Source organism: Cyprinodon tularosa, unplaced genomic scaffold (assembly GCF_016077235.1).
Source record: "Cyprinodon tularosa strain WSP-4 unplaced genomic scaffold, ASM1607723v1 ctg1098, whole genome shotgun sequence".
NCBI classification, from domain to species: domain Eukaryota; kingdom Metazoa; phylum Chordata; class Actinopteri; order Cyprinodontiformes; family Cyprinodontidae; genus Cyprinodon; species Cyprinodon tularosa.
The window spans coordinates 1-59,132 of record NW_024037891.1 but is presented as its reverse complement, the minus strand read 5'-3'; the positions used below and the strand labels follow the sequence as shown (position 1 = coordinate 59,132).

General features: G+C 43.5%; 2 protein-coding genes across 2 annotated transcripts in view; one reads left to right on the top strand and one right to left on the bottom strand.

The window, feature by feature from the left end:
• The window catches only part of asxl1 (ASXL transcriptional regulator 1), a 24,257-nt gene extending 6,368 nt beyond the window's left edge, over positions 1-17,889 (top strand). Inside the window, exons 2-12 of the mRNA XM_038294263.1 lie at positions 2,038-2,120; positions 5,129-5,131; positions 8,378-8,495; positions 8,660-8,849; positions 10,780-10,940; positions 12,620-12,704; positions 12,862-13,028; positions 13,359-13,455; positions 13,954-14,059; positions 14,141-15,095; positions 15,174-17,889. Coding sequence (XP_038150191.1) covers positions 2,038-2,120; positions 5,129-5,131; positions 8,378-8,495; positions 8,660-8,849; positions 10,780-10,940; positions 12,620-12,704; positions 12,862-13,028; positions 13,359-13,455; positions 13,954-14,059; positions 14,141-15,095; positions 15,174-17,573 — 4,365 coding nt within the window. The 3' untranslated portion in view covers positions 17,574-17,889. The remainder of the gene's footprint in view (positions 1-2,037; positions 2,121-5,128; positions 5,132-8,377; positions 8,496-8,659; positions 8,850-10,779; positions 10,941-12,619; positions 12,705-12,861; positions 13,029-13,358; positions 13,456-13,953; positions 14,060-14,140; positions 15,096-15,173) is intronic.
• Positions 17,890-21,824: 3,935 nt separating this feature from the next.
• LOC119789384 (myelin transcription factor 1-like) lies at positions 21,825-55,284 on the bottom strand. The gene is made up of 20 exons (XM_038294254.1): positions 55,227-55,284; positions 55,079-55,144; positions 52,243-52,460; positions 47,943-49,019; positions 47,637-47,756; positions 47,268-47,358; positions 45,431-45,544; positions 45,136-45,353; positions 43,854-44,056; positions 43,494-43,709; positions 43,223-43,371; positions 41,826-41,888; positions 34,563-34,631; positions 34,290-34,352; positions 33,291-33,374; positions 31,596-31,817; positions 31,305-31,396; positions 28,815-28,918; positions 25,764-25,907; positions 21,825-22,825 (listed from the first exon to the last, which is right to left on the bottom strand). The coding sequence occupies exons 1-20, from the start codon at positions 55,241-55,243 to the stop codon at positions 22,682-22,684; spliced, it is 3,474 nt and encodes a 1,157-aa protein (XP_038150182.1). The 5' UTR covers positions 55,244-55,284; the 3' UTR covers positions 21,825-22,681.
• Positions 55,285-59,132: the final 3,848 nt, after the last annotated feature.

Sequence of the window (59,132 nt, the reverse complement as noted above, 5' to 3'; positions counted from 1 at the left end):
TCAGCAAACACTCATCCTGAATATTCAGGAAAGTCTCTATTTTCATTCTCTTCCTTTGAGGTTGAATGTAGCAGCAGCCATGAAATCTACAATCACTTCCTTGTTTTCTTCCTATTTGGGATCAGCTGATTGTTTTACTATCATTCCACAAACAGGCCAATCAGAACTCAGACCTCCTCTGGTAAACCACCACAGCCATTCCAGGATTTAATAATCATTAATAATTCAACTTTATCGATCTCACATTGGGGAAATTCCCTCTCTGCATTTAACCCCTCCCCATGGGGAGCAGGGCTGCCATTGTGCGGTGCCTGCGGAGCAGTGTGGGGTTAAGGGTCTTGCACACATCAGGTCTGTGGTGTTAACGGTTGAAAGCAGTGGTACGTGTACGGTGCCCTGTGCTGCTGAATACCTGGTTTGACCCCTGACCCCTCATTCTCCCAAACAGCTGGATCCGGGTCATTGTTCAGACCTCCATCTTAGTTTGTGTTAAAGCGGATCAGGCTCTCCCCACTGGCAGGCTTATCATGCAGCTCTCCCTCCCTGCATTCAGAACCCCGCAGCAGGCTTCAGATGAACAAAGGCTAAATTCAGGATAACCAACCTGAGGTAGCGGTTAGCCGGTGGCTCTGATCGAGGTAGCTGTTAGCCGGTGGCTCTGATCGAGGTAGCTGTTAGCCGGTGGCTCTAATCGAGGTAGCTGTTAGCCGGTGGCTCTGATCGAGGTAGCTGTTAGCCGGTGGCTCTGATCGAGGTAGCTGTTAGCCGGTGGCTCTGATCGAGGTAGCGGTTAGCCGGTGGCTCTGATCGAGGTAGCTGTTAGCCGGTGGCTCTGATCGAGGTAGCGGTTAGCCGGTGGCTCTGATCCAGGTAGCGTTTAGCCGGTGGCTCTGATCCAGGTAGCGTTTAGCCGGTGGCTCTGATCGAGGTAGCGTTTAGCCGGTGGCTCTGATCGAGGTAGCGTTTAGCCGATGGCTCTGATCAAGGTAGCGTTTAGCCAGTGGCTCTGGGTAGCGGTTAGCCGATGGCTCTGATCGAGGTAGCGTTTAGCCAGTGGCTCTGGGTAGCGGTTAGCCGATGGCTCTGATCGAGGTAGCGTTTAGCCGGTGGCTCTGATCGAGGTAGCGTTTAGCCGGTAGCTCTGATCTAGGTAGCGTTTAGCCAGTGGCTCTGGGTAGCGGTTAGCCAGAGGCTCTGATCGAGGTAGCGTTTAGCCGGTGGCTCTGATCGAGGTAGCGTTTAGCCGGTGGCTCTGATCGAGGTAGCGTTTAGCCGGTGGCTCTGATCGAGGTAGCGTTTAGCCGGTGGCTCTGATCGAGGTAGCGTTTAGCCGGTGGCTCTGATCGAGGTAGCGGTTAGCCGATGGCTCTGGGTAGCGGTTAGCCGATGGCTCTGATCGAGGTAGCGTTTAGCCGGTGGCTCTGGGTAGCGGTTAGCCGATGGCTCTGATCGAGGTAGCGTTTAGCCGGTGGCTCTGATCGAGGTAGCGTTTAGCCGATGGCTCTGATCGAGGTAGCGTTTAGCCGGTGGCTCTGATCTAGGTAGCGTTTAGCCAGTGGCTCTGGGTAGCGGTTAGCCTCAGGCTCTGATCGAGGTAGCGTTTAGCCGGTGGCTCTGATCGAGGTAGCGTTTAGCCGGTGGCTCTGATCGAGGTAGCGTTTAGCCGGTGGCTCTGATCGAGGTAGCGTTTAGCCGGTGGCTCTGATCGAGGTAGCGTTTAGCCGGTGGCTCTGATCGAGGTAGCGTTTAGCCGGTGGCTCTGATCGAGGTAGCGTTTAGCCGGTGGCTCTGATCGAGGTAGCGTTTAGCCGGTGGCTCTGATCGAGGTAGCGGTTAGCCGGTGGCTCTGATCCAGGTAGCGGTTAGCCGGTGGCTCTGATCCAGGTAGCGGTTAGCCGCTGGCTCTGATCCAGGTAGCGGTTAGCCGCTGGCTCTGATCCAGGTAGCGGTTAGCCAGGGGCTCTGATCTAGCTGAGGACTGTGAAAGCTCCAGTTTTATCTGGTTGACCTTGTGTTGTTTAAAAACATGTCTTCCAGGTCCTGGAGAACTTCTCTGATGCACCCATGACTCCTAAACAAATCCTCCATGTCATCCAGACCAAGGGGCTGAAGGAGATGAGGTCAGTTACCTGCATGCTCACAGATCGACTCACTGGAGCATCCTGTTCTCTGGTGCGCTTTAACTCCTGTTCGTGTGGCCTCCTGGGATGGCGTCCTTCATTTGGGCAGGCGTTCCAGCTCCTGTTGGCCAAACAAATGAAGCGTAGCTCAGCTGGAGTTTCATCTATCTTTAATTATTTTGGTCCCATCCACAGTAAACATTCTCAAACATCGTTTTTCTGCTGACAAAGGATCTAAGTGTTCCTTTCAAACGGTATGAATCCATACATCCTTCCTATCTGACTTAGAATGCTCTACAACCTCAGAAGTAATTAATCACATTAGGTAGGAAATTACGTCCCCATCTCAACATTTCCAGTATGCTCCTCTGGTCAGAAAGGTTTATCTACTAAAACATTTAACCAAAATAAATCAATAATACGGCAGCAACATATATTAGCTACTTATTCATTTGGAAGATGTTCTAACATGGCTATTGACCTTTCAACCAGGATAATATAAAGTACACCTTAATAATGGTTTAATGAAGTTCTATTAGCTTTGAAGCTAGGTTAGCAGCTTTAGGCGGTGAGGACACGCTGCTCAGGGTCCGGCTAGAGGTTAACATCCACCCACTTTTCACACCTGTTTACATTAGGGAATAAACCTGTGAATTTTGTTAAAGAACCCAAAGTTAACTAAAGCCGACTTAATAAATGCTAAAGTGTTAGCTAACAGTTTTCAAAGTTAGTGGATTAGCAACGTCACATTGCACCACGGACGACGGTCCAGGAGGTTTAGGACGCTTTAGTCCAGGTCTGGGAGGAGATCCCTAAAGCTCCTTTAACATCATGATGATTTATCCAGCGTCTCTGCCTGACGTCCCAGAATCGCCTGAAACGCTGGAAGACGCTGAACTTTCTATCCTATTCTGGGCGTACACATAGACCAGAGGTCACGGATTAGCGGGTCGCAGCTCGGATCCGGACCAAACCTGATTTAAAACATGTATAAATTACCAAATGTTGTCCGACCGCAGTGTCTAACTTCACTTGCGCCGCTTCTCCTGTTAATACGGTAAAGTGGAGCGTCCGGCTCCAGGCTGCACGTGATCCAAATGAGCCAATGAGCTGTCAGTCTGGGTTGCTGCTGCTGCTACTTTTAGACACAGCAGGCAAACCTGTGGCAAGCCGGGCGATGGGAAAGAAGGAGAAGACCATGAGAAAAAGAGAGCAGAGAAAGTGTGGACTGCTGGAAGAACTGCGGTGAACTGGTGAAAGAAAAGTGAAATGGCGTGCTCAAAGATGACCCTGCACATTTAGAGGATGTTTGGCTCAACCTGCTGCTGTGAAGCAGGATTCTCCACCATGAACAGAATCAACAAGAAATCTGGATCCAGGCTCAAAATGAGCTCCTTGATATGTGCTTGAGAATGGCTTAGTCTCCGGTTAAACCCAGGTTTAAAGCCTTGCAGGGCAGCCTAAAGCCCACTGCCAACATTAAGACAGAAAAAAGAAAGAAAATAACAAACGCTCAGTTCAGGTGTTTGAGAAAATATGGGAATCAGGAAATTGTCTATAAACCAAACTGAACGATTTTTGGTCAATGTTTTAAAATGAAAAAAGTGTCTTTTTTAAATCTATTTAAAAATTCTATGTATAATATGGATGCATAAACACCTCATTTTATTTCAGTGTTAAATTCTGTTTAAAGTAACAGATCATAATTATGATTTTCTTTAATCAGACCCTGCTGATTTTTTTAGTGGTTTCCCTGACATAGATTATTCATAGTAAGTCCAGAACTTCTGTCCAACAACAGCCCAACTTCTGCATAATGTACGGCAGTGTAATGCCCATGATGCACAGTGTCCTGAGGGGGGGCAGCGATGGGAGGATCCATCACTCACCTTCTCTCTCATCCTATGATGGGGATGAAGTCTGGAGGAGAACTGACGGTTTCCTCCTGTGAACCCCCTTTATACCAAAACGCTGCCAATACGCCATTATACAGTAGCTGGAAGCTAGAAACGGATTCAGCGCTCGTCTGGAACATGTCAGATACCTTGATAGGAGTTAGAGAAAAGTTCTTGATAAGTTCCGCACAACTTACTGAGAGGTTTAGGATAAGCTAGACGCCACAACTGATGAGGAACCAACACTGAACGGATGTCAACCATCAGATAACTGACCTGGAACTGACGGCCCATGGAGGGCAGACGCTGGCATGCTCTTGAGCATGCAAAAAAATTCTCGACGTACTTGCCGTATGTTGGGGTGCTCCAGCTTAATTCAGCGTGTTTCAGCCTACTTCAGCTTGCTCACATCTTAAACCGTACCAATAACTTCTCCAACATATGCCAGCGTTTCTGCCAGGTGTTTCTTACGTCTGCATTTGCTGGTCTAAATCATCAAGGTGATAAAGGAGCTTAAGGAGACCATCCTCCTTCTCTCTAGGAGCTGCCTGCCCAGGTGTTGTAGGGAGGTCCTAGATGGAGGCCTTAGCTTCATTCTGACCTGTTTGAAGCTGGATCAGCCTTTATATTAAATCCAGGCCTCTATTAGTTAATCAAGGAGATTTCCATGTTGTCGGAACATTCACCTTCATCCAGAAGTATTCAATCAGATTACTACAGATTACGTTCATTCAGATCTAGGATGTTTTCTGAGGGTTCTCTTCAATTTTTTTTTTAGTAGTGTAAATTTTAGCTTATTAATTTAAACAAGGAGTTTAAATATTTGTCTTTAAAAGTGATTTATTGCTCTGAACAAATGCTCTGTGTTTTTATTATGCACAAAATGCGCCGCTCTAACCTCTACGCCATCAATCTCGCTCTAATTCAATCAGATCATTTCATTGATTCAGATCTGGGATCTGTTCTGTTTAACAGCTTATTTGTTTTTAAAAGCAAATAGTTTCTCATGAAAACTGCAGTGTTTCGGTTTCTTAAGTGAACATGATGCGTTCTGTGGATAACTGTTTTTTTCTCTCTCCATGAATGCGTTGGACTGCTGCCGTCGGTTAACAGAAGGTACGTTAAAGAACATTTTTTTTTTATTAAAGGCCTTTTCTTATAATTGTTGGGTTTTATATACTGATACATGTCCTCTACTACATTTAAATACCTCTACTGCGTATTTAAAAATAGAGCAGGAGCAAAACTGAGTATGATTGTGCTTTATTCAAGTATTTATTACAAAGTATTAATCAAACCCATCAAAGTCATCATCCTCTGTTTCTGAATTAAACAGCTGCGCTAAATCAGACATGCCAATTTCTACGACGGAGTATTAGGGCCACACATGAAGAGAAAAAATATTTTTGCCATGACGAGATTAAACTCGACATGTCGACTTTAAAGTCGACATGTCGAGTTTAAAGTCGACATGTCGAGAATAAAGTTGATATATCGTGGCGACCTTAATCTCGACATTCCAAAGTTTGGAGAAAAGAGCGACCGCGCTCCAAAGCTGCAGTCTGCGTTTTAAGAGTGAAGGTAGTCTTTGACGTGCTGCAACTGTATAACTGTATAATCATCACAGAAAGTACAATTTGACCAAATCATCTACACAAGGCATGTCTGATTCTGGATTCTGTGCATGTAACCTGTGCAGCGGTTGGCTCTCTTGAACTAATTTCAACTTTATTGTCGACACGTCGAGATTAAACTCAACATGACATTTCAACTTTATTCTCGAAATGTTGAGTTTAATGTCGACATGTAAACTTTAAAGTCGACATGTCAAGTTTAATCTCGTCATGGCAAAAATATTTTTTCTCTTCATGTGTGGCCCTAATACTCCGTCGTAAATTTCCCCTTCTTCGCTGTCAGAGTCACTTTCCGTGCCGTGCGGCTCCTCGGAAATGATGCCCGCTTTTGTGAAAGCTTGAACAGCGCCAGCAGACACGTTAGTCCAAGCATCTAAAATCCATCCGCAAACGGTGGCGTAACTTGCCCGGCGCTGCCTTCCACTTATCCTGAAACTGTGGTCTCCGTCGGTCACCCATCGCTCCCACGCCGCTCGCAGCCTTACTTTGAACAGCCGGTTCACACCGATGTCAAGCGGTTGAAGTTCCTTTGTCAGACCTCCCGGAATAACAGCGTTCATTTGTTTCACGCATGGAGTCACAGATTAACAGCGATGGTGATGCGTGGAGAAAACCACCTGGTCTCCTTACATACACCTCCCTCAGCCACGCTTTCATCATCTTCTCATCCATCCAGCCCTTCTCATTTGCCTTAATAACGACTCCAGCTGGAAAAGTCTCTTTAGGCAAAGTCTGTCTCTTAAAAATCACCATCGGCAGTTTCTGTCCATTTGCGTGGCAGCCAAGCACAACAGTAAACGACGCCTTTTCATACCCCGTTGCGTGTATCGCTACCGTGCTGGTCCCCTTCTTCTCCACCGTGTGATTCACCGGGATGTCGAAAGTGAGCGCCACATCGTCCATGTTGATGTGGCTTGGCTGGATGCGTTTGTCGGTGATGTTTGCTGCAGAAGGAGTGGAAGCTCGCCAGCTTTTCATTATAATCCGCCGGACGTTGCTGAGCAACTGTAGTCCTGGTCCGGATGGAAAAATTGCACTCATAGGCGTGTCTCTTTGCCATTTTCAGGGTTGTTATGACAACAATGTTCTGCATAAAGCTCATACCTGTTCTTTTATACACAATCCACGCCCACACTTCCCCCTTTAACCATCTCATGGCGCTCTCAACAACGTCCGCAGTAACACATGGGGCGCGCCGCACAATTTGAGGAAAAAAAAGACGTTTATATGCGCCTTATAGTTGTGAAAATATGGTCATGTGAAAAAGACTGAGGTGCTATGCTATTGCTATGCTAGGCTATTGCTATGCCAGGCTATTGCTATGCTAGGCTATTGCTTGCTGCTCTCCCTCCAGCCTTTTTCCACACAGCTTCCTGATGCAGTTTTCCTGCTAAGGAAACAGAACATCTGCTTCAGCTTGTTGATGCTCTGAATCATGGCGGATCCTCCAGGAGGATCATTGTTACGCTGCTGCTCTGAATATTAGGGATCGGTTTATCCATTGAAGTATAACGCAGTATGATGGAGTAGAATTCACTCTTTCATTTCCAAGTTATTTTTACTGATATGATGGAGAAACATGGAGCTTATGAAAGAACTTTATATCGAGCTACAGCCATGCAGAGATGGCGTCGATCCAAACAGCCAAATAATGTAGTTGGAATCAAAGAAAAGGCATAAAATCTGAGATATAATCTCATCTTCTTGCTTAATACATCAAAGAGGAAATGCTGCTGATTTCCAGGCTCCAACATTTCCAGAAGCAGCAGCAGCAGCAGGTCCTTCTCCTGTCCTCATGTTTCAGTCCTTCATCCATGGAGGATCAGAATGTAGCAGCAGGGTTTTTTTTTTTTTTTATCAATACGCTCAAATATACTTATTATTATATACCCAATAATAAAACATCAGCATGCAGTGGAGAAAATTCCAGCTATACCTTCTATCAATAATTAGATCTTTATTAAAGATGTGGATAAACTGTAAGCCATCATAGGAAAATAAGCCGGAACATCAGACATATGATTTTATTATTATTATTAGACTGAAAGGGAGCAGAAATAGAAGCAGCTAAACCAAAGGAGGAACATCTGATGGCGTCATCAAAGACATGTTACTGGGATGTTGAAACTTGAACTCTTAAGCATCAATAAAGCATTCTTGAGTTAAATGAAACCCTCATGAAAGTGGGGGTGGTCATGGCAAGGTGCCCTTAAACTAACATTTTATAGTTTGGATTTTAAATTTGTTATTTAGTACGATCAAGTCTCAGCTTGTTTTTTTTTATTAAAGCGACTTTATGAAAACAATCCCTACATGATGGTGGCTAACTGGAGCTTATGTTCTCTGGGCTGTTTGGGCTCCTGATCAGGATGGAGGCATCTGTAGCATCTGTTGACAACTTTCTGTTTTTGGAAAAATAGTATTTTAACACGGAGATTAGAGCTGATCATATTCAGCAGTGTTTCCATCTAACATTATAACTTCAGTCTTACTAAAAAGTGTTTTTTTTTTCTTATGTTGTCGGTCAAATGTAGCCGCTTCATCAGCCGTCACAATTACTGTTTATTTTTTTAAATAAATTTTAAGAAGCTGTCACATTCCACTTCAGCAATCTCTGATTGCCTTTAGAGTTTGATCTAAAACAGACATTATTGTTCCTGGAAATTTTCTGCTCTGCTAACTGTCTGAGACGTTTTCTCTAACTATGAACTTCTGTGTTTGGTTTTAGTGGCACAGCTCCTCTGGCCTGCTTGGTCACCATGCTGCATTCTCAAGTCAGGGGGGATCGGGTGAAGAACAGCATCTTCTTCAAGCTTCCTGGAAGAATGAGTCTGTTTACGCTCAAGGTACTCAAGTCACTCATGTGTTCTCTCCCTCGCTAACGTTAAACTCTGTGGGCGTAGCAACCCAGGAAGTCATTCAGTAGAAGCATGGTTTCAGGGTCAGAGGCTGTTTACCTTCCAGGAGGATTTCATGGTCACCTTTTAACATCTTTGTTTGTTTCCTGTAGAAAAACGCCCTCCAGTGGACTAAACCAGCTTCAGAGTCAGAAGCTCCGTCAGAGTCGGCCGGAAACGCCACTTCGAGCAGCAGCAGCACTCCGGTGGCCGGCTCCGCTGCTCCCCAGGTCGACTCCAGCGAAACGGCTGAACAGGAGAGCTGTGACTCCTCAGAGAACGCCGCCGTCATAGACAACGATGGTAGATTCACGCTTCTCTGCTTCCTGATTAGGTCTTCAGTCCAGTTCATCCTGAGTTCAGATGCATTTTTTGGGGCAAAGCTTCCATGTTTGATCAGCAGTGGGAAGCCATGCTAGGCTACTTGCTCTGATCCAGGCGCATCGTTCCGCTGCAGTAGCCATGTTTTACAGAAGGAGGGATGCTGGTTCCCAGATTAGCTGATGGATAGAGCAAACATCTGGATGTTCACTTCCAACTCATTCCCAGATGTAACCTTTTCATCAATGAGGTGAAATTACGCTACCACTGATGAGGAGGTAGCAGAGCGCCCCCTATAGACAGCTGATGTAAACATGAGCTGCACCTCCTGAGCAGCTGCAGAAAGTCCAGCCTCCTTCAGCGTGTTTGGTTCTCTGGTCCCCAGGGTTGTTCAGCCGGGTGGGGGGTGGGTGGGGGTCTATCGTCTCTACAGCCTGGAGCCTGATGTTATCTGGAGATGCTCCAGCAGATGAACCACATTGGTGAAAGGAAGAAGGATCTAAGGACATTCTGGTCTCCAGTCTGAGTCGGGTTAAAGGAGCCAGAGGGAAGTCATGTGATCCAGGCTGCTAACCTCCCAGACCAGCCCGTCCTTCCCTTTAAGCTCCGTTACTGACTGCTTAAAGGAGCAGCATCCAGATGCTGTGCACTCAGGGGCCAAAATCAGACCACCTTCCTGGAGTTGAAGGCAGCATGTTTACCTGAAGCTCATTTTTCATACAGATCCCAGTTCCTCCATAGACCTGAAGCTCTTCATCATCGTCCGAACAGATCATCATGTCCTGCTCTAATAGCTGAGGTCTGGCTGCTGATCTGTCTGACTTTGGTTCCACCTTCTATGAAAACTGGCTGCATAAATAAAGCTTTGCTTATTATAACATCATGGGGTTAAGGTTAACCCTAACCCTGATGAAATGATGGGTTAGGGTTAAAGGATAATTCCGGTTTTTAACACTTTTAGCCCATTTTCTGTAGTGTCCAGGATGAAATCGAATGATCGACACCAAAATTTTGACAATTGGTCCTGTCTCTGCTTTTTGGCTCATGCAGAATCCCCCCCTGGCTGCTTCAGAATGGCTTCCATAGTGCATGTCTGATAATGTCCTTAAAACAACCTTAAACGTTCTTTATTTAAAATATGCTACTCACCGGGTCGTCAGCGCTGTTCAATGACGTTCCAAAAAAAGTTTCGTGAAGAAAAACCGTTCCTGTCTTGTTTTATTTAGCATTTTGTAAATCCCAGAACTATTTTTTCCGATACATCACAACCGCTTATAAACTTCCGCTTCCCGTTCGAATCTGAAGCGTTGCACACTCCAGACCACTAGTTGGCGACGGTATCCTCTACCGTCAAACTCAAAGTCCAATATGTCCTCCTCAAGAATCCACCTTTCGTATTCCATTTTCAGAGTTTTTTAAAGTGTTTAACAGAGACGTTAGCACCTCGACGTCGGAGTACACAGAGTGAAGCAGAAACACTTGGGCCTTGTGAAAAGACTACAACTAAGCGTAAACAGGCCCCATTTCCGTTTCCGGTTGTTTTAAGGACATTATCGGACATGCACTATGGAAGCCATTCTGAAAGCCAGGGGGGGATTCTGCATGAGCCAAATAGCAGAGACAGGACCAATTGTCAAAATTTTGGTGTCGATCATTCGATTTCATCCTGGACACTACAGAAAATGGGCTAAAAGTGTTAAAAACCGGAATTATACTTTAAGGTTAACCCTGACCCATCATTTCAGCAGGTTTTTCCTCTTTAACCAAATAAAAACTTCCCACCTGCCCAGGATCTAAAGCATTAGTGCTGTGTCCCCGCACAGCCTCCTTACTGAAGTTGTTGGTTTGAAAACCCGCGCAGGTAGAGGAGGATTCTAGCTGCCTAACCGTATTTATTTTTCCTGGCCTGTAGCATCAGTGGATGAGAATTCGTCCAGCGCCTCCTGCTCCACGGAGCTGCAGGCCCCCAGCAGCCACCCTCAGACACGCCTCAGCAGGGCCGCCGGGCAGCAGGGACGCACAGATGCTCAGCAGAGCCAGCACGCTCAGACCAGGCTGAGTCGTTCACGACAGGTGAGCTCAAAGCTCGGTTTCACATCAGATTAAAAATGACTGACATTTCTAATCTGTAGAATAAACAGCTGATGCTTCAGAGGAAACGGCTCGGGTGCTTTCGGTCTTCCTTTAGCAGGGGCCCGCTAGTCAACCAGTTCAGAAAGACAATATAGTTGAGGTTCTATTTCACTCCCATCCTGCTGGTCCATAAATGTTCCCCAGTCGTTTATTCTGAGGTTTTATGATTGAACCAATCAACCCTCAGAGAGAAAGGGGAAGTGTTTAGCTTCTAGTCAGAATATCTATGACCACGGTGAGAGGCTCGCTAACGCAGGATTTATGGAAATAAACAGAAAGCAGAAAAAGGATTGAAGGGAGGCAGAGCAGGATGAGCACATTTCCAGCACCCTTTAATGCAAAGGGGGGGTTCGACCACAGGCGCATAACTAAACACTGGTATGTTGGGAAAACCGCTGAGCAGCTGCTAGTCCGACAAAGAGAACCAAATGTTTGAGTGCTACTTTAATAAAAAAAAGGAATATATGTCCAAATGGCATCATGGTCCCTTTAAAGGGGACATTAGACTGTGGGGACGTCAGGCCCACCAGGTTCTCCAAAGATCAGAAGCCGTGATTCTCAGTACGTTAAACTTGATGAACCTCACTCCTCAGTGTGGAACTGTTAGCATTGCTAGCTGCATGGCCTTACCCCTTGCTCACACTGGCTCCGGTGCGGTTACCAAGCCGACTGAGACCGCAACTCCCGCACACCCCCTCTCACACCGCCCTTTTGACTACGGTGCGGTGCGGCTCTGCGGCTCCGGCAACAGGTCCGGAGATTTAACAGAAGTTCACTTGAGTTCACGTAACTTCACGCGATAAAACGGCCCAAATAAGGATATTTGCGAGAGCTTGTTGCGGAGTGTCTCGGTAACCGCAGCCGGACAGCTCAGCAGCCGGTGAGAGAGGTTTACGTCTTTTTAATGACTTGGAATCACTGCGGCACCGCAACGGTAAGACCGGAGTCTGTGTGAGCCTGGGGTTAGCTTGCTTTGCTTCCACCTCCTGCTTCCCATGTATACAGATTAGGGATGGGACGATTTCTGAAAACCGTCAGAACCGTTCGGTTCGACTGTCTCGGTTTGATTCGCGTGTGTTGCGTTCGGTTCATGCGCTGCTCCTTTTTCTCATAGGCGAAGCGTTTACACTCCAGAGCAGAAGGTGGCGGTACTGCGACCAAAGCCAACCACCAGTAGTAAACAAGAAGAAGAAGAAGCGAAGCAGCGTAGCCGGGTGTAGCAGAAAAAAATCAGTTGTTGTGGAGAATTGTGTGGGTATGGCGAGTGGGAAAGAACAGGAGTTGGAAGACGCGCCAGCAGCACTTTATAGGTCTGCTGTATGGGACCACTTTGCATTTAGAGTGACCTACGATGACGGCGGGAAGAAAGCTGTGGATAAAAGTGCAACAGTGTGCAAGCATTGTGCAACACGTGTTGTTTATGCTAACAGCAACATGTCCAACATGTCAGGCTAACAATCAACATATACCGAACCGAAAACCGTGACTGTGAAACCGTGAACCGAACCGAAGCGTGGATTTTGTCAACCGTTCCACCTTAATAGGAGCTATCAGCATTGATCAATATCCACTGTTTATTAAATGTTTTATAATCTTTTTCTTTTTTTTTTTTTTTGTAGTCAGGAAGACAAAGGAAGAAAGCCGTCATGATGCCTCGCGTTGTTCTCACTCCTCTTAAAGTCAACGGAGAGCACGTGTCCACAGGTATGAGCGGTTTGGACTGTGCTTGGCGTGTTTTCTGTTTGGATTTTATCTCCGTTACAGACCTTCAGAATGGACCCTCTGTATAATGCTGTCTTGATGTGGTTTCCTGTCCTCCATGTTGAAAGCGTTGTTGTTTTGTTTCCTCCCTCTGTGGTAGGTCCCATGAAAAGAAGTCGTGGAGGCGTAGATATAGACTTTGAGACGCCGGGCTCCATTCTGGTCAACACCAACATCCGAGCCCTCATCAATGTGCGGACCTTCTCAGCTTTTCCCTCACATTCACAGCAGCAGCTGCTCCAGCTGCTGCCAGAGGTGGATCGACAGGTAGATCCTTTTTCCTCTAAATGCTTTCTAACTCTTCAAACCTGGTAGTGATGCAGAGGATGACGCTCCTTCAGTGCTGGGACCAGAAACGGGTCACCTTAAAGCCACTGAACCTTCCCAGGCTAACCTGAGATCTGGTTTACAGGAAGATTTTTATAGTTTCCATCGGTAAAAAGTTTAATATTTATTTATTTTATAGCCTCTTATAATTACTCTTTGTTTGTATAAACTGTTAATAGTCCATACAGACATGGTCTCTGTGCAAATGGAGATAAATATTATAGCACTTCTGCATAGATGCAAACTACATTTTGGAATTGTTGTTTTTAGGTTGGACCTGACGGCATGGCGCGGCTGAGCACGTCCGCCCTGAACAATGAGTTCTTCACACACGCCTCTCAGAGCTGGAAGGAAAGACTGGCTGAAGGTAACGTCTTCACATCCAGCACTGTTGGGAGATGGTCGCTGGTGGATTAGAAAAGCTTATTGAGGTGAACAGGATGTTGATTCAGCCCAGATTGAAGCCCCTGTTTCTGAGCTGATTTAAACTCATCAAGGACAAATGAAACCCTTCAGTGAGGAAACGGGAGACGTTACAGATCACCTGATTCCTTTCGAACCTCTGAGAGATGCAGAAGCTTCAGTTCTTTCATGCAACGACTGAAAGCCGAGCGTTAGACGAGGGGAAGAATGGCGCCCTGCTACGCCTAAACCCGCCACATGTAGAGAAAGTCATGTTTTGGTTATTGACCAACGTCCCAAACTATGTCCACCCTAAAAGCAGCGCTAGTAAAACCAAGATGGAGGAGTGGTTTCTAAAGCTTTTCATTGTACCATGACAGGAGGCAGGATATGATGCGTACGGTGGATGTGATGGTGTCGTTATGGTGCGTGTTTAAACGCTGAGATGTGTTTGTTTGTTTAGGTGAATTCACCCATGAAATGCAGGTCCGATTCCGACAGGAAAAGGAGAAGGAGAAGAAGGTGGAGGCGTGGAAAGAGAAGTTTTTTGAAGAGTACCACGGGCAGAAGTAAGAGCATGTTGTGTTTAGAAAAGCTGTTTCTGTTTTTAGCAAAGTGCTGCTTGCTGAGCTCTCGCTGTCGCCCTGCAGGTTGGGTCTGACGCGGGACGAGTCCCTAAAGCTAACGGTCAGTGAAGCCAGTGAGGTGGCGGCCACCGTGCTGGAAGGCGACGCGGACGTGGTCTCGGCGGGCGTCCCCAAAAGGCGCACTGTGGGTCGGCGTAGGAGAGACGGCAGGATGAGGAGGCGCACGCGCGCCGACCTGCGGCGCAGGGCCCGCCGCACCCTTTGCAAGGCCAGTCCGGCTCTGCCACCCAAAGAGGCGGACGCCGAAGCGGTTTTGGACGTCGCCGCCGTCTCTGTGGACTCCCCCGTCCCCAGCAGCACGGATGTTCAAGGGGAGGTGGTGCTCCACGTGGACTGTGGCGTGGAGCTTCCCGTCGAGAACACGGTGGCGGAACCGGAAGCCTCTCCTGCTCCAGAGCCAACCACACCTGCACCTCCCACTCCGGTTCCCAGTCCAAGTCCCAGTACAGCTTCCACCAGTGCAAATGAAGAGCTGGAAGTGGCTCCCTCTCAGCTCCCCAAGGAGGAGCCACCTGTCCTGGCTTCCACCACCTCCCCATCTTCCTCGTCCAGCTCCTCTTCCTCACCGGCCTCCTCTCCCGCCTCCTCTCCCTCTTCTCCTGATCAGCAGGGAGCTTTTACCACTGGGCTGGACTCCTCGTCCTCTTCAGGGTCCTCCAGTGCCACGGTTCCTGCGGATCACTTGGATGACGCCGCCTCGGTGGTCACCTCTGTGACCGGGGGGACCGTCACCAGCAGCCGTGAGAGCAGTCCGTCAGCCAGCCCCGCCACCACCCCCATGCTCGTCGGCCAGCTCAAGGAGCAGAAGAGGAGGCAGGATGAGGTCGAGGCTTTCTCCAGCTTTCCCGAGAAAAGGGCACGTCTCAACGACCGTCGGTCCTTTCGTACCACAATTGACAGCGTGTGTTCAGAGAAGCCGCAGCCGACAACCGAAGAGCCCAAGGTGCCACCTATCCGGGTGAGTCCTGCGATGTTTGCTCTCTTCACATCTAGGAATCCTTCACATGTTGACCTTCTGCTTTATCTGCTCTTCTAGATTCAACTTTCCAGAATCAAACCTCCCTGGGTCAAAGGTCACCCCACCTACCAGATCTGTCCCCGGATCGTGCCCCCGACGGAATGCTCGCGGAGGTCGGGGACGGGCGGCGCGCGGACTCTGGCAGACATCAAGGCCCGCGCCCAGCAAGCCCGCGCCCAGCAAGCCCGCGCCCAACGGGAGGCTGCTGCTGCGGCCTCTGCCGAGGGGGCGGGGCCGTCCTGTGTCCGGGTGTGGCCTCCTGCTGGGATATCGGATAGCAGCAGCGAACGAAGAAGCCGAGAGCACCCAGGACCAGTCGAGCCCGGAGGAGGAGGAGGAGGAGATGGAGGAGGAGCCAATGGGAGTGAAGAGCAGGACTTTTCTTCGGAGCCTAATTCGTCTGGAACACAATTACAGCTTCCCGATGTAGAAGCTGCTTCCCACTCCTCTCCCTCGCCGTCCAACACCTCCGCCTCCATGTCTCCACAAGTCATCAGCCCTCATCAGCAGAGACCAGGTGGGGAGACCAAGGTGGAGGAGACGGCCGACCCCCTGAGCTCCTCCAACAGGTTAACAGACAGCGATTTACCAGCTCCTCCAGAGCCGGACGCTAAATCTGAGTCGTCGGCCAAGGCCAGCCCCGTGGCCGAGTCGTCGGCCGCCTCGCCTCAGACCGTCGACCCAGGCTGTGAAAAAGTTGCCCTGACCCAAACCTCCATCCCAGATTCCTTCCCAAGGTTTGGAGCGCATGGTGTGGATGTTCTTCAAACTCTGAGTGGTTCTCTTCAGGCCAAAGGCCAAGACAAGGGGAGGGAGGGTGGAGTGGGCGGGGTTATCCATCACAGCTCGCACCATCTGGACCCACCAGGAGAACGTTCTCCATCAGCCAAATGGCCGACGGCCGCCTCTTCTCCAACGGCTCCTCAAGTAAAGGACGAAGAAGAGGCCGTCCACAGCGACTCCACAGAAACGGCTTCAGACTGTGAGAACGACAGCCAGGAGGAGGAGGAGGAGGCGGCGGCGGGGTATCCTGACCCCAGCTGGAACGCCCAGCCGAACGGACAGCTGGTCATCTGCAGCCTCCCCCCTCAGAACCAGCCGCCGCTCATCCAGGCCTTCCTACCCAGCCACAAAGGCCAGACCGTCATTCAGCCCCGCTTCCCCAAAGCTCCGCCTCACCTACCAGACAATCATACTCAAGACCGCCGCCATCTTAGTCCTCCTGTTAAAGTGGAACCTGGAGAAGACGGCTCCAAAGAAAGCTCTGCTGAGGGGGAACCTTCAAAGTCTCCCATCGCTCAGCCAAATGGTTCCGCCGCCGCCAAGCGACCGCCTCAGTCCGCCAGAGCCGTGTCATCTGTGGAGGCCAACAACCCTCTGGTGACGCAGCTCCTGCAGGGCAGTCTGCCGCTGGAGAAGGTCCTACCGCCACACTCCGCCACTCGGCTGGCCTTTAGCTTACTGCCGCCACAGAGACAGACAGAAGCGGCCCACAGGTCCGACTCCTCTGCTCAGTGTCCCACTCCAGATTTGACTCGTAGCCTGAACAAGTCGCCCACCAGCCATCGGGTCTCTGGCGCCGCGGACGTGTCGCAGCTGTCTGCCGTCCCCGTCATCACCTCTCTGCCCTCCTCTTTGTCTAAAAGCGCGCCTCTGGCCGTCGTAGAGTCCCGAGTTATTAAAGAGTGCGGCGCTAACCCGCATCAGCAGAGGGACGCTCCAGACAGGCTCCAACAGGTCGACCCCGCCGTGTCCAACGGCGGCGCTGCAGACAGCGCGGACGGAGCCGCCGGGGTCAAGCTCGGCGCTCTTCTTTCTCTGTCCCATCAGAGAAAGCCGTCTCCTGCTCCGGCGGTGAAGAGCGAAACAGCTTCACGGCCTTCGTGCCAGGGCGCGGCCAAGTCCGCCGCCGCCGTGCCTAAGAAGGAGCCGGCCAACGCCATGGACGGGTACCTGAGCCGAGGCGCCATGGAGGGACTGCTGAACATGGAGATGACTTTAACCAGGATATCAAAGAAGGAGCACAGCAAAGCTCCGTGCTCCTCCGGCTCCCCCTCCTCGCTCTCTCCTCTGCCCTCCTCTTCCTCAACCTCGCTCCCCTTCCAGCTGTACGGGAAGCTTCCTAAACAGGGAGGAAACGGGGGGGTAGTGAGCTACACGGCTAACGTGTCCATGATGGATAACGGCGGTTTCTCGCGGGGCGTGGCTGATGGCGTGCTCCAGCTGCGCCCTCGCCTGGCGTCCAGCCACACCACGCTCAGCATCCAGGCCTTCACGGACAGTACGACGGAGGAGGTGGCGCTGAAATGCTCCTGCCGCCTCAAAGCCATGATCATGTGCCAAGGCTGCGGTGCCTTCTGTCACGACGACTGCATCGGACCTTCCAAACTCTGCGTTTCCTGCCTGGTGGTCAGATAATGTGGAACCAGCAGCGTTACTGGGCAGCTCTGGGTGGGCGTTGCATCCCAACTGCTCAAATCTAACCTGTAAAATAAGTTGCTCTAGTTGCAGATTTTGTGATTTTTCTTTTTGTATTGTTTATTATTCTAATTCTTCTTGTTGTGAATGTGGGGCATGCTTTCCTGTACATTTGGCCGTTTACCTCATCTTGTCTTGCTCCACTTTGCATCGTTTGGAGGTCACTGTTGTTTTGATTCTTATTTGCTCTGCAAATAGGGACTGACTGTTTGTCCAAAGAAATATTTTTTTATCCATTAAAACAAATAAATAAAAATGGCTCCTTAATTGCCTCATTTGAAAGTTTCCTGTGGCGGCGCGTGGCGAGGGAATCCATCGCTGTGGGGGAGGCGTTAATGAAGTTTAGTAAAACTGATCAGACTGAAAGTTTAACCCATTTAGGCCGGGAAAGCATTACCGCATTTCTACCATTCAAGCCGGGGGTGCTGTTGCGTCATTCTACCATTGACGCCGGGAGAGCATATAAGTCAAGCAAGAAGTTTTTTTCAAGCAAACATGGAGGAGTTTGACAGAGAAGAGTTGTCGGAAGGCGGTGATTTTGAGGAGTGTGTCGGCTTTGATGACGGTATAGATGAAAATGATGACTTTGAACGCGCTGAACCAATCGAACTACCACCGCAATGCACGGAGTGTTTTCAACCGCACACCTGGAGTGAAAGTTGATTTGCCTGCAGACGCCACACCGCTGCAGGCATTTGAGCATATTTTTAATGCAGAACTTTGGATGCATCTAGTTACCGAGACGAATAGGTACAGTGACCAAACAAACCAAACTCCAACAAGAGCAAAGATGGCAAAGTGGTCACCGGTGACTGTGACGGAGATGAAGACATTTATTGGGCTGTGTATGTAAACCTCTCTTCAGGACGCAGTTCCCCCAAAATATGTCCCGGGACAGATTTGTGGCCATCTGGAGGTAGGTTGTATGCAATTTATAACACAGACATATGCATTATTATGCATAATAATACTGTTAATAAGTAATCATCAGATAGTTATTTATGTAATGTTTGTTCTTTATTTTGAAAACGTTTTATATTGCACATTCTCAATGAAGACATGATCACATATGGAAAAAATAAAAGGTTGAATTTTTTTTTTTTTTGATTACTGCTTTTCACATTTTTTTTTTTTGGAAGAATTTCAAAGATAAAATATATTTTGAGTTCTATCTGCTACAGAAGCTGAGATATCAATAATTTAGGCGTTGACACAGTTGCTGAATTTACAGAAAAACTTCAGGTTTTAGGGGTATTTTTTAAAATCGGCCATAGGTTTTTAAGGTGTTTTTTCCAGGCGTTTTAGGCCTAAATGGGTTAATGAAATTAAGCGGGTTTTCTCGCTGAATTTCTCGAACCGCTTCAACAGGCGGCAAGCGCAGAGTAGATATCCTGAAACGGGTGAAGCCGTCATCACTATGGCAACAGGATATGAGAGGTTTGCATCTCTCTACTTAAAGTATTGATGGTTTGTAAAGATCATTAAACTGAATTCTGTCACTGCAGCAAATAAAGAGACCAAATGAATCTGAATAGAAAATGATTCAAAGCGTTAATTTAATGTTGACCAGCAGCAATAAAACCAAGATGGCAGCAAACCAGGATAAAAGGCAATAATCCAGTTTAAAGGGAATTCTGCTCCATTATTTTTCTAAATAGAAATAAATTCAGGAATGAAACTTTAAAAAAGGACTTTATCAAAAAAGGTTTTGAGAGGAGAGCAGATGTTTAATTTTTCACTAATGGCTCCTTTAGATAAATCAGATTATTTGGGGTGGAACCAAAGACTGGAGATTAAAATGAAAACAGTAAAATATATTTGGAAAACTCTTTATGATTGAAATCAACTCAAACATCGTCTGTTAAACTAAGGAGACAATTTCAGGACTTCTTTCATCTCAGCTGCTAAATGAGCATAAAAGAGGAATCTTTATCTGATCTCACAATCTTAGTTTAAGTTTTTTAGATATGCTCTTTTCTCCTGATCCTGGCAGCTTTTTTTTTTTTTTACTTTTTTTATTTGCTTTTTAAACAAACATGAACAAGAACACACATTGCTAAATATTCCTTGGCACATAGAGATTATGTAACAGTGCATGACGGAGAGCAAGTAAAAGAAAATCCAGCATCCATGGAGCTGACCGATACAGAATGTAAAATGGACTGATAAAGTAGAAAGATGGACAGTTAATACATTATAACAGTCTGTGGGATTCAGTAAAATTGGAAATAAATCTCTCTATAGGTAACCGTCTCTTTATAAAAACATCACACTTCAGTTGTAATTGGGCAGTTAAAGCCTCCATTCCATATACCTGCTTCCACTGTGCAACCGTAGGAGGCAGTGCATTCCTCCATTTTATCATTACCATTTTTCTAGCAGTCATCAGTAGAATATGTAGTAAATACTTTTGATCTCTGGAGTACTTGTCCTCATGACTTAGGTCCAAAAGAAACTGTCTCGGAGTGAACGGCAAGTCAGTACCCAGAACCCTGTCTATCTCACTCTTTACCCCCCTCCAGTAAGGAAGCATCATTGGGCCATCCCAGAATATGTGTAGGTGGTCGCCAATCCCTCCACATTTTCTTCAGCAGTACATAGCAGCTGGGTTATCTACAAATTTAGAGATCACTAAGGGTGTCTTAAAGAACCTTGTCTTCATCTTCCAGTCAACTTCCTTCCAAGTGTTGCTATTAATACCCTTATGACATCCAATAATGATCCTGGCAGCTTTTTGGCCATAAAGCTGAATGTTTGAGAAGCTCCTGCGGCGCTTGGTGACATCATGACCTGTAGAAGAGGACAGCAGATACTGATATTTAACTGCTAGCAACACACCTATTCTACCTGAGGTCATCACTCCCACCTGATTGGCTGGGATTCATCCAATCAGACCCCGCCGTTCACTTCTCATCCCATTTCTTGCAGATATTTAATAGTTTGTCACTGATAGCTGATCTTTAAGCTGACTAATCTGACCTCACGAGGAGTCGCTCCATATTAGCACTAATCTGCCTGGCAGACGGTCAGCTAAGACCTGCTGGAAGATCCCAGGATCCTCTCTGTGCGGTTATGTTCCATCATCAACAGCAGCAGATGCACCAGTCTGTCATTCTTTCTGCTATGATAGATGCAGTGAGATGAAAATGTTTTCTACATGAAGCTGCAGACAGCGTTGGTCTGCGTTCAGCTTTGAACATCAAACAGTGGTTCTAGTTTCTAGTTTATTCGTAGTTTTCGCAGCTTCTGATGAGAAGTTGGTCAGAAAAGTCTTAAATCAAGTTTATACAAGGTATTTATATTTCCTGTGGTTTATATAGGGCTTGGTCGTCATGACGTAAGCACTTTGCGTCGCCGCCATCTTGAATATCTCCTTTACCGCTGCTCAGACTACTGCCTACGACTACCTCATACTGTACTCCCTCTCAGCTGTGTTTTAATTTGATTAATTTCACCTTAACTTTATTTCAACCATGGTAAACTGTTGCTGTATTGCGGGCTGTAACAGCGCAACACATGATCGCCATGGGAAAAACATAGAAAATGGGTTAACTTTCCACCGCTTTCCTGCCTGGAGGCGCAACCACGGACACCAAGTGTCAGAGATAAAGAGTCGTCGGCTAGCTTGGATCGCGGCTGTAAGACGACCGAACTTAACTTTCCACAGTATCCCGATGTCAATGAGAGTGTGTTCCCTGCATTTTCATTCTGGTAAGTTAAAGATGCACGGTTTTATTTTATAGCCTACAGCGTTTCTTTCCTTCAAAGTTGGGATCTTTTACGGGAAAATAATAAAAACAGCAGCGGGAAAAGGCTCAAATACGTGAGAAACCCGGAGGGTTTGGGGAGGGTGCTCCACTTCATTGGTGCTCCACTCATTGTTTGGAACTTCTTATGGATCCAAATTATTAATAATGCTGATTTTGTCAACATACCGGTCACTGGCTTCTCTATTTAATGTGTCCCGGTAAATTCCAGATCCTTTTCGGGATTTTAACATATTTTTTCTCTCTACTTCTACGTCTCTTCTTTCAACAACAACGTTGTATCAGAGCTATGTTTACGTTCGCGTAGCCCTCAATATGGCCGCTACGTCCCACAATGCAACGCGGATCCCGAGCCCTATTGAATTAGTAGTTTGTTTTTTCCTGACAGGTGGAGTAATGATGTAGATCAGAGTGACTCAGGAAATTCGTGGTAACTTTATTTTTATTTCAAGAGAAACATAAAGACTAATCAATTTACACCCATCATTGAGCACATAGACAATAAAAAATAAATATTCACCATCACTTTGTTTTTTCACCAAATAAATACCGAATATGCACAGCTCCGTCTCCTCCTCTCTATAGCAGTGTATTCAAAATAGTTTGGGGAAATAAAAATCAAAGGGATATAAACAGAAGCACAAAAATCCTTACAAAATTATTTAAAAACTTTTTGTTACAAAATTTTTGCACATAAAAAGATCCCAGTACATAAATAAACAATAAGATATAGAAAATAATTCATAGTTGATATCTTAAAATATTTCCTCTTTGTTCAGCAGTGGAGGAAATGACCCCTTTATCTTTATTATTGTGTTATTGAATCTTTTTCATCTGGGCGTTGAAATAATTTAAAAAGCAGATAAATAATAAATAATAGCTTAAAAAATGCAGCAGATATGAGTTAGTTATGCAACTAACAATTGCACAGGACACAAATAGTTACACAACAACAGTAAAATAAACCTACAAACTAGTTATTGGAGGTGCAACACTAAGCTAATGTGGAATACTATCAGATTTATTGGGATATGTTCATAACTCACTTCACTTCAGGCTCTTTTATTTGTTCTGCTCTCGTTTCCTGGTTTGAACTTCCTGACTTATTGTAACCCTTGGATGCGAGCACACCTGACATGCAGTCCTGGCTCACACGTCACTCAACAACATGCTAAAGAAGTAATGGAGGTAACAGGTAAGAAATAACTGAAGAGGAAGAATGATCACATAGAGACATGATGGACTTCAGAAGAATGTGGTCGCCGCCGCCGCTGCCTGGCATCAGACCTCGATGCCTTTCACTGCTTGGCTGATGGACTCCATCAGCGCTCGGCTCTCTGGGTTTTGGTAGCAGTCTTTATTGGTAAACATGTACGTCAGAGTCTCCACATAATGATCAAAGTTCTGCTCCGACACCGGTTCCTGCTGAAAGATAAGTTCACAAGTCAAGATTAGTCTATTTTCTCCCTGAGTTCAGGTTCTTCTTCCTGTGAGGGACAAGTGTGACTAAAGGAGAAGGGAGTCAGAGCGTCATTTTTTCATATCCTCACTGTTTCACTGGATGTGTTGATTATATTATTAGTTTATTTAGTAGTGATGGAGAGATAAAGCCTCACTGAACTGTTTGCTTCAACGATCCCCACAGGTCATGAAGCTTTACGTAAACATGCAGAACTACAGTTAGTAACATAATTTGGATTTTTTTCTGTTGTCTTTCTTGTTTTTTTTTTTTTTTTTTTTCAATTTAAGTTCCTTTGAAGTTGTTAATGATTAGTATGTTAAATAAAACCATTTGTAAGTTTTTTTGTGTGTAAAAAGACAAAAACCATTTAAGGTTCCCTGTTTTTCTGCCATTTTAGCGACATCTTATCAAGCAGGCAGTGAAAGTGCAAAATGGGCAACGATGAGCAAAATAAAAGCTCTTAGTCATTTTATTTAGAAATAATAGTTTTTCCACAGTTTTTGGTTTTATTTGGGTTGGAAGTTTTGTGTTGTACCAGTTTGGCAGTGTTGTTTTTATCAAATCTATATTTGTATTTATTATTACAAACTGTACAAATTAGTCACATTAGCCAAAATACTCGTTAAGTATTATCGCAACTTTCAAAAGTCTTAGATGTGTCACAAACCAACAACCTCAGCATTAGAAATAAATTTCTTACAGCTGATGCTACTAGCAACAGTATCTGCATATTAGAAAGGGTTAGGGTCTAACTAAAATAGTTTTAACCAACTAGATTGGTTGTTTTTCAAACCAATATATTCTTAGAATCTATCCAAACTCTATCCAATTGACTGCAGCTCTCCTCCAACCTCCAAATCTTCACTGAATCCTGAGGCTCTTTAAATGCCTGCTGAATAGCGATGGTGAGATGAAGCAGTGCCTTTTAATCGGGTTGAAAGTTATGTGATCTAATTTTGCTAATTATCTAATTTGGCAGTTTTTTTTTTACGCAATCTAAATTGGTAAAAGGGCAAACCAATACTAATTGGTCAAATTGCCAACATATTACAGCAACTTAATCCAGGTCTTTAATCAACAACTGTTGAACTGGAAGGCAAAGTCTTTCAATTCAATTCAGTTTATTTCTATAGCACCAATTCACAACACATGTCATCTTAGGTCACTTTACAGTTAAACCAGATCATCCAGTCAGTTTGATTCAAAGTTTTCTATCTAAGGAAAACCAGCTAATTGCATCGACTCATTGACTAAAATACAATCCCTCACACTAAGCATGCTTGTAGCGACAGTGGAGAGGAAAAACTCCCTTTTAACAGTCTAAGTCTTACAGCTCATGCCAGATGCAGCAGTAAGTGTCTTTTAGAAAGCAATAATACCAAATACTAATAACTCAACTGAAACCAGTGGCTTACTCTGCTCATTATACTGTTTAACCAAGATTGTTTTAACTAACTAGATTGGTTGGAAAAATAACCAATCTATTCTTATGATCTATCCTTCTGACCACAACTCTCCTCCAAACTCCCACATCTTGAACACTGAGGCTGTTTAAATGCCTGTAGCGATCTGAACCACTTATTGATGCAATCACATGGTATAGCGGTAGTGAGGCTTTGGATGTTATCGATTTATACCCCTCCCCTAAATGAATCAAGCCTTGATACGCGCTTCACAGAAACGCCCCCTCCACTACTAGACAAGCCTCGGAGCCTCACTAATAACAAATCGTGTTGCACCGATAACAGTATCGGTCGGGGCCCCAATACTGCCCTAAAATGGTGGTATCGGTATCGGCGAGTACCAACAAATAGGGCATCGATACCATTTTGATAAGTTTATTCAACTATTGTCACCCACTCCTGGTAGACAGTAAAAAGTTCTACTGGATTCACTTTGTATTAGATTTTTTCCTGCTTCACAAAGGTAGGCAGCAGCTTGACAAAGCCATGATGGCAATTATTTTACATTATTATGGTATTGGTATCGGCCGATACTGCACAGCCAGGAATCGGGTATCGGTATCGGGGCCAAAAAATGGCATCGGCGCAACACTAATAACAAATCACTACTTTTTCTTATGATTCAGAAGGAGCTGAATGCAGTTTTTCCTGAAATCGCCTGCAGCAGAGAAAAGGAGAGCAAATCCAGTTCTGGTAACCAAAACCTAACTACCGAAGGACCAACGGAGGGCCCAGACTGTTGTTGGCCAAAGGAGTCGCTTGAAGCAGCTGATTTGTGGCTTCCTGGCTGAGATGGAGACTGAGAGGAGCCGGAGAGGAGCTGCTCCATGAGGGCTGTGGCTACCAGCTAACTGCTGTAAATAAGGGAAGCTGTGAGTTATAAAATTAACCCCCCTGCAAAGATGCCTTAAAACTCAAACATCCTTCAGAGTTTGAATAGACTCTTTGACCCCTCTTCCACTTTATTTGTTTATTTGTGCTTATTTTCAGCAGTTTTTAGTGTTTGTTTAGTTATTAGATATAATGCTGGGTGTAGCTAATAAACTCGTCATCATTTGTGTTTATTTTACGCAGTGAAATATTTATCAGTCAGGCTGGATTCACTCTTCTTTCAGTAGCATCCAAATTAACAGAGACATATTTATTAAGTTAGTGATTAATCACTCTGCTGATATCCATAGTCTATAAAAGACAACTGAGGTTTTAACAGCCGAATTCAGGAGGCCAACCTTTTAGGTAAGGGGCTGGGAACCCTGGTCAGTGGGCAAATGACAGTTATTATCATTCAACTTATAATAATTCATTTGTTTTACCCTTGATTTGAATTACCTAGCAATTAACTATAACTCCCAGTTCTAGTTATTTAATATATCCAAAATGTTCTGGTAGACTTTCACAACAGAGGTAATTGTTGAGTGTAAAGCAGACCTATACTCACCATAGTAGGCAGGCGGATGTTGGCTAAACTGCGAATTAAAACCTGACTTAAACCAGACAGCTCCAAGAACAAAGCTTCATTCTTCTCCTCTATCTGTTTATTTTCTTCTTCCATGGTCTTTAGGTTCTTCTCCATTGAAGAAATCTGCACAGAAAAGATAAGAAGTGTTTTTATGGGTCTGGATCAGATTGTCTCTATTATATTTCTAATTAACATGTTTTTCCCAGGCTTGTTAGCTTAGTGGAGCAATAGATGCTGGTTCGAATATAAAGGTCCTGCTGTGCTCCTCCAATCATACATACATACATACAGGTGCTGGTCATAAAATTAGAATATCATGAAAAAGTAGATTGATTTCAGTAATTCCATTTAAAAAGTGAAACTTGTATATTATGCTTGTATATTATTCTGCTCAGTGGCGCAGTGGTTAGCACTGCTGCCTTGCAGCAAGAAGGTTCTGGGTTCAATTCCTGGCCCAGGGTCTTTCTGCATGGAGTTTGCATGTTCTCCCTGGGCATGCGTGGGTTCTCTCCGGGTACTCCGGCTTCCTCCCACGGTCCAAAAAACATGACTGTTAGGTTAATTGGCTTCTCTAAATTGTCCTTAGGTGTGAGTGTGTGTGTGAATGGTTGTTTGTCCTGTGTGTCTCTGTGTTGCCCTGCGATGGACTGGCAACCTGTCCAGGGTGTACCCCGCCTCTCGCCCATTGACTGCTGGAGATAGGCACCAGCACCCCTCGCGACCCCAATTGGGACAAGCGTGTAAGATAATGGATGGATGGATGGACTTGTATATTATATTCATACATTACATACAAACTCATATATTTCAGATGTTTATTTTGTTTAATTTTGATGATTACAAATGACAACAAATGAAAATCTCAAATTCATCATATCAGAAAATTAGAATATTACTGAAGACCAATAAAAACAAAGGATTTATAGAAATGTTGGCCAACTGAAAAGTATGAACATGAAAAGTATGAGCATGTACAGCACTCAGTATTTAGTTGGGCCTCCTTTGGCCTGTATTACTGCAGCAATGCGGCGTGGCATGGAGTCGATCAGTCTGTGGCACTGCTCAGGTGTTATGATAGCCCAGGTTGCTCTAATAGTGGCTTTTAGCTCTTCTGAATTGTTGGGTCTGGTGTATTGCATCTTCTTCTTCACAATACCCCATAGATTTTCTATGGGGTTAAGGTCAGGAGAGTTTGCTGGCCAATTAAGAACAGGGATACCATGGTCCTTCAACCAGGTACTGGTAGCTTTGGCACTGTGTGCAGGTGCCAAGTCCTGTTGGAAAATGAAATCTGCATCTCCAAAAAGTTGGTCAGCTGCAGGAAGCATGAAGTGCTCTAAAACTTCCTGGTATGTGGCTGCGTTGACCCTGGACCTCAGAAAACACAATGGACCAACACCAGCAGATGACATGGCACCCCAAACCATCACTGACTGTGGAAACTTTACACTGGACTTCAAGCAACGTGGATGAAGTGCCTCTCTTCTTTTCCTCCAGACTCTGGGACCTGGGACCTTTCATCAGAGAACATGACTTTGGACCACTCACCAGCAGTCCAGTCCTGTTTCTCTTTAGCCCAGGCAAGACGCTTCTGACGCTGTCTGTGGTTCAAGAGTGGCTTGACACAAGGAATGCGACAGCAGAAACCCATGTCTTTCATACGTCTGTGTGTGGTGGTTCTTGAAGCACTCACTCCAGCTGCAGTCCACTCTTTGTGAATCTCCCCCACATTTTTGAAGGGGTTTTGTTTCACAATCCTCTCCAGGGTGCGGTTATCTCTCTTGCTTGTACACTTTTTTCGACCACATCTTTTCCTTCCCTTCGCCTCTCTATTAATGTGCTTGGACACTGAGCTCTGTGAACAGCCAGCCTCTTTAGCGATGACCTTTTGTGTCTTGCCCTCCTTGTGCAAGGTGTCGATGGTCGTCTTTTGGACAACTGTCAAGTCAGCAGTCTTCCCCATGATTGTGTAGCCTATAGAACTAGACTGAAAGACCATTTAAAGGCTTTTGCAGGTGGTTTGAGTTAATTAGCTGATTAGAGTGTGGCACCAGGGGCCATCAATTTTGAACCTTTTCACAATATTCTAATTTTCTGATATGATGAATTTGAGATTTTCATTTGTTGTCATTTGTAATCATCAAAATTAAACAAAATAAACATCTGAAATATATGAGTTTGTATGTAATGTATGAATATAATATACAAGTTTCACTTTTTAAATGGAATTACTGAAATCAATCTACTTTTTCATGATATTCTAATTTTATGACCAGCACCTGTATATATATATATATATATGTATATATATGAATACATCAAAATATGCAGACACTTTTGTCTTGTAGATAAGAAGACGATATAAAGAACCATACTAAACATTGCGGTCTAACAATTGAGGAAATTAGTATTAGAAGTAAATATTAGCAAGATGCTGAGAATAAGCTATAACCAGCTGACATTTCTGATGTCAACAACCGGATGTTATGGGTGATTTTCTCATCATGGGATATTTCAATTACTAATATGCTGGATTACTTTTAATCTGTGGACCCTTATGGACGAATGAAGTATAAAAATTGAAAATTGGATTTATAAAACGGCTTCTGGATGCCTTCAAAGCTATGTAGCTGTGGCTGCTTTGTTTGTTTACACTTTGACATGCTGCTATATCTGTTTTAATTGTGCTTTGGTGCTCGCTGTGTCTCAACACTTTCCTAAGGAGCAACATAAAGAGCACAAAACAAAATGGCTCTTCTTCAAACAAATGTTTCTGTGTGTAGGTATACGTACATCTACATATTTGAAAAAGGTCTATTTCAAAACATATGTTGTTAACATGTAAATGTCTGCACCCTGGGTAAGAGTGAAAAATCAGTTAAATAAATTAAATGCCTTGCTCATGCACTTTAACCTGGTTATTTCTGATTCTGATGATCCTATACAACATCTCTAACTCCAGATTTTATTAAAAGTTGAGGATTTTTTTTTTTTTTATGTTTGCAGTTGTGCTTGAAGCACTGAGCTCACCTGAGTGTGTAAGTTCATCATATCTGCCTCCATCTCTGCGTTGGACTCATTCAGCTCACTGATGTCTTTGTTCAACTGCTTGATATCTTCATCATTATCCAGAACTGGGTGACAGAAAAACACATAAAGAAAAGCAAAGTCATCACATATTAATACAATAAACTGCAGTTTATCAGGACACTGAATCTGCCTTAATTGTTTCTTCCAGAAGTATAATCTAAAATAACCCAACAGTTGTTGTGACACTACCTTCTAAGGCCTAAAGTTGATGCCCAGCAGGAAAATAATGGAGAAAATATTAACTTTGCTGATAAAAAAAAAAAGAACATAGACTTAAAAAAATAATTTTTACTTTAAGCCAACTTTAGAAGTTTTTTTTTTTTTTTTACAGCTAAATTTATCAGTATCACATAAACTCTAATTCTGATTTCAGCCGATCTTTGTCGTTTAAACTAGTAGCCCTCAAACTGGGATCCCCGGACATCCTTAATTTCTAGATAACAGGTATAGTTGATAGAACTCAGTTTTGAGTTCTGGGCCGTAAATCAATCATCGTTGTCATTACTTACCTACTTGTATCAATATTCTAATAAAACTAATATCTACATAAATTGATTATTTGATAAATTGTTATAAAAATTGTTATTTATCTTTGATTTCACTGAAGACTCCTAGATGATTTGCAGAGACATAATTTTCTCTTAACCCCATATAAGACAAAACCTAGTTCTGAAAAGAGCATGAATTTTGTATTTATCTTTGATGTTAGTATATTGATGTTTGTAATTAACCACAAAAAAAGAAAATGTTTTGAATATTGTACTTGAGAGTATTACTGCTGCCACCATCTGTATGAGAGGGGGGAAAAATGGTCGGGGTGGCCACAGGGGGGGGCAATGATTGGCTAAGGGTGGCCGTGGTTGACTGGTAATATTCCTGATTACTGGATTCTTTTTTAAAGGAAGTTTTGGAATGTAACTTGTTTGTAGGCTGCTGTTGCAGTGCGTTTATAAGTTTTTATTTGTTTATTCAGTGTGTAATCCTGTGTCTCATGTAGCTGTTATACTTGTAAACTTGTATCATCAAATACTTAAACTATCAGAGGAGGGTCAACCAAATATTAGGACATTGTATAAAGGGATGATGATAATATACCAGGACAGCAATATGACATTGTATAAAATTGTAACTTGGGATATAGCAGGGTGTAATAACGTGGTCAAAAAAAAAAAAAAAAAACTCACATACCTACATCAAAAAAATGGCTGACATAGCCCTCGTTCAAGAAACTCACCTCAGTGAGGAGGAAGCAGCAAAACTAAGGAAATGTGTTGGACATGAACATCATAGCACATTTTCTTCATGGAGAAAAGGAGTGAATATTTTAATAAGGACAAATATAGACTGCCAGGTACATAAACATGTCTCTCACAAGGAAGGTAGATGGTTATACTGGATGTAACTTTAAAGGGTCAAAGGATGACTATTACTAATATTTATGCTCCTAATTCGGTCAACCCAGACTTTTTTCATGAAATATGTAACCTAATTAGAAATATGGGGAATAAAAAGATAATTATTGGGGGTGACTTGAAGCAAATGAGGGATTTAACTATGGATAAAACGAATCAACCTACTCAAACCAACACTGCTGGTGTTGCAGCGATTGAAGTATTGGCAGAAGAATTGGTTGTATATCAAGATGCATTTTATAGAGGTAGGTTACCTGAAAGTAAGTAAGTAAGAGGCAGACATACTTCGAAGACTATTACACATTATGTGGATGACAAGAAATTGTAACACACCAACGGTTGCCTTTTCACTAGATGCAGAAAAGGCGTTTGATAAAGTGGAGTTCCCTTTTTGTTTTATACCCCAAAAAATTTTACATTGTTGCTGGACTGCTTTTTCTTTTCTTATTACTCTTATTATTATTATTATTATTATTATTATTATTATTATTATGGCCTTGTTTTATGGTTACTTGTATAGGGAGGACAAAAGAAAAAGCTGGACAGTTGCTAAGTGCACACAGGATGTTTTTCTGATTTATGTTACTATAACAAGATAATAGGTGCTCTTCTGTATCTGTCTGACAAAAAAAAAAACCAATAAAAAAAAAGAGCCGGCTGGCAACCCTATTTGTGACACCATACTGAACCATGTAGAACACAGATTTACCTTCACAAAGCCTCAGAAGGGTAAGATTTATGTAAAAAGAGTAAACCTAGACATGAAATTATGTTTTGTTTTTATAAAGTGTATTTATATTTTTTTTATTGTTGGCATTGATATAAATATATTGGTGTGATAACTTAGTATAAGGTTGTTTGGTTAATGGCTATTTTGAATTTATAGCCCCCCCTGGAGGAAACTCCACCAGCCACCGCTGCTAAAGACACAAAATAAAAAGCATAAAACATAAAACAGTTTCTGGTTCCTACAGAGTCAGAGTGAAAGCTTTGCAGACTCAGAGCATTCCTATCTTACCATCACTTGCTCTGAACTTGGCTGTTATGAAATCGTCTCCAGGAAGTTTGGCTTTCTTCTTGTTGGCCGGAGCTCTTGGACAACCTGACAGGCTGAAGGAGATCCTTGTCAATATTTTTAGGGCTTTTTATTTGTAAGAAGTTTCTTCAAATCCATAAATGTTGTAATTAGTGCATTTAATGAATATGAATTGTGATTTCTGTGTCTTGTGAACAATCTCAGCCATTCCACACATCCAGACGTATTTAGGCAAGACACAAAAACCAACATATTGCACAAAAAGCAGAATACCTGCGGTGGGTCAAGAAACTGCCGTTAGCGTGACCGGAACCATCACAGCCCGGGGTCGGGCAGGTTGGGCCTTCGGTTTTAAAGGCCTTCCAGGAGAAAGGAGTGCCATTAAGGAGACCTTCTCTCTGCCGCTTGGCGGCCAGTGGACAGCCGTAGGCACTGCGGTGGGTGGCGTACTTCCCACTGATGTGTCCCAGACTGTCACAGCCCGGAACGGGACACCTTGAGAGAAGCAGAAATCCCACTTTGAGGATATGGATAATTATCTTAAAAGAAATGAAACCCATAAAGCTAGAGGACCACAGTAGGACACTGAGATGAACACGTTTTTATGTCCTATCAAACAGCAGTTCATGAGACATTAAAGGTATTTAATATCTTGAAATATTTCTGAACGACGTACCAACTAAAGCTTTTTCATTTTATTCAGTTTCTTGTTTAAAATATGTACGAAATTCCAGACAATCCTACATGTTAGAATAATCTACTCTGCCGTTTCCGTTGTCTTCCCTCATATAATTTTTTTTGTAATATTTAAGGTTTAGGAATCTTAATACCTGGATATTCTTAAAACAGCACTCCTGTTTATTGTTTGAGTTGTTAAATCACTAGAAAAATCCATCCTGAAAATGGCAAAATGTGTTTTGGTCCCAAAGGACTGAATAGTTTTAGAACCAACAGGAGGGTTTATTTCCAGGCATGATATTCAATGCATCTAAAACCTAACAGTGTTGCTTGAGCTGATGCTCTCACTGAGTCTCATCTGTTTGCTCTCTTTCTTCTTTCTTTGTTTCTGACCAAACTTATCCTTTTCCAAGTACAGAAATTCGTGGTGTGACCCGTCATAGAGGAAAAAGGAGAATGAAACCCAGAGCAGAAGATTGTCAGAGGGAGGGGCGTCATACCCGTCAGTCAGACTCTGAGTGTGTTAACCACACGTCTTGTTTGCTGCTAAAGCATGACTGGCTGTTACTGGGAGTAAAATGGATTCCTTTACCACAGACCTTTATAGAGTCCTCTCCAAATATTTTGCTTTGTAATGAAAGGTTGACAAAAAAGAAAAAAGAAAAAGTTGGAAAGGCATTTCCAGGGAAGGCTGAATCTGCAGCCCACCACCAAGCTGGGAGGGAGAGAAAAAAGTGCGATTGCAGAACTTCCGGATAAATAAGAGGAAAGCAAAGATAGATTTAAGAAGTGGATTGCATCTCCAAACTCCACTACTGCTGCTAGTTTTGTTGCAAGAATGGAAAACCGTCCACAGATCAAACAGGTAGAGCTCTAATGCAGGGATGGGAATTTTCTAACATTTTTGCGCCAAATCCTACAATAAATGACACCAAGGAACGCTGGTGACGGAGGATGTGGGACAGAGAGCTCTGCTCTGATGGATGTCAGTTCCTGCTTGGTTCCTCATGATTCAATCAGTTCCTCTCAACAGAAACACGTCCAACATAGAAAGATTCCTTTATTGTGTTTCTATAATGTCATCAGTTCAACAAAACCTAAACCTGGCGGTGAAGCGACGAGCGGTGAGAGCATTCACTGCTCCTCCCTCACCTCATGCTGCCATGTGACATTTGCTCCACGATAAACTACTATTATATATTTAAGCTCATTTAGTCCTTTTCTCTAGCATCATAATAAAATAAGATAAAACCCAGAATAAGATAAAACCTAAAAAGATGAGTTAGTGACCTGAGCAGCTCAGACTCGTCCTTATCATCCTTGGAAGGCGTTGATTTGACTCCTCCTTTCTTGGCCCGAGGACATCCAGACAAACTGGTGAGGAAACACAACAAATATTAGCAATTCTTTAAGCAAATAAAACGATCAACAAGATGTCATCTCATTAGATATCATCACTATGGTTAAATAATGAGAATTTTAATAGTGTCAGGGCTCCAGTCTGTGTGTTTGTTTTTTTGTGTTTGTCTCCCTTCCTCCACCAGGAGGCGCCTGGTTCCGGTCCGCCTCCTCACACACCTGCTGATGGTTTCCTCGTTAACGGAGTGCTCTTAAGCTGCTGAATGCCACTACCTCGACGCCAGAGTGTTTGCCAGTTTTGGGTACTCTAGCCAAGCTGAGTTTTTTGTTGAGTCAGACTGAGTTCTTGTAAACCTGAATTTAAACTTTGTTTTTTTTTTGCCTTTGCCTCTCGGCAGGAAGTCATCCTGCAAACTGGATCTTTCGGACCTCCTCTCCCTGGAAGGATCAACCGAGCCTCAAACTGAGCTGGGGATTCAAACGGGAGGTTTGGATCCAGTTTCCCAGAGAGGATGTTGAGTTTACACACTGAGCAAGGGAATCATCTCCACTACGACTCATTCAAGTACCGCAGGAAATCTGAGTGGCAGTCAGTTTCTCTGTTCACCTACAACCGACCGTGCTCTGGGTAAACCGAATCAGACTAACACTGGAATACAGCACACAGATTGGAGTCAAAGATTCTCCAACTTCTCTGGAAACGTGAGTCAACAACTCCTCTTCTCCAAATTCTTGAATGACATTTCCCACTGAGCCTAAACTAATCGCTGTGTCTTCCCCTCACCTTCCAGTTCCGGCTGAGCAGAGTTCAGAGCAACACTGATCTTTGCTTTATCTCTTCAATAAAACCTGTTTAACCTTTTCCCCTGGTCTCTGTGTAATGGTTTCTCTGCATTTGGGTTAATCATGACAAATGGAAAGAGTGTCAACCTTCTGTGTGACGCGTAGTTTCCGGTGATGTGACCCGATCCGTCGCAGCCTGGAGTCGGACACCTGAGAAAAATGTTGGCAGGCTTTCAGTTGACAGTTGTGACCTGAATCCTCACTAAACACCTTATAGTTCCTGCTGCTTTCGAATGGAAATCCATCCGCCCTTATTTTACATTCCAATGGGATTCTAGCATGGAGATGAGAGGATGGACCAAGCTGTAGCTGAACTTGTTGAAGGTGAAGAAACACATAAAAGAATAAAAACACACATACTTCAGTTCAGCTGTGTGGGCAGCCATGAGGGTCCGAAGTGATTTATCAGCAAGAGGACAGCCTGACAGACTGGAAAATTAGAAAGAGAAAGTCAGAAAACAGCCGTGAGAACAGGAAGGAAGAGCTGGAGCAGGAACTGAGCAGAACTGAGCTGAACCCTCAGCTGATACCTGAGCTTATGATCAGCAGAAGCAACTGTTGGTTTTCTCTGGACGAAAAAAGTTTACAAATGGCTTAAATTTATTATTTTCTATTTCTGTGTTTATTTATGTTTCTATGATAAACAGGTGAAATGAAAACAATCACCACAGCTGTGATTATGACTTAGACCTGTTTGTAAATATTCCTTCATTATCAGGGAGCCTGAGGCTTAATCACACCGAATGAATCTGTATTCATGAAAGGAAACACATTAGTGTTCAAATTAATTTCACTCAACTGAAAATATTTCAGTGGTTTTGTTGCATTGAAAATTCTATTTCTCTTTTTTTTTTCTTTTTGTTTTATGGCTTAAGCCAAAGACAAATCCAACCCAGATGAGCAGGTTTCACTTCAGGTTAAATTTATCTGAACCACGTTTTAAACTGAAGCAGTGGAGCCAACATGAGCTCAGTAGATTTTATAACCATGTCAGACATAATGATGGAAACGCAGAACAACATAACAACAACTATGCTAATTCCACCTAAGCCAATAGCTTCAGGCAGCAGTGATCCCAAAATTCATTCGTTAGTCTTAAATTACACTTCTTATACCTGATGAAGGGGGACCTTGTTATTGAACATTATGCTCCTGTGCTGCAGCCTAAGAGGTCAAAAGGTCAATTGAACCTGGTCTGAAATCTGTGACTCTGTTTAATTGCTCTCTGGTTTACTGTTGCTACCTTAGCCAATTTTCTGACCACTTAGCAACTTCCTTTTAAAAATTCCATCCATTTTCTGTCACGCTTATCCCTGCTGGGGAAGTGAGGAGTGCTGGTGTCTATCTCCAGTTGTCTACAGGTGAGAGGCGGGGTCCACCCTGGACAGGTCTTCAGTCCATTGCAGGGCAGCGCAGAGACAAACAGGACAAACAACCATTCACACACAGTCACACCTAAGGAGAATTTAGAGAAGCCAATGAACCTAACAGTCATGTTTTTGGACTGTGGGAGGAAACTGGAGTACCGGGGGAGAACCCACACATGCTCAGGGAGAACATGCAAACTCCATGCAGAAAGACCCGGGGCCGGGAATCAGACCCAGACTTTGGTGACAATGTAAAAACCTCCAAAGCTCTAAGTTGACCATCTTCAGTGAGCAGTGAGGGCTGCTGTAGAGACTGACACGGGAGTGGATTTTCACTCCTGTCCTGTCCCACTCCCACAGAAAAAAATGGTGTCCCGTCCCGATCCCGGGCCAGAGTAGAAATCTAAATCCTGTCCCGTCCCACTCCTGGTGAAATTACTCCCACTCCCATCCCGCTCCCATTCAGAATGACTCCCGCTCCTGCACCACTCCCATTCTTGTTGTTTTTGAGCGCGGGTGAAAAACTCAGAGCGGAAGTTACTATTGGTTTGCTCCCGCTCCCGTCTGCTCCCGTTAATGTTTAATCCTGTACCGTCCCAATCCCGTGATCGTTACTAATACTGACTCCCATCCCACGGGAATCCCGTGACCCGTGGGATTCCCGGAAAAATGTCAGTCTCTAGGCTGCTGCAAGCCCCTCCCCCTCCACAGCACTGACAGTAAAGCGTTCCTGCAGTCAGAGAGAGAAGAGCTACTCCCCTCGGTTTCTCCATTGAATAGAGCCACTCATGTGCCTATCTTCCACCCATTGCCCTGAAGCAGGATGTAAGTAGAATATTTAACATAATGATTTTTTTTTCTGTTTCACCAGAATAGATCCAACCTGCATTTAATTCATACGCAGCTTCCTCCTTACTGAAGACTTGGTATCAGTGCTTATCAGAAATTTCATTATAGAACTTTAGGTGAAAAAAAAGAAAATGCTTCAAATCATTAGGTTCAATTCAGGGGAATTTATTTCAGACAGATTAAATTTTAAATGAAAGGACTGAGAGATTATGAAACATTGAACTCATTTATAACCCAGAGCTGATTCTTTGATGATTTCTGTACTTTTTTTAAACGATTGGGATGTGGAGTGTAGGCAGAGTGGTGGCCTAGTGGTTAGAGCAGTGCTCTGTGCTCTGAGAAACTTGCAAGTACCGGGTTTGATCCCCACAGTCTTCCACTCTCGGTCCCCAAGCAAAGACCCTTAACCCAACACTGCTCCATGGGCGCCGCACCATGACAGCCCACTGCTCCATTCGTTAGTGACATTATTGGAGCCATAGTTAGAGATATCGTTAGAGACGTTGTTAGAGACATTGTTCGTTAGAGACATTCTTTGAGACATGGTTAGAGACTTCGTTAGAGACATCGTTCGTTAGAGACATTTTTAAAGACGTTCTTCAAGACATTGTTAGAGACATTGTTCGTTAGAGACATTCTTTGAGACATTGTTAGAGACGTTGTTAGAGACATCGTTCGTTAGAGACATTTTTAAAGACGTTCTTCAAGACATTGTTAGAGACATTGTTCGTTAGAGACATTCTTTGAGACATTGTTAGAGACGTTGTTAGAGACATCGTTCGTTAGAGACATTTTTAAAGACGTTCTTCAAGACATTGTTAGAGACATTGTTCGTTAGAGACATTCTTTGAGACATTGTTAGAGACGTTGTTAGAGACATCGTTAGAGACATTGTTCGTTAGAGACATTCTTTGAGACATCGTTAGAGACGTTATTAGAGACATTGTTAGAGACATTTTTTGTTAGAGACATTGTTTGAGACATAGTTTGAGACATCGTTAGAGACGTTGTTAGAGACATTGTTCGTTAGAGACATTCTTTGAGATATCGTTAGAGACATTGTTAGAGACGTCGTTAGAGACATCGTTCGTTAGAGACATCGTTAAAGACGTTCTTCAAGACATTGTTAGAGACATTGTTCGTTAGAGACATTCTTTGAGACATCGTTAGAGACGTTAGAGACATCGCTAGAGACATCGTTAGAAACATTGTTAGAGACATTTTTTGTTAGAGACATTGTTTGAGACATCGTTAGAGACATCGTTAGAGACGTTGTTAGAGAAATCGTTAGAGGCATTGTTAGAGACATTTTTCGTTAGAGACATTCTTTGAGACATCGTTAGAGACGTCGTTAGAGACATCGTTCGTTAGTGACATCGTTAAAGACGTTCTTCGAGACATTGTTAGAAACATTGTTAAAGACATTCTTTGAGACATCGTTAGATACGTTGTTAGAGATCTAGAGACGTCGTAAGAGGCATCATTCTTTGTTCAGACTCTCTGCTAGAAACAATAATGATAGATCATTGCTTTAATCAGCATTCTTTTTTATTATTAACATTAACTTGATCTTTCTACTAATATTCTTTCATCAAGCCGAGCCTTCCTCCCTTTAAAGTTGTTGTTTTTTGTTGTTGCCTCTAATGTTTTTATTGGTGCACTCAGTTTTGGACAAAGGGAATCCAGAGTTTTTAAAGTAAAGTACTTTATGTTTTCCTGTCATTGAAAGGTTTGGCCTGAGTTGATCAAAGTAACACTACGATATTGAGACTAGTGGTGGAAAGTAGCAAAGTACATTAACTTTATTAGTGTTAGTTTTTTAAGTATCGTTACTTGAGTCATTTTGGGGGGGGTCTTATAACTTTCCCTCTATTTCCAGGAAGCTGTTAGTTCCTCATTCCTTTTAGCTCAGCTTAGCTTTTTAATCCTCTGCTGCTGTTTTTCATTCATCATGGCGGATAGCAGCCCTTAGGACTGAAAATTAGACAGAAATGCTCTGATATTAGAAAATGTTATTGGTATTTGTGAATACTTAAGTATTTTCCAAAATTAGAACTTGAATGCTTTAACGCGAGTAGATGTTTGACTGAGTAACTTTTACATGTAATTTAGTAAGATTTGATTATGAGTATCAGTACTTTTACTCCAGTACTACTGTTGAGTACTTTCTCCACAGCTGATTGAGGTAGATTGAGCATCACCAACATGTTGCAATGAAATAAAAGGCTTTCAATTTACCAGAAACTGTCCTTACAGATCTAGGGGTCCTAGAGTTATGACCGCTCTGAGCAAGATATGACTCAAAATCAGCTCTTCAAAATAAAAAGCATACAGAAGCAGTACGGTTCAAGGATGGCTGCGATCCAGGCTCTCTGGCAGGTGCCAGGCCAAGGTACCCTCTATACGATTGGTCCAGTTCCAGGATAATTGCCCTGGGTAATCTAGACCAATAAGCTATCGCAGGTCAACAGGATCTCTGAACACTCTCTATGAATCCTTTTATTACTGACGTCCTCCAGCAGTGCTATCTATGGACATTGCTGATTTTCTCCACCTGGTCCAGAGAGTCAATAGATCACACGTGATTAAGATTTTGGTTTTACTGGTAATATCTCTGGTTTGGCTCATCACTGGTGGTGATGAAACAATATAAAGGGATCAGATCATCTTTGCATGAAGAGGAGGGCAGCTATTAAATTTCCTTCCTTTTCCAAATTGATTATCTTGTTTATAGTGTGACTTCCGCATTGGCTCTTCCATCAGGCTTTAACCTTTCATCCATTCTACCTGCTTTTCTTAAGAGCTGCTTTTCTTTTAAACAAAGCAAGACTAAAGGTTATAAATATCTAGATGAATTTTACAGGATCAAGTCTGTTTTATAAAAAAAAATGGAATGACTGAAATATGTTTCATGATTAATAATGGAGAATGAAAATAATTCTCAGTTTCTGTCAGAGTTCTGCCCTCTGCTTTGGTTTATTTGAAGTTTCTTTGTAATATTGTGTCATTGCATTTGTTTTCTAGCTGTGTTGTGTTCTTGAGTTGCTCTCTGCCGCCCCTTTGTGCTTGTTACCTTTCCCCTCGGCTTCCTTCTAGTTCCTTCTATTCACAGCTGCTCCATATCAGGTCATTAGCCCATCCTTTGTTCTGTTCCCCATATATACACTACCTCTGCAGTTCCTCATTGCTGGTTTGTTGTTGTTTTGTGAGAGACAGCAAGCTCAATTCGTGGCAGTGGCAGCGTTGTGACAGTTCCGGTGGCTCGTTGTGACAGTTCCGGTGGCTCGTTGTGACAGTTCTGGTGGCTCGTTATGACAGTTCTGGTGGCTCGTTATGACAGTTCTGGTGGCTCGTTGTGACAGTTCCGGTGGCTCGTTGTGACAGTTCTGGTGGCTCGTTATGACAGTTCTGGTGGCTCGTTGTGACAGTTCTGGTGGCTCGTTATGACAGTTCTGGTGGCTCGTTATGACAGTTCTGGTGGCTCGTTATGACAGTTCTGGTGGCTCGTTATGACAGTTCTGGTGGCTCGTTGTGACAGTTCTGGTGGCTCGTTATGACAGTTCTGGTGGCTCGTTATGACAGTTCTGGTGGCTCGTTATGACAGTTCTGGTGGCTCGTTGTGACAGTTCTGGTGGCTCGTTATGACAGTTCTGGTGGCTCGTTATGACAGTTCTGGTGGCTCGTTATGACAGTTCTGGTGGCTCGTTATGACAGTTCTGGTGGCTCGTTATGACAGTTCTGGTGGCTCGTTGTGACAGTTCTGGTGGCTCGTTATGACAGTTCTGGTGGCTCGTTATGACAGTTCTGGTGGCTCGTTGTGACAGTTCTGGTGGCTCGTTGTGACAGTTCCGGTGGCTCGTTGTGACAGTTCCGGTGGCTCGTTGTGACAGTTCTGGTGGCTCGTTGTGACAGTTCCGGTGGCTCATTGTGACAGTTCAAGTGGCTCCTCGACCTGACATAGCTTTAGTACTGGCTGGCACCGTGTATTACTGGCAGCAGCCACTAGACTGAAAGTCTGCCACATCAGCTCCATGTTTACTGACACCGCTTGTGCTGCTGCAGAAGCCATTTTTTCGGCATAAATACCTTATTTAGAGTACATCTAAGTAGATTGTTGTTTTAATGATGTGATGTTATTGGTTAAAAAACTGTATTAAAACTTTTATAGTCACATTTACTTGATGGAACAAAGTAGTTTATCTGCCAATAAGTGGCCTCTGCTGGCAGCGGCCAGTACGGTGCCAGCAGAGACTGCCACCATACTGGCTGCCTAGAGGCCCAAACGGTGTCAGTAAACGTGGAGCTGATGTGGCAGACTGTCAGTCTATTGGCTGCTGCCAGTAATACACCGTGCCAGCCAGTACTAAAGCTGTGTCAGGCCGACAAGCCACCAGAACTGTCACAGCGAGCCACTGCCACGATTTGAGCTCGGCGCTGCCGTGTTTTGTTGTTACATGGCTCCCTGTGTGCGTTTGTTAGTCTGATCTAAACACTCAACCAAAATATTTAAGTAAGTATTCCCTTTGATTTCCACACACAATTTTACTATGATATATCCATTCGGACTTCTAGAGGAAGCTTAGGTCCTTCAAGTGACAATTCTGAGATCTTCTATTCTGTCTTAGTCCGTGAGGCAGACACCCTGTTTACTTTTAAAGGTAGGCTTAAACCTTTCCTTAATTTTTTCAGTTCAATTCACCTTCTTCATGTAGCATCAATTTACAAAACATTTAGTTTGGTTCATTATTTCTTTGTCAGGGACCAAGTTAAAAAATTAGTCATCCTAAAGCCCCTTGCAACAACAGATCAAAGAAACCACCCAGACAGCTAAGTGAAAGGTTTTCCAGGAGGAATGAATCCTGCAAAGTCAATCACTGGATGCAGTCAGCTTTGATTCCTTAGATAGAAAAAAATTAACCCAGTCTGTTTGAATGATTTGATTCAGTATTTATTGTTATAAATTGTCATTTATATGAATAAACTGTCTTGATTTAAAGTATTCATGCAACATATTCTAATCCTTCCCATCAGTATGTGTTATTACCTTATGTGGGTCACTGGAATAATTTTCTTTTTCTTCTTTACTTTTTATGTAGGTAAAATGACAACAAAATATATTTCTTTAAATATATTTCTTGTTTTGTCTTCTTTATATAATTATATATTATAACAAATTTTAGGAGGCTCCATTACATAGTGTTTTTCTTCATTAACTGGCTTTGAATAGGAGGTGCTGATAAATGTGGCGCTTGGATTGATTATTTCTGGACAGTTTAGATTGATAGTGCATGTTACCAGAAGCGTGTTGCCCAGGAAACAGGAGGCGTCTTTATGTCAGTTTAAGTAATCCAAAAAAAAACACCTTGAATAGAAACAAACCTGACTTCATAAAAACTCAGGGTCTTACCTTCGATGAGATGCATAATTGCCAGTAATGTGTCCGCTCCCATCGCAGCCTGGTGTTGGACATCTGATTCAAAGAAAGCAATGATGAGAAATTAGTCCAGCACTGAGTTTTATGTACCAACAAAATGCAGTCAGGATAAAAAAGGTCGTTCAGGATCATATGTTTGGTTTTAAACACACTTATTATTTCATAAAGGTATTGGGTTTATGAATATCTCTAATAAGTATAATAATATGCTGAAAACCTTCACTTAAATCATTAAAGTGGATCAGCTCCAAAGGAGAAAATGAAAAAGTAAAACTGTTTGATTTGACTTTTCTTTGATACTTTTTGAACCATTGCCTGGGCAGGGAGATATCCTAAAAGTAGTTATAGATGCAAAGTTCCTGAACTGAAACTCATATTTGAGCTTAATGCAGTTTTATTTGTTTATATGTTCTACAGAGTTTTATGTGTTAATATGTTCTGTTAACCTGAGTTAATTATTGTTCACCTGAGTTTATGATTGTTAACCTGAGTTAATTATATTTAACCTGAGTTATTGTTTGTTAATCTGAATTAATGTTTATTTACTTGAGTTAAAGATTTTTATTTGATAATCCGGATAGTTATTGTTATATTAGCCAACTATTCACAATAATCTACAGTAGAGTACATAAAATATATTTTTATTGTGGATGATAGTGTTTGAAAAAAATGTTTGATTATAATTTCTAATCCATCCATCCATTTTTTAACACGTTTACTCCCAAGTGGGGTCGCTGGTGCCTATCTCCAGCTGTCACTGGGCGAGAGGCGGGGTCAAGGCGGGGTCAACCCTGGACAGGTCGCCAGTCCAAAAAGCAGAGACAAACAGGCTGGAGTACCCAGAGAGAACCCACACATGCTCAGGGAGAACATGCAAACTCCATGCAGAAAGACCTCAGGCTGGGAATCGAACCCAGAACCTTCTTGCTACAAGGCAGCAGTGCTGCCCACTGCTCCACTGAGCAGCCCCTAAGTTCTAATTACAGATATACATTTAAATAAATAACTATAATGATCAAATTAGAATAATGTGGATTCAATGTGTATTTATTTATATCTAATTTACAGTGAATAGCAGAATGAGGAAACAATTATTAAAAATAAAAATGGCAGAAATCTGTAGATTCTAAAAAACAAAGTTTAAATTTGGGATTTTAAGGAATCATTAATCCCTTCGCTATATTTCCACTTGATCAAGTAGCCTTTAAATATTAAATGCTCTTTTTTAACCAACCTGGATTTGATCAAACAACTTGATTCATTTGAAATAAATGCTAAATAATGACGCTAGTTTGAGGACAGATGTTTGTCCTTCACCTTGTGTCCTATAATTACCATTGGTTGTTCAGTGGTAGAACTTAAATACTTACACAATAACTTCTTTTTTGTTGTCTTTGGGTTGAAACTTGACCTTAAAGCTGCTGGTAGTAACTTCACCAGGGTACTTCCGCTCTCCTGGGTTTTCTTGGTTCTCCTCCTCATCTTCAGATGAAGTATATGAAGGAGCTGTGTATTCCATCTAAAAAGAACAACAATCAGTATAAAACACTAGAAAGCTTTTATTTCTCCTTTAAAACAAACATTTCCACAGACATGTGGTCCCTCTCGTGTTTTTCTCTGAGGGACGAAAGGTTTCAGTACCTCTTCGTGGTCTTCCTCCTTAACTTCACTGGGTTTGGTGAAATCCAGGGGACCATCCCACTCTGCCTGGGCGCAGTCCTGAGATGTTGTGGCCCCCACAGTTTGGGAGGAGGAAGCCAAAGTACATGAAGGTTCAGGAGATTTTATCTCGTCTCTCTTGGTCTTTTTCATGCTGAGGTCTAAGGTGCCATTCTCATCCACCTCTATTGCCACCTCCTGCAGTGTCACAATAAATAGTGAAAGTGAGGCATATTTATGAAGGGCTGAAGGAGCCATAGAGTCAAAGCTAGCCCATGTCCAAACACCTGATAAGCACCACTGATGATCTGTTGGGATGCAGGAAGTGATGGACTAGTTTACCTTGGTGGACGGCTCCGGGGGTTTGGTGCTGCAGGTCTCTGGTCTCTCCCAGCAGCGGGTGGACAGGTTCAGGATCGCTGTAGCTGCCATGTGGGCTGCCTCTGCATCCTGGCTGTAGTCGTAACCACTGGAGGACGGCGTGTTCTTGGGGAAACTTCCTGATGTACCATGGGGCGGTGAGGACGTCTTGGGAAAAGGTTTAGCTGTGTGCAAATGGAGCAAAATAGTACCGGTATGTAAGGACCTGATAGGAACATAAACAAGTGAAAGTAGCAGAGTGCTGTCTCACTGAGATGAGACACAAATCAGGAGGAACTTTGCTTTTACCTATTAACTGCATAAAAACATGCTTCATTTAGTTGCTGCATTGCATTAGCCATTGGCCTTAGGGCTAGGATCAGGACAGGAGGCCCACTGTGGAACCAACTACCAGTTTTAGTCCGTAAGGCAGACACCCTGTCTACTTTTAAGACTAGGCTTAAAACTTTCCTTTTTGATAAAGCTTCAAGTTAGAGTGGCTCAGTTTATCCTGAGCTATCTCTATAGTTCTGCTGCTATAGGTTTAGACTGCTGGAGGACATAGGGACCCCTTTTTCATCATTCTGCTTCATTCTATCTCTATTCTCCTATTCTGCAGAATCTATTAGTTCAATCTCTAACCTTCTGCTCTCTCTGCTTTTTCTCATAGTAGCTTCATCTGGTCTGTTCCTGTTTGGCTGTGACTCCATCCTGGAGAGAAATATCAGCTGTGCTGCTGCCATCAACACCTTTGTTTCTAGATGTTGGAGCTTGGCCTGTTTTCCAGTGTAGTCCTGTTTCTCTGACTGTGACTAACTGGATGTGCTCTCTTCATCCTCTGACATGGGAGCTGGCTCGGAGCTCGTCTGCCTGGCTGTGTGTTTCCTGGACGGGGTGAGCAGGCCTGGTTCTGCTGGAGGTTTCTTCCTGTTCAAAGGGAGTTTTTCCTCTCCACTGTCGCTACAAGCATGCTTAGTGTGAGGGATTGCTGAAGAGTCAATGAGTCGATGCAATCAGCAGGTTTACCTTAGATAGAAAACTTTGAATCAATCTGACTGGATGATCTGGTGAACTACAAAGTGACCTTAGATGACAAGTGTTGTGAATTGGAGCTATAGAAATAAACTGAATAGAATTGAATTGAACTAGTGAGCAGCACATCGACCTACATCATAGAGGAGAAGGTTTTCCTCCTCTCAGTTCAGCCGAAGCATAATGAACATTTCATCAACACAGTAGAACTTGATTCAGAGCTCAGTCTTACGTTTAAACGCTTTGGGGGACGTGTCGGCGGCGCCAGGCGTCTTTGGAACGATCATGCGCTTCCCAAACACCTGGACATCAAAGCTTGCATAGTCAAAAGAAACCTTGGAGTATTTCTCCAGCTCCTTGGCCAGGTTGGCTCGGGGTGTGGTGGTCACCGTGTTGGGCCGGTAGCTGCCATACTGAGGGATCTCCAGCTGTTTCACAAAACACATCGGTCTGCAAGAAAAGTCAGGGGTTCACCGAAATGCCTGGAGACAGGTGGGCGGCCCTGGAGGAGGGAGGGACTGCCTTACCGTAGCACTCTATCCGAGTTGGAGGTGGGCTCAGCGGCTGAGGCCTGCAGTTGGACCTGCTTGTCCTGGTTTTTGTTCAGCTTAGCTGCTGCTGCTATGGGGCAGCCGGACAGGCTGAAAGGTTCAACATTCAAACACTCACTTTAGCCAAAAAACAAGCATCCAGACGGTTACTTTAGGTCATTCACTCCAACATGTGTTAGTAGTGTTAGAGGGGATTCAGTTTTCTGATATGTCTCTGATTTTTCTTAAATACACTGCAAAAAGTGAAATATAAGGAAATAAATGTTTCTCTCTTGGAATTCATGTTTTACCTTCATTTGAGCAGGAAGACCGTTTCCTAATGGAGTAAAATGATTTATGTTTAGAATAATTAAGAACAGCTCCATTATCGCATTTCAAGTGAATAATACCAAATTATTTTATTTTAAGCCCATATAGTTCCTTTTATTTACCTGCTCAAATCAAAGGCAAATCGACATATTTAAAAAAGTTAAACTTATTTCTAGATCCGTCTCTGCAGTGCAAATAGGATAAAGATTAGACAATAAAAACGTTCAGTCTTAGATCTAGTCAATAAGTCTATTTGATCATTTTGAGATTAATATACTAAATAAGAATAGATTTTTAGATGAATAATCTCCTTTTGAGAGGATCCTACTATCAATGCAATAATCTGTCAGTGCAGGAAGACATATGGAAGTAAATCGGTGTCGCTGGGATTTGAATTGAAAATGCCACTGAAATTTAAATGTTGTATGTTTCAGTGTTAAAATATATTCAGAACACATTTTTGACCTAAACATTTTTTATTGTCGACTAAGAAAACGTAACGGGATTGGCTGGGTGTTGGACGCCACAATCCATTGCTAATGTCTGTGACCTGAAGTAACCCTTCCCTTTTTACACTGAATTTAGACGCCGAATTTAAGACGGTGAAATAGAGCCAGTTGAATCTCAGGAGGCTGAAAATATCGAGTTTGAATTTTGAAAGGTTGAATTTTTTTACATGCAGATTTTTTTAACACTGAAAATTTTAACTGAAAAATAAGTATTGAAAATGTAATCACTTTGAAATAGTAATGTGAATTTTTAGCTTGAACAGAAAATAACAAATGAAATTTCAACTGTGTAGAAATAATGACAATGATTTTTTTTAGGTCAAAAATGTGTTCTGAATATATTTTAACACGGAAACAGGAAGTACAAACATACAACATTTAAATTTCAGGCATTTTTAATTCAAATCCCAGCAACACAGATTTACTTCCATAAAGACAGCTGCACCTGCTCAGAGTTCTGGAAATCATCATATATATTTTCCAAAAAAAGTGCAATCGATTATTGCACTTTTCTCATTAGAATTTTCCCAAAGGAAGATCATTAATGAGAATCTGATCTTCATCAGAAAATCCATCTCAAGACAACAGACATTTTGACTAATCTGAGAATAGGGGATTAAGACTTTTTGCAGCGATGCAACTAGCCTGCCTGCAGTGTTTGTGTGAATAAACTGCAGTGTGTGTACCTGTCTAGCCATCAGAGTGAGGACCAGTTGTTGCAAAGTGGGGACATTCTGCTGGATCTCACAAGCTATTTTGCTAATGGTTAGGTTTAGGGCTGAGGTGTCAATGGTTTAGGGTTAGGGTGAGGTATGCATCAGTAATGGTTAGGTTTAGGTTTAGTTTTAGGGTTAGAGCATAGAAAGGGTTGAAAATGACTGAAAATCAATAGAAGTCAACGGGAGTCAACAAATGGTCCTCACTATGACAGAACAAGTATGTGTGTCGGTGTGTTTGTGAATAACCTGCGGTGTGTGTGTGTGTGAGAGAATAACCTGCGGTGTGTGTTGCGGTTACTGTTCACGTGACCTTGGCCGGTGCAGCCAGGCGTCGGACACTTCAACACATTTTCATGCATGGCCAGAACTACAGACACACAGCAGAGGGACAGCAGGTCAGTCTGTTTAGTGGAGGATGAGCAACATGGAGAGATCAGTTGTTACTCTGATGTTAGCTGCAGCAATCATGGCAACATAACCAGCTTTGATCTGAAATACTGATCTAAAATATCTTTAGTTGTTCCCAAAAGAATCTCATTTAAGAACCAAACGACGATGATGGTGATGTATTGTTTAAACGAGCAGTGGTGAGGCTGAGGAGGCCATCTCTGCTGCTTTGAAAGATGTTTGGAAAGTTTTACTCACTCTCTGGAGGTATTCTGTCCTTGTGAGGACATCCAGACAGACTGCGGTGGTGAGGGTATAACCCGGTGATGTGACCGGTCCCATCACAGCCAGGAGTCGGACATTTTACTTCCTTCTTTTCTAAAAGACCAATAGAAGGTTAATCAAATCCATCGAAGCACAAAAATATGGATCTTTTGTATATTTGATGAGCATTTTCAGATAAAAGATGTTTTTATTTTTGATCTTCCTGTTTCCTGTATCACATGTTTGGACAGAAATGTGTTTATTTATAGGACACCTGTGAACCTTTTAGGACTGATGTACCTTTGTTGCAGTGGGCGGAGCGGCGGGCGCCATCGGAGGTCTTGGAGGAGGTGCTGCAGGGCTGGTAGTCGGGAGACCTGCTACTCTCCTGACCTCCCTGGACCTCCTCCGCCTTCAGAGCGATAGCCTGCTCCAGCAGCCCCAGGTTCCCTCGAGTCATATCCCAGTTTTCAGAGTCATCCGTGACGCCGGATCCGTCTGAGAGTCGATCCATGTAATCTCCTCTGTCTTCCTCCTCTTCGTCCTCCAGTTCCTCATCATCATCTTCCTCCTCCTCCTCCTCTTCTTCCTCCTCCTCATGCTCCTCCTCTTCAGAGCGGACTTCAATGATCACCGTGCTTGGAGAGGCTTTACTAGAGTTTTCATCCTCTTCTTGTTCCTCTTCTCCATCTTTGTCTTCCTCCTCCTCCTCCTCATCATCATCGTGGACCACCTCACCAGCTTTGCTGCTCTGCGACTCCTCCTCTGCTGCTTCTCTGTCCTCTTCATCCTTCTCCTCCGTCCTCAGAGTGTTGACCTTTTCTTCCCTGAGAGACACAATGGTTTCAGATTCCTGATCAAAAATGGTCTCTCTCACTGCATCTTCCTCCTCCTCCTCCTCATCCTCCTCCTCCTCCTCATTCTCATTACTCTGCACATGTTTCGTATCTCTGGCCTGATTTGTGTAATCTCCACTTGAATACTGGTGATCAGAATTTTGCTGCCTCATTATCTGCCTTCTCATCTCCCTCTCCTCCTCCATCTCTTCCTCCTCCTGCTCCTCCTCCTCCTCAGTTCCCTCTCTGTCCTGTTGCTCTTCTCCTAGGTTGTCTTCTTCTTCTTCATCTTCGTCTTCATCTCCTTGCATCTCTTCTTGGTAGGGAACGACTGTTTCTTCCACTGGGAGCTCTGGTGGCTGGTATGTGGACTCTGACTGGATGTCTTCCTCCTCTGTGACTATCACGCATGTCAGCTCCTCGCTGAAGTTTTCTGTCTCCACGTTGTTCTCGGCCTCTGGGACGGCGCTCCTGCTCTGGTCTTGCTCACATGGCGGGGTGCGGTTTTGTGGCTGCTCTGCCGGCCCCAGGGAGCTTTGTGCTGTGGATCCAAGTAGAGAAAGGTCACAGCTGAACCTGTTCTGCATCCCGCTGCCAGCAGAGTCATGCAGTTGGTTTCAGAATGAACTTGTTTTTCCTGACAGTTTCTTTATGCTACGCTTTAGATTTGAACATTTACTTATAAGCTTGATTAATCCAGGAATATTTGACCCCAAATTGTCTCAGTGCTTCCCTCTATTAACTCTAGTTCATTCTGTTACTGTTTTATGTGATGTGGGGTTATTCTGCTTTGTTAAATACCACCTCATTTATTACTTATGTGATTATATTTGTTATGTACTAATAAGAAAAAAAAAATTGAGACATTCAAATATCCCACATTTAGAGCAGGCCTTGAACTTCTTACAGTTATTTTCTGTGTTCTGCATCGGATAAACCTGCCAGTCAAACGAGAGACTTTTGACCAGTCAGATTTGAGGACTGGATTTAAAGCAGACGAGACGTGGAAAGCAGAAACAGAAGGACAACAAGGAGGCCTAATTACCTCTACTTATTTTATACTTTTAAAAAAAGAGTGTCTTTGGAAGATTTAGACCCTAACCAGCAGCGGCTTAAAGGAATAGTACACCCAAAACATGATTAGCCTTCATTTTCTACTCACCCCCATGCTGAACAACACTCTGGAGTACTTTTTTGATATCTCAAATGCATCTGGAGATCTGGGAGGCTTCTTGCTGTCTGCTGACATTCAAATAATGGAGGTCTATGGCGCCCGAGGCAGAAAGGTCCATAAAAGTCCACAAAAAACGTGTCAATATTCCTCCATACTGCTCGTCCAATGTATTCCAAGTGTCCTGAGTGGGTAGCATCCAGAATTTACTCGAAACGAAGTGATTTAGAATATTTTTAGAGCATAAACAGTAGTGTATAGGATTTCCTAAAAGCGCGTTCACGAGTCTACGGAAAACGCGGCAGACCAAACCAGACGAAAGTGCGCATTCAGCTCGGCAAAGAACTCATGCTCTTCCTCAACACTGAAGTCCTCAGACATTTTTCTTTCGTTGTTTCTTTCTTTGCACAGGTAAACAGCACATTTCTTCTTCTACGCTTGCATTATCGGCAGAGCAGACGCTGAATGCGCACTTTCATCTGGTTTGGTCTGCCGCGGTTTCCGTAGACTCGTGAACGCGCTTTTAGGAAATCCTATACACTACTGTTTATGCTCTAAAAACATTCTAAATGACTTCGTTTCGAGTAAATTCTGGATGCTACCCACTCAGGACACTTGGAATACATTGGACCAGCAGTATGGAGGACTATTGACACGTTTTTTGTGGACTTTTATGGACCTTTCTGCCTCGGGCACCGTAGACCTCCATTATTTGAATGTCAGCAGAAAGCAAGAAGCCTCCCAGATCTCCAGATGCATTTGAGATATCAAAAAAGTACTCCAGAGTGTTGTTCAGCATGGGGGTGAGTAGAAAATGAAGGCTAATCATGTTTTGGGTGTACTATTCCTTTAAGAGGATGTTTCCGGGAGTTTTGTGACTGAGTTAGCAGTTATTGGTGGTTGGCGTTGCTAAGTTAGCTATTACTTTACGCAGATGGAAAGAAGGTAACTAACATGCAGTTAACCAGGAGCACAGGGAAACCTGCGTCAGGCTCCATGTAGGAAAGCAGGGTTTTATTTACAAGTTTCTGAGAAAGTAGAGCTATAATTATTCACCTCAGGTGCTCAGGACCTGCTGCCGCCTGGGATTGTATTTCTTTCCCTCTTTCAAACAGACACATTTTTTCTTCTTCTCTGGCCGTGGTACTGATGGTTTTAATGGACTCCATGTTTTTCCATTTTCCAAAGGGACAGTAAGTACGACAGTTCTTCTGAGGACTGAACAGGTTACCAATAGACTGAGCTATGACTGAGTTTTATTTTTTTATTTTTTTTGGGGGGGGGGGGTCATTGTTTTTCTTTTGTAGCATCACTCACTCCTCTCCCATGAACAAAAGTGATGCGATGATAACCCGTAGCTTCCACTGATACCACTTGTCTTAAGCCGCTCCCACTGACAGCGAAAGACTTTTTAAAAATCTTTTCCATTTGACAAGACTCCTTTATGGTTTTGGAAATAAGATAAACTGTTCTTTCCTCGAGGAATTACATGATCGCCATTAGCAACCTTTAGCCTTTTGTTGAATGTGTCATAATCTGGGCGCTGATGTTTGGTCTGATTACTCATTTCATTCCCCTGCCTAGCTCCGCCCAGATTCTCATCAACGTCCATCTGATCCACCCGCTCCAGTCTCTATTTAACCTGCCTGCTCCCAGTCATCAGAGCCAGATTATTCAGGTCTTTGGTGAGAGTTCTCTAGCGCATCTGATTGTGTTCTGATTGTCTGTTCCTGACCCGTTCTGCATCTGGACCGCTGAGCCTGCCGGTCCCTGTTCTGAACTGTTTGCCTGACCTGTCCTCAGACTCCTGCTGGATCCCTATCTGTGACCTGAACTTGGAACTGCTTCCCAACACCGGCTTTGGCTTTTCCCCCTGGATCATCCTGCCTTCCTTCGTCTGCTTGGTTCTGATCTGCTGCTTGTTTCTCCTTCCTCTAGAACTTCAGCGTCTCTCTGGGCGGCTCCTGCCACATCTTTTTGGCAGCTGACCAGCTGGAACCGTTCTCACCCTCTGGGCATGGACTGAACTATAAGACCAGGTTAGTGACTCACGTTCATAATCATCCACCTCCAGGTAGATGTGGTCACTAACCTGTGTTCTCCTCCTGCAGAACTTCACTGCATTTCTAATGAACTAACTAAATCTATCTGTCGGTCTGCCTCGCATACTGGGTCCTATTGATTAGAGCCTGGCAGAATGTTTTTCTAAAATGACATTTCCATGTCTGCTATATCATCCTATGAGGGCCAAATTGAGATCACTGATTGGCTAGCTGCCGTGGAGCCTCCAGGGTTGATGACAGGTTGCATCTCATGAGCTTTGATTGATTTTTCAATTGAGCATTTTATTTCTTATTAGTCAAAATGTTTTAATTTACTTAAGATGTCGGTAATTAGATTATGTAGTTAAATCAAATCATCTGTCCCTTCTGACCACATCCATCCTGTCTGTATATTTGTCCAACTTACTTGTGTTTTTTCATTGGTCTGGGAGGATATTCTTTGACATGAGGTTTAGTTACCCTTTAAGAATGAGCTGATGTCTAAATGTGAACACACTCAGAACCATCAGTCCCTCTAATCAACTACTTACCATTTTCTATCTCACTCTTGACTTGTTTTTTCTTTTTGTCTTTAATGACGTCCGTTTCTTCCCCATACTCCTCGTCTTTCTGCTCCTCCTCTTCTGCCATGTCGCTGTCTTCATCTGCCGGTTTGGTAGGCGGCAGCCTCTTCCTGGGAGACGATGGGTTTTCTTCAGCTTCAGCCTCCTGAAGCTTCCTTTTCTTTACGATAGGGCAGCCCAGAGCACTGAGAGCAAGACGGACAAAAAGGTCAGACATTGATTCAAACCTGCCACCATCCATCTCCGTATTTTAGAGCTTTCAGCTCTCAGAGGCTCTGAGTGATTCAGCAGAGGACAGAAACAGCTGGAACGTTCTGCATCCACATGCTAAATATGCAAAGAGAAGAAGCTTCAGAGCCATTTGGTTGATGAACTTGTCCCTTTCACCAATAATACAGTTTATAATAATTAAGAACAAGTAAGTTGGATTCTTTACCAGTAAAATAAAAGTTATGAAAGATTTAAAAGAAAATCTGAATATATTTCCTCTTAAGGCAGCAAATGCTCTCCGTTTATTTCAATAGTAATAGGAGTGTCATCTCTCATATAAAGGAGCTTTATTACACGGTTCATTTAAAACATCCAGACAAGGTTTTCTATTCAAGGAAATTCAGCTGAGTTGATTTTTCCATCAACGTTGATTTTAAAGGTTTCAGGATTTGGATATTTGTTGTTGTCATTGCAAATGTAAATTATATTTGAAAGAAGATCCGCTATGATGGACTTTCAAACTAGAGCAAACACCCTCTAGGAAATAAAAGCTTTCAGATTTCATAAAGCACAGTGTTGCAGATTTAAATACATGAACATCTGGAATTGAACCAGTGCTAAAAGAGATTTTTTTCTTTTAAAATAATAATTTTGAAACTAAAAGCCTCTGTTCTTATCTGAATGTTTGAGCTGATGAAGGACTCTAGCACAGGAAGTAGGTTCAGCTTTACAGAGTGGTGTAGTCCAGGGTATACAACGGGTATATGGCAGGTATACCAAGGTATACCTACTTCTAAATCCCCCATGATCCGCATTACTAACCAGAATCTCTGAACCAAATTTACAATTTTTTCTAGGACAGTGAATGCATCACCTGCGCTACTCTGCTTGGCTAGTACTACTGATTACATTGGTTAACTGTAGGGATGACAAAGACTTCAAACGTCCTCATGAATTAGCATTAGCCAGCAGTTCAGCTAATGTTTGCGATGCTACCCCGTTTCTACTGTTGGACCTCAGAAATGGTGCTAATAACATGTCAGGGCTGAACAGCACTGGGTTAGGAGAATAAATCACTATTAATAATGCATTTTTGTTAAATATTGTTTAATTGAATAATTTGAATTATGAAGTCCAATAATCATATTATATATATGTATATATATCTAAAAAGTTACACTAAAATAATCTTTATTGCAATTTATAAACTTTCCAGCTTCTCTGATTGGTTTAGATGCTTTTGATTTTTATTTTTAAATCTAAGCTGAAATATGAACAAGGATGTTAATTCACATCTAAAATGTTTTATTTAGATAAATGTTTAATAAATAACAGAACGCCATGTTTGCCTGATGTGTATTTTCTATCCATGCAGGCTGCCTGTGTTTCCAGTAAAACCATCAAACTGCTCCTGATTCAGTTCGTTTTAATGGTGGCGGCACTAACTGCTGCCAATCATCTGTTCAAAGAGACGTTTTATTAAGGTGTCATCCTATTCCAACCAGGAATAGATCACTCAGCATAAATCACTATCTGTCACTAGTCTGTGGGCAGCGTTTAGTTATTTCATCATCCTCAGATCAAACAGAAGAAATTAGATGACATTAAGGAAATAAAGGAATTATTGGTTAAACTACACAGAGTGTTAGACTTCTGGTTCTGTTATGTTTTTCTTTTAAGTATCCAGTTTTACTTTACTCCTTGTTTTGTAGTTTAAAGGGTTTAATTGTTATTTTATTGTGTTTTTCTGGTTATTTTCAGTTTTCTTGGTTTCTATTTGTCGCCCTCTGCTGCCCTCTTGTGTTCTCCTTTTTCCCTAGCTCTTTTCCTCTCCTGCTCTGTGCACACCTGCTCCCAGTTTGCTCATTAGCCCTCTCTTTGTTTCTGTCTCCTATAAATACTGGTGCTGTTCAGTTCCTCTTCGCTGGGTCCTTGTCTAACCTCATCAGTCTTCCTCCTGGTTACAGTTCTTCCCTTGATGACTCAGAGGTTTTTTGGTAACGTTTAACTTGTGTTTTCCTGTTTTTTTTATCTTTTAGTTTTTTGGACTCCTGGTTTCTTGTTTGTTTTTGGACTTTGTTTTCTTTTGGATTTTGGATTCCTGTTGCCTGTGGTTTTGGACTTTGGAGTTTTAGTACTCATCATTAAATCTACTTAAAATTCACCTCTGCCTGCCTGCCTATGCTTTTGGGTCCTTAACTATCCTAAACCAAATCCTGACACAGAGATTCTGACCGTTCATTGTTTCTGGGCTGCATTCGAAAAGAGGGTGAGTAACCCCACTGCTCCAGGGACCACTCCACTACTGACTTTACTGGAATAAGCTGTTATTCATCGCTCTGGATCTTTGTAGATCACTCTCAACATGCCCTCTTACTATTATTCTTCCTTTGCAAAAAGCATTTAGGTTCTCCAATCAGGTTCCCAGAGAACAAGAAGAACAACTATAGATAGAATCTGAACGCATTTATGAAGCTGATGATCAATCCTATCGGGTGCCACTTCTTTTCCGCTTCCTTTGGGAAAAAGTGAGTGAATAGTTAATGTGAGCAAACACTACCTGTTCACCATGACTGGAAGTGATGAATCCTACCTTCTGTGCCGTGAATATCTCCCGCTGACGTGACCTTTGCCATCGCATCCCGGTGTGGGACAGCTGCTGCTAACACAGAACCACAGAAACATCTGAGCTGGGATGATTATAGGTCATAGCTTCAGAAAAAGGACGCCATTGTTTTTACCTTATTTCCAGCTTCATTGTTTGTCCAACTTGTTCTGTTGACACAGAGGAAAGTGCAAAGTTTTGCTTAAATTCAAAAACACAATTTATGTCTCACTTTATTTAAGCACTAAAATATTTAGTCACTAGAGTTTTCACACATATGTTTGTTCATTTGAAGCTGCAGATCTTTAAATTCAATCAGATTTGATCGGTTCTACCTCAGATGATGGGGAACAGGTTGAAACTGCTAAACAGTGTTTCCACAGTTGATCACTGGATTTTATTGATGGGGAACTTTAAATCAGAGACCAGGAAAATCAAATGTGGGGTCCCTCAAGGCTCCATTCTGGGGCCACTCCTATTCAACAGCTACATTCTCAACATCTACATGCTTGGCTCAGATTATAGCAAACAACCAGATCAGTTAGCATCACTATGCAGACGACAGACAGCTTTACATCCTATGTCACCAGGTGATCATTAACCCATCAGAGCGTTGGTTAGATGCTGAGAACAGATCAATATGTGGATGAACCATCATTTTCTAAAACTGAATAAAAACCAAAGTGAGGTAATAATCTTCGGACCAAAGGAGCAGAGATCCTGAGTTAGCACCCAGCTTCAGCTGCTGCAGCTGGAAACCACTGATTATTGCTGAAATCATGATGGACTCAGACCTGAACCATCAGAGGCTCAGAAAGGCAGTTACTGAGCTAGCCTGTGATCACCTGAAGAACATCTCCAGGAATAAAGGACTGATGTCCAGCAAGATCTAGAAAACTTTCTTAATGCATTTATCTATAATAGAAATGATCATATAATTGATCACTGCAGCAGTGTCTTCGTAGTTTTGCCTTAAAAGTTCATCAGAGACTGCAGCTGATCCATACACTGCTGCCTGCGTCCTCACTAGAACTATAGAAAGTAGATCAGACAGCTGATCCAGATGCTGCCTGCGTCCTCACTAGAACTATAGAAAGTAGATCAGACAGCTGATCCAGACGCTGCTGCCTGCATCCTCACTAGAACTATAGAAAGTAGATCAGACAGCTGATCCAGATGCTGCCTGCGTCCTCACTAGAACTATAGAAAGTAGATCAGACAGCTGATCCAGACGCTGCTGCCTGCGTCCTCACTAGAACTATAGAAAGTAGATCAGACAGCTGATCCAGACGCTGCTGCCTGCGTCCTCACTAGAACTATAGAAAGTAGATCAGACAGCTGATCCAGATGCTGCCTGCATCCTCACTAGAACTATAGAAAGTAGATCAGACAGCTGATCCAGACGCTGTTGCCTGCATTCTAACTAGAACTATAGAAAGTAGATCAGACAGCTGATCCAGACGCTGCTGCCTGCGTCCTCACTAGAACTATAGAAAGTAGATCAGACAGCTGCAGCTGATCCAGATGCTGCTGCCTGCGTCCTCACTAGAACTATAGAAAGTAGATCAGACAGCTGATCCAGACGCTGCTGGCTGCGTCCTCACTAGAACTATAGAAAGTAGATCAGACAGCTGATCCAGATGCTGCTGCCTGCGTCCTCACTAGAACTATAGAAAGTAGATCAGACAGCTGCAGCTGATCCAGATGCTGCTGCCTGCGTCCTCACTAGAACTATAGAAAGTAGATCAGACAGCTGATCCAGACGCTGCTGGCTGCGTCCTCACTAGAACTATAGAAAGTAGATCAGACAGCTGATCCAGACGCTGCTGGCTGCGCCCTCAGTAGAACTATAGAAAGTAGATCAGACAGCTAGAGCTGATCCAGATGCTGCTGCCTGCGTCCTCACTAGAACTATAGAAAGTAGATCAGACAGCTGATCCAGACGCTGCTGCCTGCGTCCTCACTAGAACTATAGAAAGTAGATCAGACAGCTGATCCAGATGCTGCTGCCTGCGTCCTCACTAGAACTATAGAAAGTAGATCAGACAGCTGCAGCTGATCCAGACGCTGCTGCCTGCGTCCTCACTAGAACTATAGAAAGTAGATCAGACAGCTGATCCAGATGCTGCTGCCTGCGTCCTCACTAGAACTATAGAAAGTAGATCAGACAGCTGATCCAGATGCTGCTGCCTGCGTCCTCACTAGAACTATAGAAAGTAGATCAGACAGCTGATCCAGACGCTGCTGCCTGCGTCCTCACTAGAACTATAGAAAGTAGATCAGACAGCTGATCCAGACGCTGCTGCCTGCGTCCTCACTAGAACTATAGAAAGTAGATCAGACAGCTGATCCAGATGCTGCCTGCGTCCTCACTAGAACTATAGAAAGTAGATCAGACAGCTACAGCTGATCCAAATGCTGCTGCCTGCGTCCTCACTAGAACTATAGAAAGTAGATCAGACAGCTGATCCAGATGCTGCCTGCGTCCTCACTAGAACTATAGAAAGTAGATCAGACAGCTACAGCTGATCCAGATGCTGCTGCCTGCATCCTCACTAGAACTATAGAAAGTAGATCAGACAGCTGCAGCTGATCCAGATGCTGCTGCCTGCATCCTCACTAGAACTATAGAAAGTAGATCAGACAGCTACAGCTGATCCAAATGCTGCTGCCTGCGTCCTCACTAGAACTATAGAAAGTAGATCAGACAGCTGATCCAGATGCTGCCTGCGTCCTCACTAGAACTATAGAAAGTAGATCAGACAGCTACAGCTGATCCAGATGCTGCTGCCTGCATCCTCACTAGAACTATAGAAAGTAGATCAGACAGCTGATCCAGATGCTGCTGCCTGCGTCCTCACTAGAACTATAGAAAGTAGATCAGACAGCTGATCCAGATGCTGCCTGCGTCCTCACTAGAACTATAGAAAGTAGATCAGACAGCTACAGCTGATCCAGATGCTGCTGCCTGCATCCTCACTAGAACTATAGAAAGTAGATCAGACAGCTACAGCTGATCCAAATGCTGCTGCCTGCGTCCTCACTAGAACTATAGAAAGTAGATCAGACAGCTGATCCAGACGCTGCTGCCTGCGTCCTCACTAGAACTATAGAAAGTAGATCAGACAGCGGGGACCCAAGCGCTGCTGCGTCCTCACTAGAATATAAAAGTAGATCAGACAGTTTGATACAGACGCTGTGTTTGGCTCCCATAGAACTATAGAAAGTAGATCAGACAGATGATCCAGGCTGCTGCCTGCGTCCTCACTAGAACTATAGAAAGTAGATCAGACAGCTGATCCAAGACGCTGCTGCCTGCGTCCTCACTAGAACTATAGAAATAAGTTCCCCGGCCAGTCAAAAGTAACGGGGTATCCAGACGCTGCTGCTTCCTCACTAGAACTATAGAAAGTAGATCAGAGCTGATTCCAGCGCTTGTGCCTGCGTCCTCACTAGAAATATAGAAAAGTAGTCGACAGCTGATCCAGACGCTGCTGCTTCCTCACTAGAACTATAGAAAGTAGACAGACAGCTGACCCAAAGAGCTGCTGCCCTGCGTCCTCATAGAACTATAGAAAGTAGTCCCCAATGAGCTGATCCAGAGGGCTCTGCTGCTTCGTCACTAGAACTATAGAAAGTAGATCGGGAACAGCTGACCCAAAGCTTCCCCCTGGCCCGGGCTCCTCACCTAGAACTATAGAAAGTAGAATCGAAGCTGACCCAGCCCGGCTGTCTCCCAAAATAAAAAGGAAAACGCTGCCAACGCTGCTGCCTGCTCCTACTGAACTAAAAAAGTGATCGACAGCTGATCCAGGCTGCCTTTCCTCACGAACTATAGAAGAGATCAGAAGCTGATCCGAGGGGCCCTGCCCCCAAAACAAAAATTAGAAAAAACAGCCGGCTGCCGCCCCGGGGTTTCTGAATAAAAAAGGAAAACTGCCAGCGTGTCCCCCCCCTTTTTATAAGAACTTTAAAAAGTGTCAGAATGGGTTCAGCGCGCCCCCCGGGCCCTCACTAGAATAAAAATAGATAAAAGCTGAAG

Excerpts from the sequence above, each read along its gene's own strand:
- LOC119789384 (XM_038294254.1), bottom strand. Across the intron at positions 45,545-47,267 it reads AACCGCAACACACACCGCAG|CCTGTCCGGCTGCCCCATAG; the intron begins GTTATTCTCTCA and ends TGAACCTTTCAG. Across the intron at positions 44,057-45,135 it reads GTCCCCCAAAGCGTTTAAAC|CTAAACCTTTTCCCAAGACG; the intron begins GTAAGACTGAGC and ends ATTTGCACACAG.